Source organism: Euphorbia lathyris, chromosome 7, assembly GCF_963576675.1.
Source record: "Euphorbia lathyris chromosome 7, ddEupLath1.1, whole genome shotgun sequence".
NCBI classification, from domain to species: Eukaryota; Viridiplantae; Streptophyta; class Magnoliopsida; order Malpighiales; family Euphorbiaceae; genus Euphorbia; species Euphorbia lathyris.
The window spans coordinates 27,405,614-27,456,793 of NC_088916.1; the positions used below are offsets into that span (position 1 = coordinate 27,405,614).

At 36.4% G+C, this 51,180-nt stretch overlaps 2 protein-coding genes across 4 annotated transcripts; one reads left to right on the forward strand and one right to left on the reverse strand.

Moving 5' to 3' along the window:
* Positions 1-16,026: 16,026 nt before the first annotated feature.
* LOC136201240 (uncharacterized) lies at positions 16,027-23,189 on the reverse strand. Its single transcript, XM_065991863.1, has 16 exons — positions 22,997-23,189; positions 22,847-22,906; positions 22,624-22,741; positions 22,375-22,447; positions 21,934-21,979; positions 21,669-21,779; positions 21,100-21,187; positions 20,216-20,309; positions 20,065-20,125; positions 19,811-19,941; positions 18,867-18,984; positions 17,770-17,893; positions 17,357-17,464; positions 17,204-17,278; positions 16,453-16,540; positions 16,027-16,375 (listed from the first exon to the last, which is right to left on the reverse strand). The coding sequence occupies exons 1-15, from the start codon at positions 23,069-23,071 to the stop codon at positions 16,485-16,487; spliced, it is 1,338 nt and encodes a 445-aa protein (XP_065847935.1). The 5' UTR covers positions 23,072-23,189; the 3' UTR covers positions 16,027-16,375; positions 16,453-16,484.
* Positions 23,190-37,624: 14,435 nt separating this feature from the next.
* Positions 37,625-41,927, forward strand: LOC136200485 (MA3 DOMAIN-CONTAINING TRANSLATION REGULATORY FACTOR 2). 3 transcript variants are annotated; one of them, XM_065990861.1, is made up of 4 exons: positions 37,625-38,196; positions 38,592-38,686; positions 38,771-40,609; positions 41,622-41,927. In XM_065990861.1, the coding sequence occupies exons 1-3, from the start codon at positions 37,923-37,925 to the stop codon at positions 40,601-40,603; spliced, it is 2,202 nt and encodes a 733-aa protein (XP_065846933.1). In that variant the 5' UTR covers positions 37,625-37,922; the 3' UTR covers positions 40,604-40,609; positions 41,622-41,927. The 3 variants fall into 3 exon arrangements, with proteins under 3 accessions (XP_065846933.1, XP_065846932.1, XP_065846934.1); XM_065990860.1 differs by having other exon boundaries at positions 41,669-41,927; XM_065990862.1 differs by having other exon boundaries at positions 37,625-38,121; positions 41,669-41,927.
* The last annotated feature ends 9,253 nt before the right edge of the window (positions 41,928-51,180 follow it).

The window sequence follows — 51,180 nt, forward strand, 5'->3', positions numbered from 1 at the left end:
AGTACAATTAAATCAAAGCACTTAAATTTAATTGTCTCTTAATCATGGATTAAACTTAAATGATTTTGTCAAATCAAAATCTTGTGGAAAGGTGTTTCAACAAACTCCCCCATTTTGATGTTGGCAAAATATTTTATTTATGGAACTCAGTATTGAAATTCCCCATGATTGAATTACATTTTATTCTTCTGAAATTACTCCCCCGTAAGGGTTGCATATATTGTCTTAACTTAACTCTAAACCTTCTGAGTAATTAGAGAAGACATGTTTATACTGACTTAGTTCAATCCTAGACTTTCTAAGATTCACTTCGGATGAACCTAGGTCAATTTTCAGAAGAGTTCAATATTTACTCAGTTTGATACAATGAATAGTTTTGGTATCAGAGTTAGTGTGTACTGAGTATATTTAATTTGAAGTTATTTGTTTGTTCAATTTTTAGACAGGCCAACATATATCATAAATTAATAAGCATCGCATATAGTTAAGTCAATTTGAATGAAAGGATACTTAACATATATTCGAGTCATCAAAACATAAATACAGAGTAAGCTAAGTCCTAAGTTGACTAAGCTATTACTTCCTATTAACTTGTGCTTGATGAGCAGCTTGATACAATTTTCCTTTGCCTTTTTCTTTCCACTGCTTACTACCTGAAGCTTCACCTGTGTCGTGCTGAGTTCCATCATCATCTTGTCTTTTCTCCCCCGTTTTGCCACCATCAGGCGGAGGAGGGATGAAGGTATCATTGAGAGTAGCACGAGTCAGTTTGACTGAATAGGCTTTGAGGCGCTTTGTGCTTTCAAATAACCCATCAAGTACAGGAACTCCATCATCCAGAACTGCACCAGGGACGCGGATAGTTGAGCTGATCATGCTGAGCATGTATTCCTGTGACTTAGTTAGCCAAGATATTGCTTCTGCTAGCTGGGCATACGATTGATGGTACATTTTAAGTACAACCTTGTCGTAAATGTCACGCTGAGCATTTGTGTGACGCACATGGCGAAATAGGCTTTGAGTGGTTTGGAGGATAGTGTTGGTTTTGACCACATCGGTTTCCATCTCCTCTTTACCCAGATTCAGAAGACGGACAGCTTTACTAATTTCATCCATCGTACATTAGGAAGATGAAGAGAGAAGGTCACGAGTACCAGTCAGCTCAGAAGACAACCTGGTAAAGCATTGATCTAATTCAGTAGAGGTAGCGTAGCCCATGTTGACTGTAGGTAAGGCATTGATCTGTCCTTGAAGTGAATTCATGTGATTCACCATCATCAATATTAGCTTAGTCAGCTTGACAAAGGATGCTTGCTTGGGTTGCTGGGTTTGGACTGAGGTCATGACACTTACTAAATCTTTGAGATTCTTGATCTCATTGAGAAGCTGAGCGACAGACAAAAACTCTTATGATTCAGCATTTGCGGACCCAGCAGCATCGGTATGAGAATTATTCAAATCCTGGAGAAAATGTTGAGCCGAGTCAATGATGCGACGTCCGGACTCAATTGCATGAAGATAGGCAAATTGTGCCTCAGGATTTACCTCAGTGGTCGGAATTCTAGTAGCACCAGATTGAGGAGGTGTTTGGTGCTGTCCTTGAGTAGAAGTGCCAGTATGGTCAGCAACTGGACTTTGATGTGGATGAGTGATAGGGGTCAAAAACCCCTATCTTTGGGTACGGTTTTAGGACGGGTTTTAGAGTTATTTGGTTAATAAGCGAGCAATTCTCGCATTTAAATGCTTTTGTGTGAGTTAGTTAGGAATTGGAAACGTTCTATTTACTTTTCGTCGTTTAGGCTCGTTTTATGATCAATTTAGGCAAATACGGCCGAAATAGCATGCATAGTAGAATTCCGTTATCTTTTGAAGCTAATTGGTCCGTCAAAAGTTGCACTAAACGAAGCGTTTGCTCAAAATAGGCGATTGACGGATCAATTTGGCTTTTGGACTAATGTTTTCTGGAGTTTTTATGCGTGTGCAGGTGTAACTTCGGACGAAAAGGGCATAGAAGTCACTCGGCATGAATCGAGCACGCTTCGGGCGAAAACGCTCGGCGAGCAGGGCCCCACGGGCCATTTCTGCTCGGCGAGCAGGCCCCTGGAGGCCTGCTCGCCGAGTAGGAGCCTGCTCGTCGAGCAGGGCACCAGGCGCCTGCTCGACGAGCAAGAGCCTGCTCGCCGAGCAGGCCACCAGGCGCCTGCTCGCCGAGCAGGGGGCTGCTCGGCGCGAGCAGCCCTGCTCGCCGAGCAGCCTTCCTTGCTCGGCGAGCAGCCTTGCGGGAATTGGTCAAAAAGACCAATTCCGCCCCCACGAAGCCACGTTCGGCCCCACGTCTTCCTACACCAACAAAGACACGAAAATAGGTCAAAACGAGGCCCGAGACGCGTCTATAAATAGGATTTTTCCATTGTAAATTAAGTATCTTTTACTTTTGTAATTAGCTTAGCTTCCACCTTGATAAATCCTCTCCACCTCCTCCATATCCTTCAAACCTCCATTGAAGATACCTTCGAAGCTCCGTTCACCGAGGATTACTCAAGCTCCATCCTTAAATCCTAGAAAGACGCCTGCATTGGTAGACAGGTTCCTTGAAAGGGATTTTTCTTCTTTTATACTCTGTCTAGCCTCTGATACATGCTATGAATTCTAGGTTTATTGTAACTTCGTGACAATACATTCATCTTCGATATATAATATAGTTTTTGTTCATTCAATTGTTTTGATGTTTTAATCTTTGTCTCACGCTTTGTCTGATTGGTTTAACTCATTCGATAATCCCAAAATTAGGTTGGCACATATTGCGAGCTGAATCTGACCTAGTCAATGCCTATAGGATTGACGACCCTATAGAAGATTAAGCCCAAATTACTGAGCCTTAGAGCTAGTTTTGGCCTTACAAGGGAATCACGAACTAGGGACTTTAGGAGGATAGGTCGGGTTAATCGCCTTGGACACAAGCGACTTAGTTTCAATTCAATTGCTTAAACATTCTATCATTGTTATCATCGTATTCCTTCATGTTCATTCAGTTAATTGCTTTGGTAAAAGATCAATTAGGGGTAGAGTAACTTAGTTAGGGTTAGAATAACTTAGTTAGAATTAGATAACTTAGCTAGGATTAGCATAATTCAACCTAGGAGTAGATTAATTAAACAAACCAAACTCAAAACCCCCTAAGCCTAGATAACATCCGAGATCGAGTAGCTTGATACTTGCAGAAATAAATCCTGTGGACGATAACCTGGACTTAAACCAGAAATTTATTACTTGATAACGACGGGGTACACTTATCCCTTAGTGAGGTTTCGCAGAAACCGCATCAATGAGCAGCAGGAGCTGACTGCTCAATGTTCTGCAAAATAGGATGGGAAGGAGGTGGATCGACAGAGATAGTTACCTGCTTAACATGGACTTGAGGCACCTCAGGTTGAGCAGGATTTTCCTTAGCTTGCTTGTCTCCTTGAGCAGCTAGGACTTCGAGTTCTTGCTCGGCTTGGTTTGGATTTTCTGGAGTCTTGGCGTGTTGCTCGGTATGAGTAACAGAGGCTTGGTTTTCCTGTATGGAGGGCTCAGGATGTGATGAGAAGAACTTAAAGTGAGTAGTTGTAAGGTCCGTGATTTCATCCCTCGGAGGCGAATCATCCAGGAGGTCAATAGCTGGAGATTTGTAGGCCTTCTTCTTAAGCCTTTTTAACTTTCTGGTCTTTGGAGGAGATGGGTCAGCATGAATGAAATCAGGAGATGATTCAATTCCGAGATCAGTGTTGAGCCCTTCCATGACTATCTCTTGCTCTGGGAGCTCAGCATCACCTGTCTCATCCTGTATGGCTGGACTTTCGACTTGCTCAATATTCCCTGTTTGTTCTTGCTCAGTATGAGCATCTTGATATTGCTCAATATCCTCATCAGTAACATGATGATCTTCATCACTGCTTAGTTCTTCTGCGTCTTGATCAGCATGAATTTGCTCAAGGTCAATCTCTTGACTTCTGATAAAGTGAGAATCATCAGGAACTGCAAATCCAAGAGGAACAGCTTCAACTGGACTCAGCTCAGCAGTTTTCTTCTTCTTCTTCTTCTTTAGAGGGGTTTCCTCACTTTCTAGCTCCTCAGGCTCATCTTGCCTCTTTCTTTTCTCTACTGACTTACCTTGGTCAACATCAATTTTCTTCCCCTTAGAGACAACCCGAATTTTCTTGGGGACAGCATCAACATCCTTTGAGCTGGTTTGGATTGCCTTGCGTTTCTTTTCTCGCTTGGTTTGGACAGCAGCTTCGGCTACAACGATATTCTCGTCCTGAGGTAGCTCAACATCATCTTCCTCATGAGCTTCCCCCCCAGCTTCTCCCTGAGCTGCCTTGATGACCCCTTTTCCCTTCTTGGGCTTGATAGGTTGGTTGTATACTAACCCAAACAACAACGCAGCCGTAATTTCAGTTCCCACCGTTTCAGTTTCATTTATCAAGTCGATTTGGCGATCTTCAAGGATTCGGGTGAGAAGGGAACCCAACCTGAGCTTGATAGTACTCCGTTGGAGTGCTCCTACTAGAAATACGGGCATGTTTAGGGGGCTACAGGTCAGCATGTGCCAAATGAAGCACTGCTTGAAGTTTGACGCGGATGATGCTGCGTTGAATTTTGGGAAGATGAAGTTGGTTAGTATATAGTGCGCCATTTTTTGGTTTTGCCCCATGCACGTGCTGGGTATTTCCCCTTCGTGTCCCTCAGGTTTACAGAAAGTGGTTTAATGGTCAAGCTTTTCCTTAGTGGTCCTGAATTCTTTTTCGGTGTTTGGAAGGTTTAGCAAGGTTGCGAGATAGGAATGGGTAATGGTGAGCTTCTTACCTTTGACGTGAGTGACTAGGTGGTCAGCATCACTTCCATCAACACAGAGGTTGGAGTAGAATTCACGTACTAACCTAGGGTAGGTTCTTCCAGCAAGCAAAAAGAGTCCGACCCATTCGTTTTTCGCAATCCATTCACAAAATGGTTGCTCATGTGTTATGAAGCTTGGGGAGAACCATCTACATCTGAGAACCTCATGATTCTTGACGCTTGGGTACACCTTGACGAAGAACTTCTCATTCGACTGCTTGTCCTTCTTCTTCTTCTTTGAAGAGGTTGCTAGGTCGGTTTTGGGGTTTTTGTTTGGAGTTAGGTCATGTTGACCTTGTTGAGGAGGAGACTTAGGGTTTTCATCGGTGTGGTCGTCATTATTTCCGCCACCGGAAGGATTTTGGTGTTTTGCCATGATTACGAATTCTTTGATAGGATTCTGGGATTCAGAGAGAGAGATTTGAATACCAAGGATTTCGAGAGTAAAGAGTGATAAGTGGGAAGACTTCCACTATTTATAGAGGTGCTAATTGATCCTATTCGTTGAACTAGCCGGTTAACCTCGAGATTATCAACCGACAAAGATTCTGGCATTTATGACACGTTCGGCGCATGGGTTTTCTCATTATTGCTTACGTTATCCTAGGTGGCTATTAATGCGTGTGCAAGCATTTAATGTTTTAAATGGGTTTTACTCAGCATTAAGAATATCAACCGTTTGTGATTCTGAGTAGTCAGTTTTACGTAGGATAGTTGTTTGTGGACTTAGTAACTCAGGTTAGGAAAAATCACTCAGCATGTATGTCTGCTTAGCTTAGGGTGATTTCATGTCATTCTTAACTCAGCATGCAACAGTTACTAAATTATCACAAATCACTCAGCATGGTAATCACTCAACATTCAATTTAGCACATAGAATTTATTGAAGAGGATTAGACATGCCGATAGCTTCCCTTAGTATGTTAAATTGCTCACGAGCCAAGGGCTTCGTAAATATATCCGCAAGCTGTTCATTTGTTGATACGTAGGTCAACTTGATCTCACCCTTGAGTACATGATCTCTGATGAAGTGGTGTCTTATGCTGACATGCTTCATCCTGCTGTGTTGGATTGGATTATTGGATAAGTCAATGGCACTCTTGTTGTCACATTTGACTTCTATTGTTTCTGTTTTGACGCCATAATCCTCAAGCTGTTGCTTAATCCATAGGACTTGGGCCACATAGCTTCCAACAGCAACGTACTCAGCTTCAGTTGTAGACAGGGCTACTGATGACTGCTTTTTACTAAACCACGAAACCAGACAACTTCCTAGGAATTGACATCCTCCTGAAGTGCTTTTTCGTTCTAGCTTATCTTGTCCATAGTCAGCATCAGTATATCCAATCAGTGTGAAGTCACTTGTATTTGGATACCATAAACCTGCATTAACTGAGCTCTGCAAATATCTGAAAATTCTTTTTATAGCTATTAAGTGAGATTCCCTGGGGTCAGCTTGATATCTTGCGCAATAACATACTGAGTACTGAATATCAGGTCTACTGGCAGTGAGATAAAGTAGAGAGCATATCATACCTCGATATAGCTTGCTGTCTACTGACTTACCTTTTTCGTCAGCACAAAGGACCGTGTCAGTACCCATTGGGGTTGATATGGGTTTGCATTCTTCCATATCAAACTTCTTTAACATTTCTTTGGCGTACTTGGACTGACTTATGAAGATGCCATTCTTACCTTGCTTGATTTGAAGTCCAAGGAAGAAGTTGAGTTCGCCCATCATAGACATTTCGAACTCAGTTTGCATCTGTTTGCTAAATTCTTTGCACATAGAATCGTTAGTAGCACCAAAAATTATGTCATCTACGTAAATTTGTGCAAGTAGGGTCTTTTTACCCTTTTTCTTAATAAAAAAGGTTGTGTCAGCTTTGCCTCTAACATAGTTCCTGGTCAGCAGGAAGTTGGTCAACCTCTCATACCAAGCTCTTGGAGCTTGCTTTAGGCCGTATAGGGCCTTTTTGAGTTTATAAACGTGGTTTGGAAATTTCGGATCTTCAAACCCTGGAGGCTGACTAACATACACCTCTTCGTTTATAAAGCCATTAAGAAATGTACTCTTAACATCCATTTGATATAATTTAAAGTTCATAAAGCTTGCATAGGCACACAGTATACATATAGCTTCTAACCTAGCAACGGGTGCAAAGGTTTCACCGTAGTCAATGCCCTCTTGCTGACTATAGCCTTGGGCTACAAGTCAGGCTTTATTTCTAACTACGTTGCCTAGCTCATCTAGTTTATTTCTAAAGACCCACTTAGTTCCTATGGTCTTTTGATTCCTAGGTTTAGGTACTAAATCCCATACCTCATTTCTTGTGAATTGATCAAGCTCTTCTTGCATAGCATTGATCCAATATTCATCGTGCTCAGCATCAGCAAAATTCTTTGGCCCATGCACTGAGACGAAGGCAACATTGCTGAGATACTTCCTAAGCTGATCTTTTGTCATCAGCCTGTTGTCAACAGCATCAAGAATGGACTTCTCCGAGTGTCCTCTTGGAATTTTTATTTCTTTGGGCAATGTTGAGTTGTTTGGAACATGTGTTTCTACAATCTCTGCAGGAATAGATTGATCAGCAAAGGTTATTTCAATTTCTTGCTTACCTTTGGTCAGCCCTTGTATTGATGACTCAGAGGCTCCATTTTGATCAGCAGCGTTTATCATCTCATTTCTAAGAAAAAGTAAGGATGTTACCTCATTGTTGTGAACCTCCTGGTCAATTTCATCAGAGAGGTCAGCTTGCTCAGATTGAGAGTGGTCAGCATCATCGGCCATGAAGCATATGTTTGCCGTTTCATTTGCATCAGCTTCGGATGACGTTGACTCATCACTGTCACTCCATGTTGCTACCATTGCTTTCTTGTTTCCCTTCTTATCTCTCTTGAGGTTTGGGCAGCTTGACTTGATGTGCCCAGTTTGGTGGCACTCAAAACATGTGACAGGCTTGGAGTTGTCCTTCTTGTATTTGTCACTGGACTCAGCTTTGTATTTGTCATTTCTTCTGAACGAACTTTTGCTGTTTTTTTCATTCTTTCTAAACAGCTTCTTCATCTTTCGTGTAAACATGGCCATCTCCTCATCGTCTGATGAGTCAGCTTCGGTCGAGTCAGCTTTCATGACAAGTGATTTTTGTTTCTTGTCTTCTGACTTTTCTTTCTCTTTAGCTTCAAAGTTTTTCATTGAGATCTCATGAGTCAGCAGAGATCCGATTAGCTCGTCATACTTGTATGTAGTCAGGTCCTGAGCTTCTTCTACTGCAGTTTTCTTAGCTTGCCAGCTCTTGGGTAAGCTTCTCAAGATTTTCTTCACTTGCTCTTCTTCAGTGAAGTTCTTGCCGAGTCTTTTTAGCTCATTTATAATATTAATGAATCTAGCATTCATTCCGGAGATGTCCTCGTTGTCATTCATTTCGAACAGCTCGTACAATCTCATGTGTTGGTTCACCTTTGATTCTTTGACTTTGCTTGTGCCTTCATAGGTCACCTCGAGCTTTTTCCATATCTCCTGTGCTGACTCACAACCTGATATTTTATTGTATTCTGCAGCATCTAAAGCACAATGAAGCATATTGATAGCCGAAGCATTATTTTGAAGTTTTCTAAGGTCATCTTCTGACCACTCAGTTTCACTCTTAACAACTTTCTCATTGTTAACAGTTTTATATGACACGTATGGGCCTTGAACTATTGCAAGCCATGCACTCATGTTTGTGGCTTGGATAAAGTTCTTCATCCTATTCTTCCAGAATGTATAGTTGGATCCAAAGAATAGGGGAGGCTGACTAATAGATAATCCCTCAAGGAGTATCTATGTTGTTTGGTTCCCGGGAAGGAAATGAGTGCTGTTCTCAGCCATTTATTGGGATCCGCTCAAGATAGTTATATCTTTGAGTAGTGAGCTTAGGCTCTGATACCACTTGTTGGTCCCGTGTGATTAGTTCCAGGGGGGTTAGGAACTAATGTAACTTTTTCGCTTAATTAATCTTGCTAACTTAATAATTTTGGTGAGTTTATTAACTCAGCTTTGGTCAGCTTGGCCGATCTTAATGTAAGACAGCTTTAGTCAGATGCTGACTAAGACTGTTTCACTTGAGAGTTGGGAATTGACACTTTTGTGGTCAGCTTCCAACTCAGCACTCAAATTTACCCAGTGTCAGCTTCAAACAGTTTATATGCTGAGTAAATATAACAAGCAACACATTTATATATATATATATATATATATATATATATATATATATTTGAGAGAGTTAGAAATTACTCAGCATCACTTATCCTGGTTCAGCCTCTTCGCCTACGTCCAGTCCCCAGAGTCCTCCGGGCTTTTAGAATCCAATACTGAGCTCTTTAAGGGTAGAGCACAAACCGATTACAGGTAGTTGAATATGCAAGCATACCTTCCTCTATTCGTCTACTCAACTCCTACTAAGCGCTACAACCCAGCACTTAGATTTCTCTACCACTAAGTACTTAATACCAAGTACTCAACATACACACTCTCAATATTACAATTGATCACAAACTTGTTCCTTTTAAGATAAAGAACACTTTAGATGATTACAGACAATCAATCTAGCATTTACACAAAAAATAGAAGATTGGTGTAAGCTTTCTTTCTTGTTTTTGAGTGCTTTGAATTTGTATCTTTCTCACTTGTAATTTTCTGTGAATCGGCAATCTTCCAAATAATATCTTTGTCCCTTTTATAGTTGAAATGTGAGGAACAAATCATTTGAAATTGATTTGTCCGTTGAGTCCAAAACGGCTCTTTTGGGGAGACAAACTTCTGGTCAACTTCAGATGTGCAGGCCAATCCTGTCTTCTGAATTCTTCAGACGTCAGACTTGTCTTCTTCCTACAGACTTTGTCTTCTTGCGGTAGTTTGTTTTATAGCATCAAACAGTTGACCCATGCATCTTGGAATTTGGCTTTTGCGTAATTCAAGGCTTCTATTATTGGTGCAGACAGTTGTCGAATTTGTCTTTTAGCTAACGAATCATTCATGCTGTCCTGAAGATCACTCAGCTTCACTTCGACAATCATTGTCTTTGATTTTCGCCAATACTCATACTGAGTTCTTTTTCCACTCAGCTTCAATGGTCAGCTTCGTTCTGTAGGATCTATTCCTTGGAGCAGACTTTTTCTGTGCTGAGCTTCGTTTCACTCAGCTTCTTTGATCAGCTTCATTCTTAAGCTGTTATTCTGAAGATGACTTATCTTCTCTTATGCTGAGTTGCTCTTTACTTCAGCTTGTGTTGTGTTTTCATGCTGACTTTGTCCTGTCTTAATCTTTATTTCTTTTTTGCATTTATATTTATACTCAACATTGAACAAACGGGTTAGTACAATTAAATCAAAGCACTTAAATTTAATTGTCTCTTAATCATGGATTAAACTTAAATGATTTTGTCAAATCAAAATCTTGTGGAAAGGTGTTTCAACATAAAAAACTTACGAAATACAAGCATAGTCATCTGATAACCGACCGTAGGGTCAAAATAGTAGAAACCTACCATCATCCGCCACCTCGTTGGGTTGTATCTGTCTAGGGCACAAATCAAATTCCCGCATCACCTTCATAAAGAAAGGAAGCAATGACAAACGCATCCCAATCTCTAACTGCTCCTCATAAACGATCATCTTATGAGGAGCCATAGGATCATTTCCCCTCACCTCCTTATCCATAGCAGTCAGCTCATATGGCTTTCCAAGCTGATATGATGCCGACAATTCCCCCAGATCTTTTTACATGATTATGGAATGCACCTCCTCCAGTCACATACTCTCAGGAACCTTCGGCCTGATAGCCATATAATTATAAGCACCATCTGACCCTAGTGCCCCAGCACCCCGAGGCCAGACCTTCTTCCTTATCTGTTCATACAGAGTCCCCAATGTCTCCTCGTCACTCACCAAGTAGGTAGGCACTTTTATAATAATTTGAAGTGTACCCGGCCTTACTCCATCCACAGGCCTAGCAAGTGAGGGAGGTAGCCTCGGGACCGGAGCACCTCGCACTTGAGGTTTCTTAAGCCCTGACGTACCCTCCCCGATTGACTTACCTCTATGAGCCTTTCGGCTCCTCTAACAAACTCGACTAGAGTTGGGTAACATAAAATTCCTAGGGTTAACATCGGTCAACTTCACCATCACCCCTCGACTTGGCTCAGTAGACATACTAATAAAGCAAACACTCCACCCCCCTTCACACAACTATTACAATTCGAAAAACATAAAGAAACTTCCAGGAAAATAAAACTAACCTCTTCACTAGTAAGCAAGTTTAAACCAAAACGGCTCGAACCACCCACTCTTCACTGATAAACGCCTCCATATGAACCAGTAGATACACTTAGTAACTCTTGAAGGACATATCCAGGCACCTTAGAAAATCACAAAATTCTTTACAAAGAAGGAATATGAGAAATAGTTTTCACTAAAAGGAAGAACCCTCAGAAGTTCAAAGAAAGCTCCTTTTATAGAATAAAATTAAACCCAATAGACGCAAAAAAAAAAACTCTCTCCTGGAGGCAAATCAACATTTGACAAGTTCAACAGTCATTTATATCACGCCTCATTTAATGCATGTCAGAACCATCATTCCAATGCCTACAAAAACTCTTCCAATTCCTCACAGTTGTCTCCCACCCACAACAACCAAGCTCTCTGACTCATTCCACGAACGACTCGTCAAGAAAACCTTCACATCGTTCCGTGAACGACCCCACATGCATGTTACCATCTCGACTCGCGAATGACCCATCGACCAAACCTTCGGTTCGTTCCACGAATGACTCCTTAAGCACACTCTAGCATCGTTCCACGAACGACCCCCTAGGTCTGTTGCCACCTCGTTCCATGAACGACTTATCAATCAACTTGTAGTATCATTCCATGAAAGACTCCTCAAGCACACCTTAACATCCCGCGAACAACCCCATTGGTCTGTTGCCACCTCGTTCCACGAACGACTCATCAATCAACCCATCACATCATTCCATGAACGATCCTCTAACTTATGCCCTAAACCTCACTTCACAAACATCTAATCAGGCATATCCCATCGATCTTTTCGAGTTAACACCAATGTTGCGATAAGCAAGAATTGAGGTCCAAATAGCAACTCACATCAAATGGTTCGTTCAAGGTTGCACCTCATTAAAAATGGGGGGAGGGTGGGGGAACTACTTGATGAGGAATATGGGCCATGCCCATTAAACCTAACTCAACACCTATGGAGAACTACCCTAGGAAGTGCAGTTCGGGTATAAACCCGTGTAGTAGACCCGCCCAATCAGGCAGCTCTATATAAAGACCCCCAATCCCCAATAAGAAGGCATGCATACTTTATCTCTCTTTCTACTTAAGACTCTATCTAGAATTGATACTGACTTATGCGTCAGAGTTTACCCAGGAACCGTTCTCTGCGCAGGTGAAGCCCGAACCCCAAAGACTATCACAGGTTCTCACATTTCCATTACTCTTCATATTCACCCCTTATGTATTATCTTATCATCTCTATTATTATGTATCGTTATAGTCGCCAATAGTGAGAGAAAAGATATTTCTTAATAATAAATTATTAATACAAAAATGAAATAAAAAAAAGACTATGAATGAAGAGAGATTCCTTAATAACGGAGATGATGAGAATGCTCTAATAAATTTGAGGAGTCATTAAAATACTATTGGAGTTGATTTTTAACTTTACTTTCTCAAATTGTAACTTAAAAACCCAATTAAAAAACTGCAGGAGATGCTAATACAAATAATCCCTTGAAAAACCTAATAAGTGGTATTAAAAGTTATACACTAACAAATAGCAATATTAGGTTTGTAGAACCATAGGATTTATATAAATATTAGTATTTATTTCAATTTCAAAGTTAGGTGAGTTAGGTTTGATTTGATCAAAATCCATATATTATCTTTTATTTTGTTTTTTTTGCCTCACAAACAATATATAAGAAAAAGAAGAAAGGGTAAATTATATTTATAGTCACTCAATTTTGTACTTAATAACATTACAGCCACTTAACTTTAAAATTTAATATAAACGATCTCAAAATAAATGCTGAATACCTAAAAATTCAAAAAATCAAATTATTTAAAATCATAAAGAACCGTATTTTTTAAAATTCCAAATCATAATTTTCAAAACTTTTTCCTCTAAACAATCGTCTCTTTCCTAACCAAACAACTTATAAAAACCTCAAAATCTTAAATTTAAGAATCAAATTGTTTAGAATATCATTTTTAGGGTTTTATAATTTGAGAATTATCTTATATTATAATGGTTAAATTTGAGTGATTTTTATGATAATAAAACCAAAATTTAACGATTTTTATATTAAGTTTTGAGATTAAATAACCATACCATTAAGAAAGAGCAAAATTGTAATTTAGCCGAAGAAAAGCATTTTGAAGTGGTGGTGGATGATGGGATGGGTGTGTGTGATATTTGTGACGGCAGATATATTAAAAAAAAAAAATTGTATAATTAAAAGTGTATGGTGGGTGAAATGATATGATATGATAGTAATGATTTGCATGGCAGAGAGAGAGCATTTGAATAAGGTTGAGTGATAATGAATTCAACTTCTATCCATGTTACCAAAGGGACCTATTTGTTTTTTTAAGGCTCTTAGTCCCTCCACTTGTCACACACAATGAGGACTTAGATTTTAATCTAAGGCTTTTTTCCACTTCACATACCATAATCATAATAGCTAAATATTACAATCATGTTCAAAACTTAATATAAAATCGGTCCGTTTTATTATAAAATCGGTCCGTTTTATTCAATTATTAAACTTCGATTAATATTTATTGTTAACGATTTCAAAATAAAAAAATCTAAACGTTAAAGTTGGTTAAAATCACAATTTGATGATCTCGTAAACCTGCCTCAACTAAATACCTCTACCGTCTCATGAATTTGTCCCATTTTATCACTTAATCCCCTCTATTTAGTAACCAACATTTCAATCTTTTCAACTCAACAAATATAATACTTCGTGACATTGATTACCCCTCAACTCATATTGTGCGTCCTATTAACCCCCACAACTCACCAAATGTAACACTTCGTGCCTTTTAGGTTTTTATATTGACCACTAAGTAAAAGGGCTAAATAACAAAATAAGACAAGTTCAGAAAAATAATGGAAGTATTAAACCTTTTTAATTACTGTAAATATTTTTTTATTATATATATATTATGACCTGGATCATTTTCAAATATAAACTATGTGATTTAAAAATTTATAAAAAGGTACATGTAATGCGTTCCGTTAGCAAAAGCAGTGCAAAATTGTAATGCAGTTAAAAAATACTGATGTGTCAACATTGGTCAAAATGCTAGAATGATATTTTTGTCATTTTCCCTCTCTTCTTTCTTTTTTATCGCCTCTTTCCTTTATCACCGTACCAGATCTCTTTTCCCCACGACGTTCATCGTATCACCAAATTATACTTATTCTTCTTTGTTAACTAAAAATGGCTACTTCACTTACTTTCTCCCCTTTCAAAGAACAAACTAGTTATTCACTCCTCATCCACAAAATTGGCAGCTCTGATATGTCTCCTTTCACTCCATTTCCAAATCCACAATCGGAAAATGAAGATTTCATGTCAAAAACCTGAAACCGATGGAATTGTAACTAAAAAGCTCCTGCCAAGGCCGATGAATCTTTCACTGATCGGGAACCTGCTCAACATGCTAAAAGCAGAGCCACATCACATTCTCCCACAACTTGCCAAAGAATACAAACTCTTATGCACCTCCAACTCGGCGAAATATCCACTGTTGTTGTTTCTAATCTAAAATGGCTCAAGAAATTTTGAAATCACACGATCTTATCACCGCACAAAGGCCGGAACTTCTTGCTTCCAAAATCATTACTTATGGCGACACATATTTCTGTCTCTCTTGTGGGAGAATACTAGGAACATATGAAAAGACTTAGCTTGACTGAACTTTTAGGGCCTAAAAGAGTTGAGTCTTTTCGACAACTTTGCAAAGATAAGGTCGAGAAATTCATTGAATCTGACCAATTATCCGCTAGAAAACCAATAATTTCTCTTGTCAGATGAAGACGCTATGGGGGAAGAGAGGTGATAGAGGAGAGATGAAGGGAGAAATAGATAAAATGATAAAAATACCCCTCGAATTTTTTGTACAGTATTGTCACATCAACATTTTTTTAACGGTATTACAATTTTAAACTGCTTTTGCTCAAGAAACATATGACATGATATGTCTTTACAAACTTTTAAATGTTTAAAAATAGTCCAAGCCATATGGTTTAATTTTATACTAACCATTCTCTGTATATTTCATTGTTCTAAATTTTTCTTTCGTTAATTATTATTAATTTTTCCACAATTCACAACTCACGTACCCATCAAAAAAATGACAAAAAAAAGTTTGACCTTTGAACATTATAAACTTTATATACATTATATATTGTTTTAAATTTTCCTATGAGTTTGTTTTCTCCGATTACGAGTAGCATCTACTATTCTTGACTCTCGGCCATAAATGTAACTGTTTTATCATTTAAGTATTTTAAACTTGTGTGGAGTATTTTATAAGTTTTTTTTTGTTTCATACACTACTTATTCTATGCATGTATAATGAATTTGGTTAAAATTTGTTAAAAGCTCGAGAACTCAGATTGAGGATTGAGATATTAACGATCCGAACTTACCTCCAGATTGGCTCCTTTACGCCCTAACTATATCCAAGAAACAGGGACCACGAAAGCAATTCTTGTCACTGAAGTATAAAACCCTATTTTTCTTGCTTTTGTAAGTGCATCAACATGGCAACAATATCTATAATATAATTTGGAAATAAATACGATATATCTGCACCTATCGCCCTCAACGATGTAACGCATATCCTTGATTTTTCAGGATGCCAGAAAAAACAAAAACAAAAACAAAAAAAGAACCAGCAGCATATTATTTCATATAACATATACAAATGAATACTATTAATTTAGTAGGCAATCCTATTGCTCATTCTTCTTCACCTAAGATTTCACATGTCAAACAGAGGAACACTATTTAGCTGACAGGCACAGGCAAGATTTCACATTTCAAACAAAAACAACTAGCACTATAATACAGCAAAAAAATCATCTGTATTGTCCTACACGGTAAACCAACTTTTGTATCAGAATACAATTAACTTATCCTAAAGTAGGTGTCACGAAACTTGACCGATATAAGGTGGGAAGCCCCATATTTCTAAGGAAAAAAATTCTATTAGTTCATATGTTCAGACACTCCGGATTTATGAATCCGGTATTTAGAATGCTTGAGTAGAAAAGAAACAAGTCTGCAATCATGAGTAGAGAAAAATATTTTGTCGAACAATGAGCCATATGCATAAAATAAATAACTGAGAGCATCTATACAAGGAAAGTGATTTCACCCGGAAGCATCCCTCTACATTAGGCGACTCTGCAGACCTGTGTTTTTGTATGAGTTCATTTTTTATCATAAAACAGTAACTTAATGGAATTAATCATCAAGAATTCTATTGAACCTGTATTGATAGATATGACTGCAGTTGGTAAGTCAGCAAGCTCTCAACTTTGTACTTTCTAGTTTGGTGCGTCGTTCTTCATATGATGCTGATATGAAAACATTAACTCAAATTATTTAGAAACTTCAATATAAACTCTTGGTGTTTGATACTGACAGAGGGACACTGTAGAGACGATATTAAATGATTATCATGATTTGAAAGTTGATAACCAATTGATACAAGTTTAATCTCAGAAAAATATTGTTTTAACCTGCTGCTATCAGATTTTGAAGAGTTTCCATGTTTTGGCTGATGTATTAGAAGCTTGTTTCTTAAAATAAAATGTGTAGAACATATCAGTGAATTAACTAATCTCTCAATCTTTTCATCAAGGTCGATCGCATCATATTAAATCCTCAAACTTTTTTATCAGTCATTTTCTTAAGGCTTTCAAAATAGAAAATATAATATTTTTCACTTTGTAAAAATAAAATAAAATAGCATCCTTCTGATTTTAAAATTTATAATTTACTCCTAAATTATTATTTTACATGTTTCCCCCTACATTTCAGTTTCCTAATTTTTTTACAAATATCATTTCTCTGTGTCCATTTCCATGCAACATAGAGTAACACCACCGAGAAAGAAAGCACAATACCGACTAAGGAAATAGGGACTTTGCCTCCCGCCCTTCAGAGTTCTTCTGTTTTGCTTTCTTATCAGATCTTACACATTACAAGTCAAATCAAAATATAGGTTTAGGACTTACGCTCTGTTGGCCTCAAAATGAGAGGAACATGGGGGGCCTTCTTTTTCATTTTGTCTTTATTTAAGGAGCTCCTATCTGAAATATCATATCAGAATTGTTTAACACCAATCAACCCAAATACTAAGATAAAAGAATTCAAACAGAAACGTGCACCATTTGATAAAGGCAGGCAACTGAGTAGAGCTTCATGAAAAATAGCAGCTTGGAGTTGGTACAGTCGACATTCATTCACCAAGTGCTTGTGCAGAGCTTGCCCAGCATCTGCCACAAATATTCAAAAGAATTATATTTGAAACCAGTTCAGCTAAATTGCAACCCATAAAGTTACGTGAAAGAATCACATCAGCCAACACAGTGCATTTCATGCATGTTGATAATAATTTATTAGATGAAATGGTGCAAAGTATTGTGTTTGGACAAGGATATATGATATATGATATATGATATATGTATTTGCCTGATGAAGTTGCATTTATATGCTAACCACAGAACAACCACATGAAGAATCACAGTTCAACATATAATATATAAAACCTGTGATGATTTGTTTCTCATGTTTCTAGTACCTGTTGAACATGTAAATGCGAGGCCTTCAAACTCACAGGCATGAAGAACCAGAGGAATTTCTGGAGCCATAGGATATTGGGGTTTATTTCGGGTTCTATCAGTATCCAGCAGTGTGTCCATCACCTGTGCATTTGATTGGGGGGAAATCAATTCGTTTGTCACATAATCAAGTCTTGCAAAAGTTCATACCGTGCATGTGCAATTTAGCAATCTATTGAATATCTTAATGATGCATCCATGAATTGGTAAGCAAATCCTTAGAACTTATTCCTATATCTCCTAATGTAACTCAAGGAATTCCTCTGAATTTTTGAACTTGAGGAATTGCCTTGAATTTGTGAATAAAAGCAGGATGTATAATTAGTTGGCAAATCTAGCTCACCTAGAGGATCATTAAGGTTAGTAACTGTACAGATAGGAACAAGCAGGGAGTGTTGCCTCCAAGATGGTCCCCACCTGAAAATTGTGATGAGAGAGCTATCATGTTCATAAATAATTCTTAGCATGGTGGGATAAGCTATAAATCATTGGAATAGCAAGATAAAGCTCATTGGAGATTGTCAATGCTTTCGTCAATTAATTCAAGAGTACAAAAGTTGTTTTAGTACATATACACATTTTGTATCATCATTTATCAGTAGTGTCAGCTATTAATATGAAGTGAACCTTTAACTATCAGCTTGAGCTTTTAGCTAAAACGGTTTCATGACATGGTATCAGAGCCAGTGTGACCAAGTGGTCCTGGGTTCGATTCCTGGCAGCCCCATTTGTTGAGTTATTTGCAGGACATGGTAATATGGGCCTGTGTTGTCACGCTTCAAGCCCAAGTGTGCTTTCGCGTGTGGGGGTGTGTCAGCTATTAATATGAAGTGAACCTTTAACTATCAGCTTGAGCTTTTAGCTAAAACGGTTCCATGACAGCTAGAATAGCTATTCTGCATGTATGCATGGTGTCTTAATGTCATATTTTATTTTCTACATGGACATATGCAAAGAAATCTAAACTAGAGGCTACATGCCACACTTATGCCTGCAGAATTTCTGTATTTAAGAGTTAAATTATCCAAATATCAGCAGTAGAGCATCTGATACGTACATCAGGGGATTCAAAACCCTGGCCGATCATAAATAGCACAGCAACCATACATCGGACTTGGTGCCACAGAAAAGCACTACCTCTTATTTTGATTGCACAAAGTTGATTGCCTTCATACCTGTCAATGAAATAAAACTCCAGTTGCAAGATTCCAATAACAAATTACACAAAGGGGTAATTGTGCAGCAATAAATTGCAATTTAAACTAAATGAAGTTAGTCCATGACATAGTTCTAACTCATTGTATACCTATTTTCCTATTCAGTAATCCAATATACCCGACCACTACAAAAATACATGACCAGTTATTTATTAACAGAATATAAAATGCCAAACAACATAGTTTCTCTCTCTACATACTTTGCTTCCCCTCTACTGGTCCAACAAAGCCAAACATCACTATTGCAACAATACAGGACCAGTTATTCAATGGACAGTATAAATGCTGAACAGTTTAAATTTGTTCTTTTGTGCTTAAATCTTGAACCTGTTATCCCTCCAAGTTTTGAATAACAAGAAGAGACACATGCCAGAACCAATCAACAATTTTTTGACTGATAAAAAAAACAGAGGAGTTTTGTATATATATAGTATTCGACCAAGAAGAAAAAAATAGACAGCCAAAAGATATCTCTATCTTCTGGCAAGAAAAAAGAGCCTTTCGACCAATTATAGCTTGAGAACAAACTCAAGGAGAAATAGTTTTTCCAAATTCAACGACAAATACATTTCTCCCACTTATAACCATAATTACTAATCTTCATTGAATGTGCTATGCGCATTGGAATAGAATGCCAATTTATGTTTAGGAGTACAAACATAATACTAGGCATTAATATAAGATGAACTTACAAAAGTCGCCTACTAGGACCATGCCTTCTGCACCAAGTGCTGATAAGCCAACAACCATACAATACTTATCGAGAACAAACAAATTCTAGTACCTCATATCACAAGGAGAAATTTCAAATGAGGTTATATTTCGCATATAATTGTGCACATTCACTGCATCCATCTTACAGAAGTTGCTAAAGTTATGCTCCCCAATTAATTTCTTCCCTGCACTCTCCATAGACTGGTGAAAAACATAATAAGGAAAGAGTTATTGGCCCCACCACCACCACCACATAGTAAGATATAGAAACAGAAGCGGAAAATGTAATAAACTTAACAAAAATAAATAAATATAACTACGCACCAACAGATTCAAATTGTCACTCCAAAAGAAATACTTATACTCTCTACTCAGGCAGCTAAATCTGTATCATAATTAAAACAGATTATGCCAACACATAATAAACTACTGTCTAAATTTGAAAGGAAGACTGCATGAAGCTACTGGGGAAAACCTTGCACTAAAATCTCTTGAGACAGGACACCAGCCTAAAATCCGAATATCATTTGGAAGGACTCCATTCAATACTCTCACATAATCGATTTCTCCTGGAAAAGCAAAAGGAAAAATAAAATAAAAATAAAGGTAAAAAGTCGGTCTGAATTAAGATTAAGTATCAGTTAATGTTACATTTATGAAATATGAATAAATATTGGTTTCTTAAGATCTTTATAAAATAAATTATGTCAAGATTTTTTCCCCAAGTGCCCAAACTGAGTTTCAAGCTTCACCTGTTCATAGAAGTGACTGAGACTCACTACGGATCAGTTTTTGTTTAAGCTCAATTCAATTGGCATTTCAATGGGCTGTACTGAATGTTAAACTCATTATTATTCTCATGTGATACTTATCCCGAGTACTGTAACTGAAATAGTATCACAACATACAAGAGCTGATGTTATGTGTGCACTTTAGACGAGGAGTGAAGTTATTGGAAGTAATTATGCATTATTGTGCAGTTGTCAAACAGTAATCTTAACCCCATAAAGCTAATTGGATGACAATGTTAAAACAAAATCTAGTTTTTCTTCAGCAGTATATAATACTATTCCTGAAAAACTTCACAACCCAAACATGCAGAAATTATCAAAAGTACGAACATTTGTACTAGTTTGTTTCCATTTTGTTTTGCTTTTTTTTTTTTATTTTTTTTTTATAGCATAATTAACAATAGGGAACATATAACATAATATTAAAAAAATTGACAACAATCTGTTGCCATGAAAATCACTGGTTAGGATGAGTAAATCATCACTGAACTATTTTTTCATACATTAACCGAAGCTCATAGATCTCAATAAGAGTTTCCAAAAACGAATTAAGGATAATGTGGCTGACCATTGTGTTCTTCTGATATAATTTCGCCTGAATTGAGGCTGATTGCATCAATATCTTTGAGCTTGGATCGCAAAAATAATGCAATTACCTGCATCAAACATTTGCATACAATCGATTTGAAAATGTTTTCTTCTTTTACTGGTACATTTTAACTATCTATGTAAAGTTGAAAAATTGGAGGGAGTAACATATATCTTTAACAAAGAAGTATGAATCCAAAAATTTTAACATAAAACCTCAATAGGTTAAGATAATTATTTTTTTCAGGAGATAAGGTTTATAGATTAACAAACATGCTTTGGCATGCAATTGGTATTATCATCCATGGTTAACTTAAGAAGTACATAGACATGTAACAGTGACCAACAAAATATCATTGATGGCATTCTTGTGATAAATAGTCAAAGATTCATGGGAATGTTTTCTTCGTGGTTTGACATTGAAAGCACAGGATAGCAGCATCTCAAGTAATGAGTACAAGCTCATACTTTCAAATGCCTGCCATTTTTCTAAAAATCAACCAAACAAAAACTTCTAAATGGGTAAACCTAATCCACGCCCGCGCTTACTTGCCCGACAGCAGAAACTCCTTTGTCTGTTCTACCACATCTTGAGTACTGCGCCTCCTTTTTGTCACCAATTAAAAGCCTTGTCTTTTTCAGAGCTTTGAAAATCTCAGACTGCAAAAATTCAATTTATAAAAATAAATAGTTGCCAAAATAACAGACTATCCAGTGATGATTACTGTATATACCCATCATGGTTGCTGATTCAAAGATACAAGAAACAATGAACAACCTATTGAGCCAAGAAAAACCTATATCAATATCATACCTCAACAGTTGGATCCATCTGTCCCTCTGAAGAAAAACCATAAAACCTGTAATACAGTACAGCAAAATAGCAAATAATGTAACAAGTTCTTCATTCCCAATATTAGTGTAAGGATTGTGTGCTTTTTCTAATTTATAGATATAATGATTCCATGAAAAAAGTAGAATAATAGATAACGGCAAGTCCTAAGGCACAAATGAGAAAATGTTATCCTAGTCAGAAAAAACCACCAAATCTAATTTTTCTCGGGACATATAATATATTGTTCAATTGTAATGCAAACATCTGGTCAAAGAGAGTACGTAAACAGATCACTGCATGTCGTTGACGAAATCCACTCAGACCATTTCTTAGAAAGTTACAGCAGGAGTAAAAAAAAAACCACATAACTACCTTAAAAGGAATACTATGAACAACTGGAAATGAAGCTTGATAAAGTACCTTTGACCAAAATACATGACTTTTAGAGCAACATATCTCCTCAAATGGTGATTTATTGTTCTAGTCTTATTGCCTGTCCAAAGCTACATGGGTTTTAGAGAAATTGCAGTATACAGGTAAGTAAAACAAATAAAACACAAAGCAGTTTTTTTTAAGAAGCAAAAACCTGTAAACTCTTGAAAATAATGCTATCTAACTAATTTTTTTTTTCTAAACACGAATAAATATAGTACAGACACCGAAAGTGACCTTGAAATTTCTCTAATGCTTCCTTTTCAGTGATCTTATCCCTTGGAGGATTTAATTCACCACTTCCCAACGAGATTTTGCTAAATTGTACAGAAGATTTATCAAATTTCTCCGCTGCCTGCATTATAATCATATGTACCACTAATATGTATAAACATACAGAAATCAAAGTGAAAGAAAGAAAATAATTCTAAGAAAATGAATATGAAGAAACAAAACAAACCTCATTGCAGCGGCAACGAGAGAGCAGAGAGGATAGTTTTGTATTCTCATCCTCCAATTCCTGATTAAAGTGGATGAAAATCAGTAAAAGAAAAAGAAAAAGAAAATGCAGGCATAATTGGAAGCACTCTGAACTTGCAAAAGGAAATACCTTGATTTTGTTCTGAAGAGAAGAAATCTGCGATTTCAAATTGGTGACCTCTTCTCCGTCTCCTCCTTTTGACATGCTTGATTGATGTTAGCGCCTTCAGCTGCTGTGAAGTGCTCTGCCCTCAGGTCAGTTTCGCACCGGAAGAAGAGCAACGGGATTAAGGTCATAAGTTGTGTTGTGACGCCGTTTCGGTCGAATTACTTTTTCATTCATCAGCAAATTACCAAAAATGTTGTGTAATTTTTTTTTTTTTTTTATTAAAATGCTTATAACTTCATGGGTTAAGGTGCAAAAGTACCCCTAACGTTTTGGGTTAGGAGCAATTTTATCCTTAACATTTAAAATGGTGTAATTTTACCCCTAACGTTTGTAACCAAGAGCAATTTTACCCCTAATGTTGATAAATTGGGTCAATTTCAAAAATAATTCATCAAACTGTATTTTCAGCCATGAATTTTGTCATCTACAATTCACACGCATGTCATTTGATCAGTAACAAATCACAAACATATGTTGGGATGTGAAAAAAATATAATATCTTTTGTACGAATTAGACAATAAAAAATTAAAAAATTCACCGAATTTATAAATATTAATCTCCAATTCTATTATTAAATTACAAAAAACATGAAATCATTTTTTATATAATGATTGATATGCAATTGGTGCGAAATAAAGAACAAAAATGTATGCGTTTTATAATAATTTTTGAAATTGACCCAAATTATCAGCGTTATGGGTAAAATTGCTATTGGTTACAAACGTTAGGGGTAAAATTGCACCATTTTAGACGTTAGGGGTAAAATTGCTCATAACCCAAAACGTTAGGGGTATCTTTGCACCTTAACCCTAACTTCATTAGATTAAAACACAATAAGTACAACAAGAAAACAACAGTAAGAAATAAATTCTTACAGGATCTACAAAGAGACTAAAACGGCTACAGAGAGCAAAAAATGCCATAAAGGCATAAAAAAACACAAAACAACAACAAAACATATATTTATCGTAAATCGAAATCTGCAGAAAAGTAGATGTAATCCAGTCTTCAACATTTAGGCAATTCCGAACATTCGGATCTGAGTCCTTTCTTTTGATGCAACCACGTAGATATATTGATCCACGTATAAGATAAACCGTTTCCGCACTTGCTAAATTCGAAAATGATATAAATGAAAGAATAACAGAGAGAGGATACAATTCAAATGGATGAAAAGATCCGATAAAATATATGGAAACTGACTAAAAAGAAAAAAACAATAAAGTAAAACGCATAAAATCTAACCCGGTGTGGTAGGAAGAAGGAAGACAAATTTCCTTCCTTCTTCCTACTTAAAGTAGATCTTTAAAAGAGGACAATTTGAAACTCAACATATGATTAAATTTGGACAGAAAATGAGAAAAGAAAGATGGAAAAAGAGAAAATTGGAAAGGAAGATGGGAGCAGTTTTTTATTTTTTTGAGAAACTGTTCAAGTATGGGTGTTGTTGTGTGTAATTAATTACCATTATTTTTGCACGTGAATTTTTTTTTGTTATAAAAAGTTTAGGTTAGTTCAAAAAAAAAAGTTTAGGTAAGAATTTAAGGTGGACTTTACATATTTTTTTTTGGTAGGACAAAGAAAAGAAAAGAAAACTAAAGACAAAAAACTAGCCAGAGATTAGCCTAGGGAAGCTAACTCCCACCCTATCTTTAAAAAGAAAAGAAGAAAGAAAAACAGGAGGATGAGAAAGAGTCGTGACGCCCAACAACCCCTCATGACCAGCAGCCGCCAAGCGATCCGCAATCCGGTTCTGTTCTCTGCAGATATGGCTAAATTCTATGAAATCAAAGGAAGAGCAGAACCTTCTAATACCTTTGATAAGATTTCAGCTATTTAAACAAATAACATTATTATCGGAAATCATTTTGATGACCTCTAGATTGTCTGACTCTACAGTCAACTTCTTCAAACCCAGATTCTTGGCAAGCTTTAGACCAGAGAAAATCCCCCAAAGCTCAGCTGAGAAGGAAGAACCCAAACCCAGATTCTGGATAAACCCAGACACCCAGGCGCCCCCATCATCCCTAAGAACACCTCCAGCAGCAATCTTACCATCATTTAGGCAGGAACCATCCGTGTTTAGCTTCACCACCCATTCTCTAGGCCTACTCCAACCAAGGAGTTGGACATCCTTCTTCTGGGTTAACCTAGCAAGATAGTCTCCTTTGAAGCTATCAGTAATATTTAGAACTTTCTCCAAGAAGAAACCAACTAAATTAGGAATGAACACAGTTTTCTTCCCAAAAATCTCCTCATTCCTCCACTTCCAAATCTGGTGGCAGATAATAGCAAAGAAAATATCACCATGCTCAAGGTTGGCCAATAACTTCCCACTAACTCCATCAGTAAACCAATCTACCTTAGAGTGAGCCATGAAGGAAGACATAAGGTGGTTAGGGAGAACTTTTCTCCACACCTCTTTACTCCTAGAACAGTCCCTAAGAGTATGGCACACAGTTTCAACATGACCTCTGCATCTGCTGCAAGCGCCTGAAGCCACCAGATGTCGTCTACTTCTATCCAAATTAGTGAGGAGCCTATCTTTAACACCAAGTCACAGAAAGCTCCTAATACGGTAAGGGACTTTTAAGGCCCAAATGATTTTCCAAATTTCAGAATGAGGACCCGTCCCACTCTGGTTAAAAGCTTCAAAGGCAGATTTGCATGTATAAGCCCCATTATTTGTCAAGGCCCAACAATGACTGTCCCTATCATCCTCCTTGTTACTTATCTTCACCCCTCTAATTCTTAGGAGCGTATCCAGACTCAAATAAGCGTCAAATTTAGACCAAATCCAATCCCCCTCAGAATCAACCACATCGGCGATTCTCCAATTAAGGATATTACTAGGCGGAGGGGAACTACACACATCTAATAAGGATTTGTCTCCAATCCAGATATCATTCCAGAAGTTGATGGACTTACCATTTCCCACTTCCCAGCCAATCCCAGAGCAAAACTCTGAAAACACAGTACTAAGCCCTAGAAAAGAACAATTGGCAACTCTCTCCTTGGGGCCTCCAAAAATCTTATCTTTTCGATACTTCCCACAAAGAAGACGAACCCAAAGAGAAGAAGGACATTGTCACATTCTCCATAGAAGCTTCATTAATAAGACTTTGTTGTTGTCCTTGGCTTGTCTTATCCCTAGGCCTCCCCTGATTTTGGGTTGGCAAACCTCCTTCCAAGGGACAAGGTGGATCTTTTTCCCCTCCTCAGAGTCCCCCCAAAGGAAACGCCGGTTGATTTTGTCAAGATCATTAAGAACAGGCTCAGGCAGTCTACAAGCTTGCATAATATGATTGGGAGCCACACAATTGACAGATTGAATCAAAGTAAGACGGCCCGCAAGAGAAAGGGTTTTAGCTTTCCAACTGGCACATCTTCCATTAGTTTTGTCCAGAGTCTTTTTAAAAGAGGCTTTGGAAACTCTGTCACTATGGAGGGGAACCCCCAGATACTTGCCCAAAGAATTAGTCAGAGGAATACCAGATAAATCACTTAGCCTTTTGCAGACACTTTTACTCATGTTTTTAGAGCATAACATCCGGGATTTTTGGATGTTAATCCTCTGGCCAGAAGCAGCGCAAAAACAGTTAAGGATATCCATGACCACACCAATTTGGTCCTCATCGTCAGCGAAGAACAAATGGGTAATCAAGGGACAGAAACTGTTGATGGAAACTGGATGGAAGCTGCCATTTCCCACAGCCTCTTGGATAAGGTGCGACAACCTTTCCATAGCAATAACGAATAAGAAGGTGCTCATAGGGTCCCCTTGACGGATCCCCCTGGAAGGAGTAAACTCCTTTGACATATCTCCATTGATCACAACCTGAAAAACAGGAGAAGAAATGCAATCCTCGATCAATCTCCTCCAATTATCCGGGATACCAGCTCTCTTCAGGCTATCCAGAAGGAAACTCCAGTTTAAATGGTCACAAGCTTTCTCCAGGTCCAGCTTGAGCGCCACAATACCTTTCCTTCTCTTATTAATCTTCATGGAGTGCACCATCTCCTGGGCAATAACCACATTATCCATTTACTATCTACCAGGAACAAAACTACCTTGATTTTGGCTAATGATCTCAGGAAGAATACGCCGGAGTCTATTAGCCACAATTTTAGTAATAGCTTTGTACAAAACATTACAAAGACTAATGGGCCTCATTTGAAAAAAGGAGGAGGGTTTCTCCACTTTTGGGATCAAGACCAGGAGGGTTTTATAAACCTGCCTGATATCATTGGAGCCACAAAAAACTCCTTTAACAAAACTATAAATACCTTCCTTCACAGTTGCCCAATGTTTGCGATAAAAGCTGGCCGGAATACCATCAATCCCAGGAGCCTTGGTAGCTCCAATACTAGAGAAGGCCAAATCTATTTCTTTCTGGTCAATAGGATGGAAAGCTCCCCTAATAGTTGTTGGTCCCTTATAACGTGACAAGTTAGTTCCAAGGGGGGGGGGGGGGATAGAAACTATTTAAAAAATTGTCCGTTAAGGCTGACTTCTTTTACTATGAAAAGGATTACACAGCGTCACTAAGTAGATTCAAGACACAAGCTTAGTCAACTTGTGACTAAATCTGCTTCTTTACTTGAGTCAGGAAATAGCACTTAGAGTCTATTCCTGAACTCAGCTTCTTAGTAAACTTAACTCAGCGTGAGCTCTTTACTTAGTCAGTTTTCACAGCAAGCAATATATATTAAAGGAGTTTAAGGGTTGGAAAGATATTACTCAGCAGACTTATCCTGGTTCGGCCTCTCCGCCTATGTCCAGTCCCCGGAACTCGTTCCGAGCTTTTTGAATTCTCTAATGAGCTCTTTAAAGGTAGAGCACGAAACCTTTTACAAATAGAAGCTGAGTATAACAAGAGTACCTTCCTCTATACCTCTACTCACTCCTATATCTACGCTGAGTACTATAATCGAGTACTCAGCCTCTCCTTTCTATTCTTCTAGAAATGATAAAGTGTTTGTCCTAAACAACGATTGCTAAGACACTTTAGATGATTGGAAATCACTCTAGACTTTTACACAATAATATGGAAATTGGTGTAAGGTATTTGCTTTGATTTTCTCACAGAATCTTCGAGTATGAATTTGGTCAGCGTTTCGACTACTTGAAGTTCTGCATCGATTGAAGCAAATGGATGGACTTTATATAGTGACACTTGAGGCACCTGGTCATTTCGAATTTCGAAATAACCGTTGGAGGGAAACAGCTTCCTGTCGTTGTCACTCTGGGCGTGCTCAGCGTCGTTGGCCAATAGCATTCACGCATCTTCTGTCTTCGTCAGTCTTCGGCAGAATGTTTCGACATTTAAGGAAAAGTCCACGAGACAACTTTCTGCGCCTTCTGAACTTTTCCCAAAGTAGAAATACTTTGTCTAGAAGTTGAACATTGCCTGCCGCTGTCCAGACTGTTTTGTCGTCCAACTCAGCAGCTTCTACTTGAAGCTTTTGCCACGAAGGCTTCTCGATCCTTCTCTTGCTGAGTCATCGTTTTAGTTGATATGGCTTCGTTTTGAACTCTTGGGCCGAATGGTATTGATGTGTTGACTTGGGCTTGACTTCTGATGCGCCTTCCGTAAAGAAGACTCACTAAGGGATAAGTGTACCCCGTCGTTATCAAGTAATAAATCCGGAAAGTCCAGGTATCGAATCCACAGGACTTATTTACCACAAGTATCGAGCTACTTGGTCTCAGGTGTTATCTAGGCTTTGTGGGTTTTGAGTTTGTTTGTTTAAGTTAATCTACTCTTAGGTTGAATTATACTACTCCTAGCTAGATTATACTAATTCTAACTAAGTTATTCTACGCCTAATTAAGTTAAACTACTCCTAATTAAGTTATACTACTCCTAGGTGATCTTTCACTAATGCAATTACTCGAAGGAACATGGTATGAACGATAATAATGAAGTTAGGTTATTAGGTCTATTGATTAAAAACCTAATCTAAGTCACTTGTATTCAAGGCGATTAACCCTACTTACCCTCCTGAAGTTCCTAGTGCGTGATTCCCTTGTAAGGCCGAAACTAGGTCTAAGGCTCAGCAATTTGGGCTTAATCAACTAAGAGGTCGTCAATCTCCTAGGCTCTGACTAGGTCAGATTCAGCTCACAATATGTGCCTACTAGATTTTGGGGCTTTTGAATGAGTTAAACCAATTGAATAAAGCGTAAGACAAAGATTAAACAAATAATCATAGAACAAAACAAGAGCTAAAATATTATTAAAGGCGAAGAACAATGTCACAGGATACAATTAGCCTAGGATTCATAGACTGTATCAAAGAGTACAAACAAGGAAAGATAAAAGGAGATACGAAAATCCCTTTCAGGGAACCTGTCTACTCTGCAGCCGGCTTCCTAGGTCTTAAGGACGGACCTTGAATATTCCTCGGTGAACAGCTTTAAAGGAGCTTCAATGGAGTTTGAAGAAGATGGAGGAGATGGAGAGGAATTTCAAGGGGAAAGCTAAAGTAAATTACAATAATGAAAGATGTTTAATTTACAATGGAAAAGTTATATTTATAGTTGTAGCTCGGGCCCTCTTTTTGACCTATTTCGTGTCCTTGTGCAGGTGGGAAGTCGTGGGACCGGTCGTGGAGTCGTGGGGTCAAAACTGACTTTTTTGACCAATTCCCGCAGGTCAGCTCGCCAAGCAGGGCGCGCTGCTCGGCGAGCTGGCCCTGCGTGGCCAGCTCCCCAGCTCACCCGAGCAGGCCCCTGGAGGCCTGCTCGGCGAGCTGGCCTAAAAAGGCCAGTTCGACGAGCCGTTTTGCCCTACACGCTTCCGCACGGTTGCTCGATGTTCCACGATGTAATTTTCGCCCGAATTTCCCCTGCGCATGCACGAAAACTCCAAATAACATTAGTCTCGAGGCTAAATTGACCCGCCAATCGCTTATTTTGCGCAAACGCTCCATTTGGTGCGACTTTTGGCAGATCAATTAGCTATAAAAGATAACGGAATTATAACATACATGCCATTTTGGCCTTATTTGCCTAAAATGATCAGAAAACGAGCCTAAACAACAAAAAGTTAATAAAACATTTCCAATTCCTAACTAACTCACACAAAGGCATATAAATGCGAGAATTGCTCGCTTATTCATGAAATAGCACTAAAAACCGTCCTAAAACCGTACCCAAAGATAGGGGTTTTTGACCCCTATCAAACCTCCTTGCATTAAAACTTTACTTGTCCCTAAGTAAACTAAAAAAACTAAACCCGCAATCACAAGTAAGCTAGAAAACCTCCCGGTTTGACTAGGTGCTTGACACAATTTCGAGCATCTGTAATTACATACATTCGGAAATACAAAGTAGAGACACGATATCCAAAAGCCGCATTTCAATTATCATAGGTCATATGTTTTAAGAAAAAGGACACATGTTCAATTAAATGAGCTTAAGGGGATCGCTAAGTAAAACACCTCACCATAGGTAGTTCACTCATTTCATATAATTTTAGTGGCTAAAGTGTTTACTCTCGGCTTATGTTCTTGCTTAGGATTACGTTGATTTTGCACATTCATCCGAGTTCCTCTACTATGCTATATGACTCCGATGATATCAAAAACAGCCTCGAATTGGGGTTGTAATGTGGTCAGAGGGTTAAAGGTACAACAAGGGTTAATAGTTCTAGCGCTAGAAAAACAAAGTTAAAATAGCTTTAGCGAATATGAAGTGACTGAGCTTTTTATTCGTTATTTTTTTCTTTGAGACGTTTTGATTTTAAGAACTGGGGAATGAAGTTCTCCCTTTTTGTTCGTCTCTTTTCTTTTCTTTTCTTTTTCTTTTTCTTTTTTTTTTCTTTTTGGATAGTATTGCTCAATCACTTCTTAGCCTTTTGGCCTGCTACTATAATGCCATAAACAAAGACAAAGCGCTAGAAGAAAACAAAGGCTCAATGTGAGCTTTGCAAAAACTTGGGTTAACAAACAAACCAAGTGATGATTTGCAAAAAATTGGGTTAGAACGAAAGAAAAATCTACAAACTACAAAAATACAGGCTCAAAGGGGCTTCCTAGAGTGGATGAAAAAGAGAAAATAAGGTAAGGAAAAGGGTTAATTCTAATGAGGCTGATTTCATCGTCTACCATCTCAAATCATTGCATGTAGGTTCAACTTAGTATTAGGTGCAAAATCTGTAATCTTTCCACAAGTCAAAGCATTCCCACAAAAATGTCAAGAAAAAGAGCTTTTTGATGTTCGCTCTTAGGCTCAAATTCAACTCACAATTCTTTGGGTTTCAATTTTTGTGTTTACTAGTTCTCCCCAAACTCAAGTTTAACATCACATGCCTTCAATTCTTAAGTTATCTACCTAAGTAATGATTTTAGCATTTCTTCAAAAGTAGGGTCTAAATGCACACTTTAGCTCATGCTTTTACAGATACAAGGATTGTGTTCTACACCTAAACTAGTTGTCATGCAATCTTAGATTCGGTTCTCAGCCCTTAAGGACAAATAACGAAGTTTAGATTCGAAGGAGGTTCACGGTTTTAGGTCCTAAACATGCAAAAACATAAATAAAACCCGAAAAACGCTAAACTAAACTAGACACGACACAACAAAAATTTAAAAATTATACAATTTTTGTAAGTTTGTCTGCCCCTCCTCCTCACACTAAAAATGTGCAATAAGTTCCAACATTGCATCACAAACCATAAAGTATAAGTGCAAAAAGTTAGGGTGGAGAAGACAACTTACTGATCGGCCGGGGGGGAGGGGGGGTGGCCACGGCATGTTGTAGCGCTCACAGTAGTCTGCCGCTACATATTCAAGGCCTGTGAGCCTCCGGTCCATGTTCTGCTCGAAGTTAGTGAACCGTTGGTCCATTTGTTGAACAGTGTTGAAGGTCCGAAGGTTAAGGTCTCTCATTTCTGCCATCATGGTGTTGATGGCTTGGAATTGGGCCTCCGTCCCCGGCTCTTGGTGTTCCGTTTGGTCATCTGCTTCTGCAGCTTCTTCTCCCTCAGGTTCGTCGTGCTCTCTCTCTCTTTGTCGTGGTGGGTTTCTTGCCCGTTTTCTTGCTCTCCCGCTTGAGCTTGCTCCTCCAGATGGGTTCCTATTTAAAACTGCATGAAAAGTAGACCTTCCAAAAAATGTGGAGTTAAGCAAGGTGGGGTGGAAACCATCTTCGTTGATTTCCAAATTTTTGAATTGGTTATCAAGGAAGTTGGTTACCAAATGTCCAAGACCAAGTGATCCGCGTTTTCTACTTGTTTGGCTTTGAAAGCCTTCAAAGATGGTTTTGACATTATCAACGGGTTTATGATTAGCTACACACCATAATATGAGCAATTCCGTGCTCGAGACCTTATTGCTCTCGTTTTTGCCTAGCAAGTTGTGAGCCACAAACTTGTGTATAAGGTTTAACAATGGGTCTAAGAGAGCGACCGGGCTAGCAGTACGAGAGTCATAATCTGATGAGCCCGTTAATTAGAGCCAAGCATCATCTGGTGTCACGGGTTCCTCAAAACCCGAGACTGCCTATGGGTGGTTGTAGACTCCCATTAAGGCTGCTATCACAGTGTCACTGAGACGATAGGGTCTACCGTTCAGTCTGAAAGAATACTTTCCCGATCCTATGGGCGGTTCTTTTTTCAAGGTGGTCAGAAATTCCATAGTAAAGTTATAATACACTAGGGTCCCTTTTGTGGCCAGTTTATACCAGCCTTGGAATTTTAGGATTTCATTGAAATCCTTTTCCAAACCTATAGATGCTAGGTATGACTGATCAACAATGATTCAAGTGGCAAGGTCCTGCTTAGAGAACCGAGCGTACAACAACCCCTCACGCTCATCAACTAGTCCAAAAGTGGGATTATACTTAGCTTGGAGGGCGTCACTGAATTCGACGTCAGAGTCGGCTTCATTGTTAACCGTGATCTTGGCCTTGCCTTTCCTGCCCATAGTACCTGAGAGATAGACCAAACGGACTAGTTAGAATTTCTTCACAAACATAAACATAAACCCCCAAACAACCAACAATTAGGCATAAACCATAGCTTAGAAACTTAGGGACCAAAACCATGAGCTTTCAGTCCCTAAGTAATTTACCCGTAATTTCAAATTCGTGCAAAATCAAGGATGCCCAGTGACCAAAATGCGTTAAGAATGTGATATAGAATTCCATTGGCAAGTTTTCAACTATAAACTGAATAGTTGAACTTTGAGCTAAAATGGAGATTTTACCCAAATTGAACAATTTCTCCAAATATTCACAAATTAAGAACAAAAATCATACCCAAATCACATATTGATCATAATGTTACTATGTATTGCAAGAAGGTCAAGAATTAAAAGCAAATAAAAGGTTATTTGAGAAAAAAGATAAAAAAACCCAAAACTTAGGTTTATCTCAAATCTCAAAAATTAACATCCCAAACTAAAATGTAAACCTAGAAGCATGTTAGAAATCAAAAATAGGTAAGAATCCATACCTTAGTTATTGAATTCGGGTTAGTATGGAGGATTTGGGGGGTTAGGTTTGTGAAAGAAAAAGAAAAAGAGAGAAGGGAAGAAAGAAGAGAATAAAGAAGAAGAAGGTAAGGAAGGGGATGATGAGTCACTCCCTATCCTTATCCTTTTTATTTTTATTTTTTTTATTTCAGGATTTTTAGAAATCCCGAACGGCTCCGTGTCGGCCGAGCTGGCTGGCTCGGCCGACCGGCTGGGCGAGCAGGGCGTCAGCGCCCTACTCGCCCGAGCTGGGGTGCTGGGCGAATTTTTTTTTTTTAGAACATGGGGAGTGCAAAACTTGAAAAATTAATTACCAAAATGAAAATTATGAAAATAACAACCAAAATTAACAAAAAGAAAAGAAAAGATGCATAAATAATTGTTCAAGTTTTGGATTTAAACCGAAGAGAACTCGATTTCTCCCCATTACTCAATCCTTTCTCAGGATCTTTGGATTCTTCTCCGTTGTGCTTGGGAGAGAACCTTGTGGCCTTTCTTGCCTGTCCCTATTGATCTGGGCTACCTGATTGCTCAGATCCTTGCAGAAAGCTTCATTGTTGGCAAGCCTAGCCGAGATCTCCTTCAAGAGAGTAACCACCTCGTCAGATTCCTTAGGAGGTTGCATTGGCCCTTGATTTTGCTGTTGATATGGGGGCATGCCAAGCCCCTGCTCTCTATGTTCCTGAACAAAACCGCTGGGAGGTCGAAGCACATTCTGATTTGAATTCCCGTAAGATAGGTTCGGGTGCTGAGGCCTCCTATAGTTGTTGTTGTTGTTGTAGGAGTTGTGGTTGTTGGGGTTGTAGTTGTTATAGTTCTGGTTGTACCTCGGTTGCCCCCCAACATAATTGACCATCTCCACCCCATCTCCAGTGAAAGGGCTCCCTGCCTGACAGTCCTTTCCATGGTGGTCGCCGCCACAGTGCACACAGGTGGGAGGTTGGCTGAATTTTGCCAACAGGACGTCCATCTTCCTACTCAAATCCGCAACACCCGGGTTTTGTTCTTGTTCTTCCATAGCAAACACCCGCTGCCTTGTGGGGCCAGCGAGTTTCTCCTCTTGCCACTGCACACTCTTCCTAGCCAGCTCGTTAATCATGTCATACGCCTCTGTTGCTGTCTTTCTGAACAAATCTCCACCCGCTGTGGAGTCTACAATAGCCCTGTTAGTGGGTGTCAATCCGTGATAGAAGACGCTCACCAATTGATGCTTGGGTATGTCATGATGAGGGCACATGCGCAGCATTTTTCTGAATCGGGTCCAAGATGTGTGGAGCGCTTCGTGCTCGGGTTGGTGGAAGGATGTGATCTCACCCCTGAGCATTGCTGTCTTCGAGGGAGGAAAGTAGTAGGACAAGAATTCCTTCTCCAATCCTGCCCAAGTCGTGATTGATCCGGGCTCCAGTGTTCTTAGCCATTCCAAAGCTTGCCCAGTTAGAGAAAATGGGAACAACTTCAGCCTAGCAGCATCTTGGGGGACCCCATTTGTTCTCGTAGTGTTTGCGCACATTAGGAAGCGATCCAGATGATCATTCGGGCTCTCATATGCCTCCCCTCCAAACAATCCGGTCTGTTGAATCAAGTGAATTATGCCCAACTTGATTTCGTATGTGTTGGTCGGAATATTCGGAGCGGCAATGCCGGACAGATGCTGGTGTCGGTGTGGTGCCAGGATCTCACTCATCAGACGAGTGTCAGTTTCTGGTCCGGTGTTCTCAGTGTTCCGTTCAGTGTTCCATTCATTGTTAGTCATTTTGATATGCTCGATGATCTCGTCTTGCTTCAATTTTCCAATCTGTTTGCTCCTGTGAAGAGTACGTTCAAGTTCAGGGTTAAGAGGGACACACGGTATTCTCGATGATCTTGTAGGCATATGCTGAGAAGAAATAAATACAAGAAATAAATGAAAGCAGAAATTTTTCCTATGAAAGAAAAGTATACACATCATACAAGGTTACACAGTTTTATACAAGTATTCTTATTGGTTTATATTGACAGATATAGATTGGTGTACATGGTACAAACTAGTAGAGATAAACAAGTATGTATAAGTATGAATTAGAATATGAACAAATATAAATATAAGAATGAATAAGTATAAAAGGTATAAACAAGCACATACAGACAAGTATAGATGAATTTAACAAGTATAAATATACGTTTGTATAAACAAGTATAAATAAGAATAGGTATGAACAACTACGCATGTTATGAGAAAACACGGTAGATATAAACAAGTATAGAAAGGTCATATATACTGAGGTATAAACGAATAAACAAGTATTTGCATATATAAGTATGAATATAAACAATTATAAATGGTATAAACAAGTATAGATGATATAGACAAAGGATATTTACAATGAATGCCTAAACTAACAAATCGACCTTTGGTTCGATATTGCAGAAGAAATAAATCCCCGGCAACGGCGCCAAATACTTGATGCGCCTTCCGTAAAGAAGACTCGCTAAGGGATAAGTGTACCCCGTCGTTATCAAGTAATAAATCTGGAAAGTCTAGGTATCGAATCCACATGACTTATTTACCACAAGTATCAAGCTACTTGGTCTCAGGTGTTATCTAGGCTTTGTGGGTTTTGAGTTTGTTTGTTTAAGTTAATCTACTCCTAGGTTGAATTATACTACTCCTAGCTAGATTATACTAATTCTAACTAAGTTATTCTACGCCTAATTAAGTTAAACTACTCCTAATTAAGTTATACTACTCCTAGGTGATCTTTCACTAATGCAATTACTCGAAGGAACATGGTATGAACGATAATAATGAAGTTAGGTTATTAGGTCTATTGATTAAAAACCTAATCTAAGTCACTTGTATTCAAGGCGATTAACCCTACTTACCCTCCTGAAGTTCCTAGTGCGTGATTCCCTTGTAAGGCCGAAACTAGGTCTAAGGCTCAGCAATTTGGGCTTAATCAACTAAGAGGTCGTCAATCTCCTAGGCTCTGACTAGGTCAGATTCATCTCACAATATGTGCCTACTAGATTTTGGGGCTTTTGAATGAGTTAAACCAATTGAATAAAGCGTAAGACAAAGATTAAACAAATAATCATAGAACAAAACAAGAGCTAAAATATTATTAAAGGCGAAGAACAATGTCACATGATACAATTAGCCTAGGATTCATAGACTGTATCAAAGAGTACAAACAAGGAAAGATAAAAGGAGATACGAAAATCCCTTTCAGGGAACCTGTTTACTCTGCAGCCGGCTTCCTAGCCCAATACACCCTTGTGGTGGGACCCCTCCCCGGACCCTCGCTCAGCGGGGACGCGTAATGCGACCGGGCCGCCCTTTTTTTTTTTTTATTTATAGTAATACTAATATTTCATTAAGTAGTAAAACTGCAAGTACAAGATGAGACCAGTAAGACATAAACCTCACATACATATAGACTTAAGCCTAATACATAGTCCACTAGGGCAAGAAAATGACTACTAAAAGCAAAAAGGGCCATCAAAGGCACATCGAACATAAACAACAGTTGAAATATATATATTTATCATAGCTCCAAATTCGCCGTAAAGCAACTGTAGACCAATCTTCAGCATTTGAACCTTTCTGAACCTTCGGATCTAAGTCATTTCTTTTGCAACCACATAGATCCAGTGATCTACGGATAAGATCTACCGTTTCTGCGCTTGCTAAAACAGAAAAGGTTACAAAAACAAAGTTTTTTATCAACAGACGCAGCTCGAACGGATCTAGAAATCTGATAAAATATATAAATACATAGAAATTAATAAATTGTTTCTATAAAATATTAATTATTAATTAAAAACATTGTGTAATATATGAAAACATAGAAATTAATAAATTGTTTCTATAAAATATTAATTATTAATTAAAACTAATAAAATTACTAGTAATTTACTAATTTACTTTTTCTTTTATTTTTATTTTTTAAAAAAATTAATTAAAAAATATGGTTAGTATTTATTGGAAAATATGGTTAGTATTCATTGCCATAAATTATGCCAAAAATTGTGGCACCAAATTTGACTTTGAATTCATTTTTTTTATTATTAACAAAAACTGAGAGGAAATCACACCTAGCAACTGCTATTATTTTTTAATATATAAACTTTATATCAATTCAATAAATTGATGCAGAAATTTCCATTCTTTGTCTGAAATTTTTGAAGGTTCCCATAAAATTGAAATAATTCTTTCAAGATCTTAAGGCTACTGCTAGAGGAATTTATTGTGTCACAAAAAAAAAAGATTCAAAATTCATTGTATTGCTGAACATATGATGAGAAATAGAGGATTTCACTGGGCAGATTGTTGATTCTTTCAGTATCATTAGTTTTCACAGATTGATCTTCTACAAATTTGCCTCATTAAATTTGTGATTGATCTGTGGAGTTTAGAATTTTAAGGTGATGGAGATTAGTAATGGTTTTGTATCAAATGAGCATCAAGAGGCTGTGCAACCTGCTTCAGATCATGCACTTTCTCTATCCCTTTCTGACCCATTGAAGATCTCAGTGAATTTAAGGTCTCCAAGATCTCCAAGATCACCTAAGTCCCCAAACTCACCCAAGTCCTCAAAGCTGCCATCAAAATCAGCTACAAGCAAAGGTAGTCCAACCAAAGGGAGCTTCCTCAAATATGATAGACATTCAAATTCCCCAATTGATGGCCGCCCTAAGAAAGGCAAGACAACTTGCTTTTAAAACATATTACTATTAAACTCAAATACACATTTGATTTAAACTTGAATCTGAGAGTGTCAATTCGGGCTGTCATGTCATAATAATCGTGTTGAGTTATTTATATATTTCATGTCATTATATATGGTATAAAGGCACCAAAAATTATAATAGTGTCAAATGGGTCGTGTCAGTTGAGTTATCTCGGTAAATTGTATTATCTTGTCAGAAATTACTGCTTTTGCATGTTATTTCCTATGGTAGCCTTATAGACTTGCTTGGTTGTTGGATTGAAAAGACATTGATAACAAAAATTTCCTTTTTAGAAAAATGTATGAATGTGTTGTCTTGCACGAGCTAATTTATTTTTGTTGAGACTCAGTCATCCATTTCTTGCAGGTGGCTCAGGTGGTAAAGGTACATGGGGAGGATTACTTGATACAGATGACAATTCTTCTATTGATCCTAATGACCCAAACTATGATAGCACCGAGGTATCTTAGTAAATAAACCTCTCTTTTTTTCTATTCCTTTTATCTGTTTTATGTGTGCTATAAGTTGAATTTGATTGGTTGTAGGAATGTGACATTATAAACGCGAGAAAATTAGCAGTTGATTTGGAGTACAAAAAGAAGGTGACAATAATAGTGGAGGAATACTTTGCAAATGATGATGTGGTATCAACTGCCAGTGAATTGAGAGAACTTGGAATGCCTGGCTATAACTATTATTTTGTAAAGAAGCTAGTGTCTATGGCTATGGATAGGCATGATAAGGAGAAGGAAATGACTGCTATTCTTTTATCTGCCCTTTATGCTGACATTATTGATCCTTCACAAGTTTACAAAGGATTTAGTAAATTAGTGGAGTGTGCTGATGACCTAATTGTAGATATTCCTGATACAATTGATATTCTTGCCTTATTCATAGCTAGAGCTGTAGTTGATGACATACTTCCACCTTCATTTTTAAAAAAAGAAATGGCATGTTTACCTGCAGATTCAAAGGGGGTTGAGGTGTTAAAAAGAGCAGAAAAGGGATATCTAGCAGCCCCACTTCATGCTGAAATCATTGAGCGTAGGTGGGGAGGCAGTAAGAATAAGACAGTTGAGGATGTCAAGGCTAAGATAAACAATTTGCTGGTAGAGTATGTAGCGAGTGGTGATAAAAAAGAGGCTAGCAGATGCATCAAGGATTTGAAAGTTCCTTTCTTTCATCATGAAATAGTTAAACGGGCTATTATAATGGCAATGGAAAGGCGACAAGCTGAGGGTCTAATACTAGATTTGCTCAAGGATATTGCTGAAGAAGGTTTGATTAATACTAGCCAAATAACAAAAGGGTTTGGCCGGATGATAGATGCTGTGGATGACTTGTCACTTGACATCCCAAATGCAAGGGGGATATTGCAGTCTTTAATCTCCAAGGCTGCATCAGAGGGTTGGTTGTGTGCTTCATCATTGAAGTCACTCTCATTACCACAGGAAAAACAACCTTTACAAGACACTGCTACCAAAATTTTCAAGACAAAGGCTCAATCTATCATTCGAGAATATTTCTTGTCTGGTGATATTTCAGAGGTTAGTAGCTGTCTGGAATCAGAAAACAGCAGTAGTTCTCCTGATTTGAATGCCATATTTGTTAAGAGATTGATAACTCTTGCAATGGATAGGAAAAACAGGGAGAAGGAAATGGCTTCTGTTTTGCTGTCATCATTGTGTTTCCCAGCTGAGGATGTTGTGAGTGGTTTTGGTATGTTGATAGAATCTGCAGATGACACTGCTCTTGATAATCCAATAGTGGTTGAGGATCTTGCAATGTTTTTAGCTAGAGCAGTTGTAGATGAAGTATTACCCCCACAACACTTGGAGGAAATTGCAGGCCAGTTTTTGGGGCTGGAGTCAATTGGGAGCAAGGTTCTTCAAATGGCAAAGTCATTGCTCAAGGCTCGGCTTTCCGGAGAACGAATTCTAAGATGTTGGGGTGGTGCAGGAAGCAGTCGGCCTGGATGGGCTGTTGAGGATGTCAAAGATAAAATTAGCAAGTTGATAGAGGAATTTGAGTCTGGAGGAGACATCAGGGAAGCTCGCCATTGCATTAAGGAATTAGGAATGCCATTTTTTCACCATGAAGTTGTCAAAAAAGCATTAGTGGCAATTATTGAGAAGAACAATAATAGAGTATGGGGATTGCTTGATGAGAGTTTCCATTCAGGCCTTATAACCTCGTACCAGATGACAAAAGGTTTTGGAAGGGTAGCAGAATCTCTTGATGACTTGGCTCTAGATGTCCCTGATGCTGAGAAACAATTCACACGTTATGTTGAGAAAGCCAAGCTTGCAGGCTGGCTGGATTCCTCCTTTTGTTTCAACAAACCAGGACTTTCTACGGACAACGGAAAACGTGTATGATCAAGGGTAAGCCTATCTGAATACTTGATCATTTTGAGCCTTTTTACATTCTCATCAGAGCTCCATTTAGGCCTTGATCAATTCATGACTTCTTATTTAGACCTCATTTTCACATAAACTTAGTAACATACCACAAAAAGTTACAACCTCTATACTGGTTAGTTACAACAAAATAATGCAAATGCAAAGTAACAAAGACTTGAGAAGCACTAGACATGCTATAAGATTGTGGTATTTCCTATCCACAAAATACAAAATTGTATGGTATGGAAATCACTGTGTATATTTGGTAAAAGATAAGAGGCATAGTTAGGGAATGATAACAAGGACAAAGAGCTAGACAACTTTTCCACCTAGTTGATTGAAACCACACGTGGCTGTCACCCACCTGACACGTATTGTTTCAGTCAGCTAGGTGACAGCCACATATAATCTTTTGTTGAAAATGAAGCTAAATAAAACAGAAATTAATTAAGCAAAGATCGAACACAATGATTTGTTAACGAAGTTCGGCAGTTTTGAATTGCCTACGTCTCCGGGAGCGATGATCGGTTTTCTTATTGATCGTGTAACTGAAAGATATAGTTTTTACATGTATTTATAGTGTGTAATACAAATTACTGAAATACCTGTTCCGCTCGATGTGCTTCGCTCCTCTCGCTCCTCTCCGCTCCACTCCGGGATAAGCCCCTTTGATATTATGAGCCATATCCAACATCTTTCGATCAGCCGTGAAAGTTGACTACCGTTGATGTGGCAGTCACGTCATTTTTCCGGTGTTTTTTTGCTCTTAATTAAAGTCGCCGGAGTGACTTAATTGAGAAAAAAATTCGAAGTTAAATGATTTTATCGAGACAACTTGAAGTTGGGTGACCATTTTAACATAACCATGAAAGTTACTAACGATGCATTAATCCGGTTTTGAATGTATAAACTAATGTATGGTTTGAATATGGTAAATGTTTTCTGTGTAGTTCTTATAATATGTTCCTTGGTCTTTTCTTAATTCTTTTTTCAGATGAAACAATGGAAAATTCATATGGTTTCACTCCTTTTGGAATGCAGATTCTTTCTCTCTTTTATTGCAATTGGCTTACTTAAAAGGAGTGTTCGGTGGAAATTTTATGTGCTAAAGAAGAATAGAAACAGATGGATAATTTGTTGTAATTCTTTATTTATTTATTTTATTTATTTATTTCCTTCAAAGAAGGATAAGAATTGGCTCTTATTCATTTTGTAAGTTAGATAGACAATGGCTGTTGTAATTTACATCTCCATGATTTGTTAGTCTTACTCAGGTGTCTTTATTTTTCTGTAATGCATAGTTGAGATTGTATTGGTTAATTTTGTTTCAAAAATCCAAGGCATATTTTGCATAATAAAAGAGGAAAGTACACTACCAACTATTAAACATCTAGCTTATGAATGGAATAGTTAAATAAGTTAGTCATTTATTTTAGAAATCTGCTAATATAAATAAGTTTCTCCCAGATATGTAATTCCAGTCATTTTGCATTTCATTTGAGATAAATGATGGGCATATTGTATTCTGTGTTCATACCTCAAATGATCTAGCAAAATCACTTATTAAACATCTATAATTACTTAGTAGACTATTATTTATGTGAACTAATAATCTTTTTAGTATTGTAAGGGGTATGCAAATTTACATGCACTAACATTTATATATATTTTGTCAGAGATTAATATAAGATCTATTTAACAATAAGTTTGAACTTAAATTGGTTCCACAGATATATTTTACTAACAAGTTATCATGAGTAATATTACAATTTGCTTTTGTCATGAGTCGAATATTTATAATCTGAAGGTTTTTAGTTGTGTATTATATATTGTCAGAGATTAATATAAGATATATTGTGAATTATATTACTATTACTCCACCACGTAGGTACCACGTAGGTCCTTAAAGAAGATTTTTTTTAAAGTGCAATTCTAACGCAACGACTTCTCCTTCTGGTCTGATGGGTTTTGGCATGGTGCTTCGGGATTCTCAAAGGAATTTTATATTTTACTAACAAGTTATCATGAGTAATATTACAATTTGCTTTTGTCATGAGTCGAATATTTATAATCTGAAGGTTTTTAGTTGTGTATTATATATTGTCAGAGATTAATATAAGATATATTGTGAATTATATTACTATTACTCCACCACGTAGGTACCACGTAGGTCCTTAAAGAAGATTTTTTTTAAAGTGCAATTCTAACGCAACGACTTCTCCTGGCTCATGATGGACTTGCTTGTTAAGGCTTTGAGCTGCAAGGAAGCCTTTAGTTGGCTTAAACTGCTAGATTATAATCAAGTCTTCATCGAGAGTGATTCTCAAATTCTGGTTCAAAATACTTACAAAATCTGATGTTGTATATTTCCTCTTAAGTTGGATTGGTCGTAGATGACTGTCGTATCATTGGTACCTCTTTTACTTGTATTCAATTTGCTTATGTTAGAAGAAATTAATTCTAATCAATTAGCCCATTCACATCCTAGTTTCGGTCTTTGTAATATGGTTGTGTTTCTTCTTATTTGAACTCTCCACCCAAGTTTCTCATGAATATAAATCTAGCTGATTCTACTCAAGAAAGCTTTTTTTTCAGTAAAAAAAGTCCACAAAGGAGATAAAGAATCTATGTTGGATATGCATTTTCTTTAATAATTGAATATTTTGAGTTGTGAGACATATTTACTGCACCATCCGTAGATTGTCATTTTAATGGGTGAGATATTAATATAAAACAGTTCAATTGGTTCATACATGATCGTCCTGATATTTTATTAGTCCTAAGAAAATATGGGATAAGGGCCTTTAATAAAAAAAAAAAGACAAGTTAAAAAAACGATCCGGTACCTTCGATATATTTTGGATTAAAAATAACCCTGTGGTTGGTATTGTTAGCAATTTCAGTCAGTTTTGGGTTGATTTTGTCAAATTTGATGGTTAACGACATTAAAAGAAAATTTTTTAAGAATTACATTCTATAGTAAATATGAAACTAAACAACTTTAATTCTTAAATATTTTCATTTTGACATTTTTTTTGAACAATCATTTTGACATTGTTAATGGCCAAATTTGGCAAAATCAACCAAAAAATGACCAAAATTGCTAACGGTGCCAAACCACGGAGTTATTTTTGCTCCAAAAAATACCACAAGTACCAAATAGTCAAAACATCAAACCACGTGGATTTTATATATCCCTACAAAAAATTGAACATAAAAATTTGAAATATATTCCAATAAATGATAAACAAAAAATGTCACGTTCGGGTCTAAATTTCTAAAATTTATACCTTGATAATAATATATATTATAATTATTGGATGTGTGAAGTTAAATCGGTGTTATAGAAAAAGTTTGGAGTTAATTTGATGGTTTTATGTGTAAATTAAAAGTTTAGAGTAATTTTTAAAGATTATATAAAGATGGAGGACCAAACTGGATCTTTGCCAAATTTGAATATGTATACGGCGAAAGGTTGCAGATGATGTACATTATCTTATCTTATCTTTTCTTTTTTCCTTTTCTTCTTCTGTCATCAGCTTTTATCGTTCTTGAACCGTTTCTCCACCGTTTTTTTGATTTACGAAGATTCGACCGTCCGAATCACTTGAAATTGGAACCATAGCATCCTTATATATAGATCTAAGTCCTAACCGAAGAGTTTTTGAGTTTCGGCAGTGTTTGGAGGGAAACGTCTTAGACAGAATTTAGAGAATAATCGATCGGGTCAATTAGTAGCCAAGGTAAGTAACTATCAACTATATTTTGAGTTTTATGTATATAAATATATATATAATCAAAGAATTTTCAGAAAGTGATATTTTAAGGTTATGCAGAAATTTTGTAATATTGAGATTTTTCACGATTTTGCTTTTTTATTATGAAAGTATGGTTCAAATGAAGCCATTGACTATGCTTCTATGTGAATTTCAGATTTTACTTAATTATGTTGATTTAAGACTTAATTTGGTTGATTTACATATATACATATATGTTTTTGGTTTCAATATATATCTATATTGAATAAAATGAATTTGATGATTTCTTACGAATTGTTTTTGGATTGAGAAATCTGTTGCGGTTATTGTTGTTATTATTTTGGATTGAAGTCCAAATATGATTTTTATGTTGTTATTATTTTGGATTGAAATTCATATATGATTTTTATGAGTTGTGATATTTCGAAAGATTAAATAGTTTTGTCCATCTAGGATTGCCCGGGGTAGGAGTTGTATTTGTAAGACCATATCTAATGGCGATATGGCCAGAGTGCACGGCTGGTAGTCCTAACTGTTAGGCAAGGAACGAGATATAAATGAGATATCTCGATATTGTTATGATTGATGTTATGATCTACACGGGTGGAATTCGAGGATGGATACAATATTATATATTTTATATGTTTTTGGTTTACTACTTTGACTATATTATGAACTTAAGTTTTGAGTATATTTTATAAGGTTTGATGATTATATTATAAACTTAAGTTTTGAGTATATTTTATAAGGTTTTGATTAAATCCCTATATAAACGTATATATGTAGCTATGTTAAGTAAAGATGGTTTTTATAGTTGATAATTTCTTACTGAGATTTTTGTCTCACGTTTTTAAATGTTTTAATGTTTTTAGGTGAGAAAATACAAGATATAGAGAAGGTTACCAACCGATTAGGCGAGGTTTGGAAGTTGGCTGCTTATTTTTAGAATTATGGTTAGAACTTTGGTATTTCGATTGTAAGATAATGATATTTGTACTAATTGGAGACTTCTGAGTATTGATTATGATCTTTCTATTTCACGCTCGATGCCGATTGAGGTCGTCTAGGGTCGGGTGTGACAGTTTGGTATCAGAGCTCTAGGTTAAATTCTTCGGACCTAAAGTTGATAGTAATTGAGGAATATCGATATTTGGTGATAGCTAAGAACTAATCGATAGTACTTGAGGAATATGGATATTTGGTGATAGCTAAGAAATAATCGATAGTAATTGAGGATAATGGATATTTGGTGTAAGCTAATAAATGCTTTGGAATTTTTCGAGGATTTAGTAACTAGCTAATGAGGTGTAAAAATGAGATTTGATGGTTAGCAATATCTAGGTGTATGAAAAATAGTAAATTATTTGATATTTGGTGATATGGGTTATGAGTAAGTCATAACTTTGAGCTAGAGATATAGAGAATTGTCTATATAAGTGCTGCTGGAAAATCAGATTCATACCTGAATCTTGTGATGCATTTTTCGACCAGATAGAGGCCGAATCTGTCATGGAGTCCTAAATGAAAGTTCTTTAGTATTATCTTACGTTTCCAAGAGTTTTTGAATCGCCTTAATCGGACTCCGTATGAAAAAGTTATGCTAAAAACGGCATATATTGGTCATTTTAGCGTTAAACCAGAATTTGGTTTTTGCTTTAATTTTTCTCCTTATCTGAGAGACATTGCTAATGGTTTAGTGTTTACAGGTCAAATAAGAAAATTAAATGATATTATAGATTTATTGACTTTTATGAGTATAAAGATATTATTTGGAGTTTGGAGAAGATAAAAAACATTGATTGTCGTAATTTAGGTACTCTATCTTCCTTAGTTATATGGTTTGGAGAAAAGATTGAAGTTTTGAGGATTATAGTATCAAATAAAGAAATTGAATGACATTATCAAATTTTTAGGCTTTTATTGTGTTTGAGGATATTGCTTGGAGATTTCAAAAACTTTCACATTACGATTTAAGTAAATCGTATTTGTTATCCTAGTTTGATGAGAAACTTAAATTTATTTGGAGTTATTAATGGGATATAGGATGATGGGTATAAGAATGATCTATATTGATTTTTCTTATGTAAGGATTTGATTATAGCGGTTTTACGAAAATAAAGAAGTTAAGGTGATATTCATAGAGGAAATATGTTATCGATATAAGGTTTGTATTTGATTAATGATGATGACTTGAAGTTCATATTCATCATGATTGGACTGAAAAATTATAGATTTAAGTATTATGATGATGAAATATGATTATAGGTGTATGATGTTTATTGATTCGAATAATTTGGAAGATCTAAAAAAATAAAATAATCTCATACATATTAGAGGTTCAAAATTGATTTTTTTTGAAGTATGTAGCATTTGGAGATAGGTGAAATATATTTGATATATATGTAATTGATGGAATCAATTGTGATTTCAATTTATTAAAGGGAGATTTGGTGTATGTTAGGAAGATATGAATGATATTTGAAGTTTTATTGTGGATTATGGCGATGGAATTAACTATATTGAAGTTTAGAGTTACTAAGAGTATATTTAAATGATTGTTACAAAGATGTAGATATTGGTAAATGATGAAGTTAATGGAAGGAAACATTAGAATTTGTGGTCTTATGATGATTATGAGGAATCTTGATAATTTGAAATAATTTTGTGATCTTGGAGATTATTTGAGGAAGAAAATTTAGATTAGAGCACGTGAATTTCGAGGACGAAATTTCTTAAGGTGGGGAAAATTGTCACGTCCGGGTCTAAATTTCTAAAATTTATACCTTGATAGTAATATATATATTATAATTATTGGATGTGTGAAGTTAAATCGGTGTTATAGGAAAAGTTTGGAATTAATTTGATGGTTTTATGTGTAAATTAAAAGTTTAGAGTAATTTTTAAAGATTATATAAAGATAGAGGACCAAACTGGATCTTTGCCAAATTTGGATATGTATATGGCGAAAGGTTGCAAATGATGTATTCATTATCTTTTCTTTTCTTTTTTCCTTTTCTTCTTCTGTCATCAGCTTTTTATCGTTTTTGAACCGTTTCTCCACCGTTTCTTTGATTTACGAAGATTCGACAGTCCGAATCACTTGAAATTGGAACCATAGCATCCTTATATATAGATCTAAGTCTTAACCGAAGAGTTTTTGAGTTTCGGCAGTGTTTGGAGGGAAACGTCTTAGACAGAATTTAGAGAATAATCGATCGGGTCAATTAGTAGCCAAGGTAAGTAACTATCAACTATATTTTGAGTTTTATGTATATAAATATATATATAATCAAAGAATTTTCAGAAAGTGATATTTTAAGGTTATGCAGAAATTTTGTAAAATTGAGATTTTTCACGATTTTGCTTTTTATTATGAAAGTATGGTTCAAAGGAAGCCATTGACTATGCTTCTATGTGAATTTCAGATTTTACTTAATTATGTTGATTTAAGGCTTAATTTGGTTGATTTACATATATACATATATGTTTTTGGTTTCAATATATATCTGTATTGAATAAAATGAATTTGATGATTTCTTACGAATTGTTTTTGGATTGAAAAATCTGTTGCGGTTATTGTTGTTATTATTTTGGATTGAAGTCCAAATATGATTTTTATGTTGTTATTATTTTGGATTGAAATCCATATATGATTTTTATGAGTTGTGATATTTCGAAAGATTAAATGGTTTTGTCCATCTAGGATTACCCGGGGTAGGAGTTGTATTTGTAAAACCATATCTAATGACGATATGGCCAGAGTGCACATCTGGTAGTCCTAACTGTTAGGCAAGGAACGAGATATAAATGAGATATCTCGATATTGTTATGATTGATGTTATGATCTACACGGGTGGAATTCGAGGATGGATACAATATTATATATTTTATATGTTTTTGGTTTACTACTTTGACTATATTATGAACTTAAGTTTTGAGTATATTTTATAAGGTTTGATGATTATATTATAAACTTAAGTTTTGAGTATATTTTATAAGGTTTTGATCAAATCCCTTTATAAACGTATATATGTAGCTATGTTAAGTAAAGATGGTTTTTATAGTTGATAATTTCTTACTGAGATTTTTGTCTCACGTTTTTAAATGTTTTAATGTTTTTAGGTGAGAAAATACAAGATATAGAGAAGGTTACCAACCGATTAGGCGAGGTTTGGAAGTTGGTTGCTTATTGTTAGAATAATGGTTAGAACTTTGGTATTTCGATTGTAAGATAATGATATTTGTATTAATTGGAGACTTCTGAGTATTGATTATGATCTTTCTATTTCACGCTCGATGCCGATTGAGGTCGTTTAGGGTCGGGTGTGACAAAAAATTATTTCATTGTACAATATGTATTATTACGTTCATCAAATACATTTGTTTACCAAAAATTAAAAGATGTTTCACAATTTCTTTAAATTAACTCTCAACTTATATTAAAAAAAATCAATTGGAACTTTTAAGAGGACGTTTGTTTTCCTACTTTTCACCTCATGTTTGCTTTTTCAGTTTAAAAAGCAGAGTTTTAGGTGTTTGGTTAGACACCTCCTGTTTGCCTTTTATAGCTGAAAAGTAGTTGTTTACAAAAGCAGAAAATCTCTGCTTTTTGGAAAAGCAGTCTTTTCCAAAAGCAAACAGGAACAACAAACAGCAAATAGCCAAACGGATCCTAAGTCTAAAATATTAATTATTTGGGCCATTTAAAATCTAAATGGTATTTCTAATAGATTTTTTTGTCTACGTCATATATATTTATGACCTCATAAATTTTTTTGGCCTCTTCCAGCATTGGACCCTAGGCTGGCGCAGTCCCGGCCTAGGTCTGGGATCGACACTGGTTCCATAACATGGTATCAAAGCCTTTTTGACTAAGTGACCAAGGGTTCGATTTTTGGCAGCTTCTCATTTTTTGGTTTTATTTCAAGACATGGTAATATGGACTTGTGTTGTGCACATTTCAAACCAATAGACATTCTGCGGAATGTGTCAGATATAATATCAATTAACGTTTAACTACCAGTTTAACCTTTTAATTCAATTAGTTTCATTACATAATGAAACCACATCCTTAGTATTAGGGGGAGTAACAAGTATCTTAACATGCTTAGTATAAAATTGACTTGTTCTATGAGTGTTATTTTTTTCATAAGTGTTTCAACAAGTTACACATGGCTTCATCCAGTTCTAGACAATTTTAGTCGCTTTTACTCTGAGGTGAATTTTGGTGTAACTACATTTAAACCTATTTTAATTGGATTTTTATTTCATGAAACATTATTTTTAATTTTCATAATAGTTTTAATCAGATGTACATGACTTTTAAACAATTCTATCCAATTTCAGTCACTTTCAAGTGAGCTTGAAGTGGATGAAGATCATGTAAAACTCATTTAAAATATTGGAACGAATGTTCTATTTATTCGTTTTTGTTTATTGTTTCCTTTTTTTAAGTACATGGATATATTTTTTTATCTCACGAGGAAGAACGAAATGAACAATGATGCTTTAAATTGAATATCACAACAATTGGCAGGTGAGTAGATGTTGATGAAGTACCGTTCATAGCCATGCATGAAATTGGCATTAGATATTGAAGATGTGAAATTAGGGTGAAATTGATGTGAGATTGCAATGTTAGCTTTTGAAATTCAAGTGAAACTTTATTAAACAATGTTTTTTTTATGTATATTAACTGTTTCAAATTGTTTGAAATGAGTTATAGCCAAATTCATTCACTTTTCCAGAATTTCTAACATGTGAAATTGGGAGAAGTTGATATAATAGATATTAGAATTCATTTAAAAATCGAAGCAATCATGTTTATTTCTTTTGAGAACAGATGTGCTAAAAAGTGAAGAGTTTTTTTTATAACCTGAATAATATTTTTGAATGATGTTTTTCTAAACACTTGTGATACATAGATGATACTTTATTAGTATTAGTATGTAAAATTTAAGTGTTATGTCATTGTTGATTGAGATTGATTGTTGTTGTTTTTGTAGTTGGAATTAAAATTCAATTTTTTTTTATTTTGTTTGATTAATTTGTATATTATCTTTGATTATTTCTTAGAAGTTTTGGAATGTCCAATTGGTTTGGAGTCAGAGTTCCAATAATATCGAAGTTATGAATTTGTTTTTTTTTTTAAGAAAATACCATACATTAAATAGAATCAGAATACAAGGTTTGAACAATGAAATGTACTAGTATGTCACTCCATGAGTCATGACATAGAATATAATGCATTTGCAAGTTAATGAGCAACACTATTCGCAGAATGACTAGAAAAAATGATACTAACATTATTAAACGAATGAATCAATCTAATACAATCATCAAGAACAAAGTCGTTATAAGACCTGAAGACATGTTGTTTTCTTCGATCTAAAAACTTTTGTGATTATTAAAATTGTAATTTCTTTAATTTTTTTATCTTTTATTTATAATGTGATTTGTTTGATTTTGTGTTGAATCTTTAGATTCGAAAGCGAAACAAGGTGACAAGGTAGACTATTGTTGAAACACATTGATCGAAGATCATAACGGAGAGATCGACGATAGATTAATGTTGTTTAAATTTATTAAAAATTTGTATGAAGTTAAAATTCATATTTGTGAAATTTTTTAGGGTATTTTAAGACTAATACACCCAACGAATCAATTAATACTATGCCTACAGTTTTTTTTTTCTTTCCACTAATTATCTTTCCTGCAGTACCATGTAAAACGATTTTTTGAATGTATTATTTCCACCTATAACTTAAAATTTCTCTATTTGGGTGAAAACCTTTT

What these genes read in the sequence shown, in the direction of transcription:
- LOC136200485 (XM_065990861.1), top strand. Translation starts at nt 37,923, where the DNA reads ATGGAGATTAGTAATGGTTTTGTATCAAATGAGCATCAAGAGGCTGTG. An exon ending in TGATGGCCGCCCTAAGAAAG is followed by an intron (nt 38,197 to 38,591) that starts GCAAGACAACTT and finishes CATTTCTTGCAG; the next exon opens with GTGGCTCAGGTGGTAAAGGT. An exon ending in CAAACTATGATAGCACCGAG is followed by an intron (nt 38,687 to 38,770) that starts GTATCTTAGTAA and finishes GATTGGTTGTAG; the next exon opens with GAATGTGACATTATAAACGC.
- LOC136201240 (XM_065991863.1), bottom strand. Translation starts at nt 23,071, where the DNA reads ATGTCAAAAGGAGGAGACGGAGAAGAGGTCACCAATTTGAAATCGCAG. An exon ending in TCAAGAGATTTTAGTGCAAG is followed by an intron (nt 20,126 to 20,215) that starts GTTTTCCCCAGT and finishes ATTATGATACAG; the next exon opens with ATTTAGCTGCCTGAGTAGAG. An exon ending in GTGACAATTTGAATCTGTTG is followed by an intron (nt 19,942 to 20,064) that starts GTGCGTAGTTAT and finishes GTTTTTCACCAG; the next exon opens with TCTATGGAGAGTGCAGGGAA.